We start from the raw sequence: 72,089 nt of genomic DNA, 5'->3' as shown, positions 1-72,089 counted from the left end.
GGAGAGTAAACAAAATTCTTACAAGGTGCCTGATCAAAAGGCCCAGCTATCCTGCCTAAGGTGCGCTCTTCGGCAATTTTCTGTCTAGCCACCTCTTTACTTGCACACAGGGACTGTTCTCTTTTCATAAAGGGGACTGCTAACACTCCCTCTGCAGGGATCCTGAAGCCATAAGTGAATCCATCAAGCACTGTTTGTGCAACTCTGGGGTAATGATAACTGCTCAACCATGGGGTCAAAGCCTGAATGTCCCCCGGGGAGTGAGCCTTCTGAGAAAGAGAGGGGCCATCACTGCTTCTGCTGGCCCTTCTCCCTCCCTTTCTTAAAGCACTTGAATTTAGGGTGTGCTAGCATGCCGCAGAAGGAGCAATTATGCTTACATTTGCGAGTGCACACCTTTATGTTATAGGCTCAGCACGCATCCCTCTTTTCATCACCCACTTGGCCCCCAGACCGTGGTTGAAAGGGTTGATGCGAGGTGGCCTTCCATTTCCTGATCATCATGTGGCAGAGTCAGCATTCACATTGGGCTGGTCCCAATAAAGCGTCTTGAAGGTGACATTTTTCATCGTAAAGGCCCTGTCATAATCCTTCCAAGAAGTAACCCAAACTCACCATGAGCACAAACAATTTTGGTCTGATAACGGGGGCCCTAGCTCAGGGACCTTTCCCACCATGACTGCATGGAAAATAGTGAGACCTTTAACCCAGGAGAGTAGTGTCTCCTCAATCTTCTGCCTATGAGGGTCAAGGGAGCAATCGCTCCAGTGCGAACCGTCTTTGCATTGGTTAGCCTCCTTCCTCACTGGGGTCTCAATGAACAAGTCAAATATTTCTGCAAATGCCCGTTCCAAATCTTTTCTTTCACTTCTGCAGTATGATGACCCCCCAACTGATCATGCTCTGTCCACACCTCACCGAAGCCCATATGATGTAATACGGTACCTACAGATGCAGGCAGCATCTGCAGAAGCTGCCGCCTTGTTTTTATCCGGCTTCGCTGCTATGGAAGTCCCAACCCCATGCTGCCCACAGAGCCAACCTGACAACGCCTGCTGAGAGGCCAGTGCAGCCCCTGCCTGGCCGGCCGGCTGTGTAGATTGCAGTTGGCGCTGGACGCCGGCACCGAACTGTGAGACCAATGTACTAGCCTTCTCCATGTTGTCCTCCTTACAAACCCCAGCCAATATATACCCCTAACATGACACTGGAGAGCCGACCAGTCTTGGAGAGCCAAGGCAACACACTCACTAGATTAGCCACCAGATCTGACTGGGCCTGTGCGGCAAAGGACCCTATTTCCCCACAGCACTAGGACCTGGGGTAGTCGCTGTCTGCCACAGCAACGCAGTTGCTCCCTCTATTGAAAAAGTTTGTAGGACCACCAGGTCCACCCACCTGTATCATCACTGACTGTACACTACAATTGTCCCTGCCCTGAACAATACTCACGGTACCAGCTTGCCACCCGCCTGTATTGGTGCTGGCTGGACAGTTGACCCCCTGTACTCCCACATCGGGTGCAGCAGGCAGGCGGCACTGATAAGACTTGTTAGAAGGTGGTTCTGACACTATGGGCCGCCCGGATTTTTCGCTTTTTGAGCACCTAATTGTTGAGCTTTTACTGTGGGGGAGCCTCATAAGTTGGGACTCACCCACAGTGAACTCAGGATGTAAGAGACTGCATGGGGATTTTACTGGTGTCCCCTGGCTTGGCCAGGCCACTGCGCAGCAGCTGGAGTAAGGGACACTGGGCTGGTTACATGCAGACACATGTGTACATGCGTGTGCAGACGTGTACAGGCTGCGCAGGGGAGATTCCTAGCGTGCGCAGTCCAGGAGTAGGTACAAAGTAAATGGTGTGGCAGGACTTATGCAGTATTGGGTGGTGACATGGAATAGGCTTTATACATTGGAAAGAAAGATGCCAGGGAAAGTCAGTGTGTCTTACTGTTTTTTTACTTCATTATTCCCCTATGGGAATGTGGAGCCATGGGCTAGATTAACTTCCATTAGGTCTACAGATTCCAGACACGCGCTTAAGTCCACTGTAGAGGATGTGAAAATAAGTATTCTGCAGAGTCCAAAGTCATATTTGTACTGCTTTTGGGTTATCCAGAACTGTCATATTTCTCTGAGCCAGCCATGACTAGACCCAGGCTGAGGGCTGACCTCAGCTGGATGGATTGATAACCTTTCTTCCACAAGCGAGGGCCTCCTCTCCATGAAGAGAAGATGGGTGGGGCTACAGGCTCATCCATTAGCAGCTGTCACTGGGTGCCAGGCACCAGGCTGCACCAAGGAGGGAAGGCAGCGTGGGGGGAAGGGGCTTCAGAGACATGTGGCCAGAGACCCTGGACGACGCCATTTTGAACAAGCCCAGTGGCTGGACAAGAAGGAGGAAGCAGGGGCAGGGACGCGATGTGTCGCTGTTTGATAGGACCAACAGAGATTTCCTGCCAGCCCCCTACTCAACTTTTAAAAAGTGCTTGCACAGGAAGAGAAGCTCTCTCTGGGGTGTGGTCTCCTGAGGCTGAAGGTGCTGGAGCCTGGCGCAATGGGCAGTTGGAAGGAGAGACCCCCTGACTGCCCCCAGGACCCTAACAGCACCAGAAGAAGAGCCCAGGACCGGTGCAAAAGGAGCAGTGGCCTCTGCACAGGGAGAAGAGAGGCCAAGGAGGAGAGCCAGGCGAAAGGCCGGCGCAGGGAGCCAGTGAAGACAGCTCCCTGCTGAATCCACCCTCTCAGAGACCCCGAGGGCAGATGAGAGTGTTCCCAGTGGCTGGAGCTGGTAAAGAGGAGCATGAAGCGCCCCATAATGCCATGCCAGGCATTTGGAAATCTGCCGTTTTGGTGCTTTGTGGCCCCCAGAGGAGGGGGGTCGCCCTCACTTGTGAAAAGGTGCTGGGGGAGCTGCTGGAGAAGCGCAGTCTTCCCCCTCCCCCAGCACGAAGAAAAGTCCCACCCTCAGAGTCATGGGGACCTAAAGGAAACTACCCCTCAAGGGCTCAGCTAGCATTTAAACACCTTCTAGGCTGGAACTTTTGTTCTACAGCTGAGGGTGTGTGGAGAAGTGCATCATGAAGTGAAGGGCTGAGTTGGGGATGTGTGGAGAAGTGCATCCCCTGGAGGTGAAGTGGTGTAATTGCACCGAAATGCATTTACTAGTGGTTATTTCTTTTTAGGTGGACTGAAAGTCACATGTGTAAAGTGAAGTACCTGTGTAAGGTGATGTTATGCTAAACGGACTTATGTTGCTGGACCTTCCTGCTAGGGGTCTGGCTGTATTTATATAATCCCATGCTTTTACCTGTGATTCTTTTTAAAGTGAAGAGGCGCACTGCAGGAGAAGTGTAGTTGCCAGGAGTACTTCTTTTGAAGGGACTGTAAGTCACATGTGTAAGGAGATGTCATAAGCCAAGTGGGGTTATGTTGCCAGACAGTCCTGCTAGGGTGTCTGGCTGTATATGAGTATTCCTGTGATGTCATCTGTGATGCCTTTAGGGGCTGTAATTGCAATGCATTCAAATTATCAACCAAGGTGATGAGTACTGTCATTCTAAAGTGTGCGTAGACATGGATTCTTGCTGCTGCTCTTAGGTGCAGACCCCAGACTGCTAGCCCTTAAGATATAGAGGTGCATACTTTATGGTCAGCAGGAGATGCTCAGTCAGGGTCATGTGTCACCAAGGCAGGTGTACCCCTTTTTAATGCTTGTTGAGGTAATGGGGTGGGTCGCCGCTGCGATTGTGCCAGTGCCCAGGGCCCTCGCTCCAGGTGATGTTCAACTATCTGCATTGGGGGCAAGTTGATGTGCATACATGGGAGTGGTGGTACTAGACCCCACCCCCCCTGCGGGAGAGGTGGAGATGTTATGCAATGTCACAAAGTTATTCCAACAGCTTATGTATATTTGTAAATTGGTGCATAGTATTGAGTAGTGTGTGTGTTTAATAAATGTACTCTTACTTTTATAAAGCAAAGAACAGACTGGACAATCAATTAGTGAGTGTTATTTTTGCGCACCTGCAAATGGCGATTACTAACCCACACCACCTTCCTTGAGTAAGCCTCAGACTGCTCTGCAACGCTACCCTCTGAGAGTCAGGCGCTACAATTGGGTGTTTGGTTCCCAGTGAAGGACAAATGTAGTCATATTATTTGTGCAGGCCTCACAGATGCTGCCTCGTTTTCCAACAAGACTGACTTGTCTTCTCCCTTTTAGGGATGGGGGAATAGCTCCACTGGGGCACCCTAAGCCTCCTAGACCATTCTACCACCTCCGCTGGTGCCAGAGTCCCGCTTGCACCTGCCCTATTCACCCCTAACAAAGCCAAGCACAATAGCGCTAGCAACTCATTCATACAATATAGCCTCTTCAATACCATCTCCACGTCCTTGTCCCTGTGCTGCTAGCCAGCCCTCTTCGTCCCCTTAGGAGGCATGACCACAAGCCAGATTCCAACTGATTCCTCACAAACACGAAAACAGGCAAAAAACATCCTCCCCCCTTGCAGAACCCAAAAAAGCCCTTTCCTCAACTCCTTACCTCAGTTGTCGAGGCGCCTGGTCAGAGGGAGGGACAGAGGAGTCAATATAGCCAAAACACTACCCCCAGGGAGTTAAGCCAGGAAGAAATTCCTAAGAAAAGGCCAGCCCTCCTGACCAAGGACTAGACAAGGCAAACAGGTGCCTAGTTGTGGCAACTAGAACACAAAGAACTACAATGGCCCCCGCTCCCCCAAGGAGAACAAGAAAGGAATGCCTGCAATGGAGAAAAACAGCCAAACAAAGCCGGGCGAGGACACACGCACTGCAGTTAAGTTGCACCAGCCTCTTGATGAGCACCAATTGCCCTGAGGGAAAAAAAGGAAAGACAGTGCCTGGCCCTAAACAATAAACAGTGAAGCCATGCACACTCCAGCTAAATGGTGCTGGCCTTTTTAACAAGAACCAAATATCCAGAGAGAAGAAAAGGAAAGGGAATGCATGCCCTTAAAGAACACCATGCTTCTTCAGGAAAGTACAGCATGCCCTTCAATCCAGACACCGGCTGCCGGGTTAAAGGCCTCCACATTGAGAAAAGGGGAAAGAGGGGGCAGAGCAATCCTGCACACAGCCGCTGGCAGCAAGCAGCTTCAAGCTGCGCAGTCACTCTGCATTGTTCCACATAGATGCAGCAGATGGATGAAAAGGAAGCCGAAAGCAGGCAATCACCACCCGAAGTTCCCACTGCGTTCCTTTCTTGGCAGCAGCGGCATGGCAATGGGCAGTCCTCTAGCAAGATGAGGAAGGCAAAAGGATTAGCCTGGATCTTGCATGCCTTTTATGCGTATGACCTTCATGGCTCTGCCCCTCGTTGTGCCGCAGTCACGAGGATTGCAATACTAGGAGACCGGACCTCACAATCACGCAAGAGTGCCCGCTCCCAATGTGGCCTTCCATAATTGCCGGCACGGCCCAGTTGGGACGTGCCTCAAGGCAATCTCACAGGCCTCCCACCACACTGTCAATTTATTAACCAACCTTACTAAAACTCTTCCCTATCTCACTGAACTAAGAACCTACAATCTCCCATACTCCATACCCTTCTAAAGTTTGGACTTCATGAGAAATATTAGTAACCTTTTTCATATATGCATTAATAACCCTGCAGTTATCAGGTATGAAAGTGCAACATTCTTTTACCTTCAGTACCTTGCAAACACCACCATCCTTCTCAAGAAGGACATCTAGCACTAAGTGGTTTTCCATAACCATTGCACACATAGTGATTAACTCAGGGTTAATTTGAGTAAGGGCTCCAGCAGTGTTACAAGCAAGGTGATCCACTAGCGTAGACAATTGTCTAATTTTCATATTATTCACAACCACACTTTAGGAGGAATAATAACACCTCACATCAGTAGTGGCTTTTAACAATTAAAAGTGGTAAGGTGCAAAAGTTCAAGATGAGTGCATGGTGGCGAGCGAGCATACCTGAACATCATAAAGGGGCTTCGGGAGTGTTCTCCCCTGAGAATTAAAAAAAAAAAAGATAGACCAAATAGTACATTTTTAAGCATATTTGAGAAATCAAGAAGTGACTTTTGCAGTCATTTGTGGCAAACATTGAGAAATTCATCACCCAGTCCCTCCGCTCCTAGGAACTGACCCTAAGTAAGTCAGTATGTAACCTAAAAATGAAAAATGTTGTTCTTTCAAAATAATAAAATGCCTGGCATTGCAAAAATATCCTGTCTCTGCGTGAAGCAGTGAGAGGGGTCTGTCACAGCTTTGGAAAACAGCCAAGCTCATACCTGATGTCTTCCCAGTGCATTATTCAGGGACATCTTAAGGATTTTGGGGGCCCTGATCCAAACCTATTCTGGGCGTCCCTCATCAGGACAGCTTGAAATTTATGATACAATTTCAGCTTGTTCATGCCCAGTTGGCCAGGTCACTAACAGTGCACAGGCACATTCATCCAAATTCTAAATGTGTTTACATCTAATATTCAGGACTAGTGGCGTGTGTTTTCAATATTGTAAAACAACAGCAGCTCACTAATATTAATGCAAATAATCTCTATGTCCCCCCTCCCATTTCTCATTAGTGAGGTCCTGTTTTCTTTTGATCAAAAAGAAACTTTTTTTAAAGATGTTGCATGAAACACAAACACAACATTTCTCTGCAAAATGTCTGTAATGGACTCCACACCCAATATTAAAAATAAAGGAAAACTGTATTTAAAATTATTTCAGAATTATTTACTGTGAAAAAACGTCTCTGGCATTATCTCAGTTGAGTTGGCATTTCATTGTCCGGTTGGCTACGGCTTGCCATTGCGCAGTGGGAACTTGTGAAAGGGCGGGTCTGAGGGGTCATCACTGGCAGCTTTAAACAATGCAGCTTCGGGAAGTGCAGGGCTTATTCTGTACCCGCCCGAGGCTGCCTGGAAATATGACACTGCCTAGCGTAATTTGTGGGCAGGCCCCCAAAAAGGCCAAAACAGTGACTACCGGGCTGGCACCATGTCAGCCCGGTTTACTAAACTTTAATGTGCCACATGTGCAAAACGCAAATGCGCAAAGCACGTGTCACAACTTCACAAGACCCTGCCTGTCCTGCCTGATGCCCATGCCTGACTCGGGGCGTCAAAGGCAGGCAGGCAGAAGGACTGGGGCAGGATTCAGCAATTGTTTTAAAATGGGAAGTAACATTGCTACTGGTGTTACTTAGCATTTCAAAACAAATGCAGTATGCGGATGCTGGACGGCGCGGAAATAGGGTGGGTGCAGCCCCCCCCATTGAAGGAAACCACCCCTGCCTCACATATATAATGCTGTTTGCCCAAATCCATGTTTCACCTTCTTCAAACTAACTGTATCATCCATTCCACTCTTATAACTAAATCAACCAAATTATACTGCAAATTGAAATAAGCAGTCTTACCGCACAAGTAATAAATTCCTCTCAGAATCAGTTCTTCACCAATAAAAAAATCACTCTTTATAACATAATTCCTTTCACACTCACTCTTACCAACATATTCAACATTTTCCAATTTTCAAAGTTTCACGACGCACCTTACACACCTCACCCTTTCTCTCATGTTCCATTCTCAATCTTGGATGTAGATATGGCAATCTAAGGGGCATATTATCAAGCCAGGCGATAAAATTATCGCCGCTTCAGCGGCAGAAAACTGCCGCTAAAACGGCGATAATGGGCTTGACAAAATGCGCTATGGAATTCCAATTGAAGCCCATGTTAGATGTCCTTCACATCTAACAAACACCGCTTCTGCAAATCATCATCGAAACAGATATGGCAGAGGGATTATTGACTCTAAAGACACAGCAGGACAAGAGGGAGGAGATTTCCTCAAAGGATTTCTTCCTTTTTGGGGTCCAATGGCCAACAGCAGAAATATAAGGCACCTAGTTTGTGTCGTAGAAACCACTATAGACATCACTGTAGGAGCCTTAAGTAATATCACGGCAGAGCTACAGGCGGATCGTCTTATGACTTTACAAAATCGAGTTGCCTTAGACTTTGTTCTTGCGGATCGTGGTGGAGTGTGCAAATTGATCGGGTCAAGTTGCTGTATTTTCATACCTGATGACGCTCCGACAGTATACCAAGCTATCTCTAAGTTACATATAATGTCTGAGTCGATTCATCAGGACAAAGGAGATTGGTCATTATTGGAGTGGTTTTGGGGACTACTGTCCAAATGGGGTTGGAAGGTATTGACATTCCTTGGAGTAGTTTTGACCATCATTTTCTCTTGTTGCCTTTGTATGCACTGTGGTCCCGCCGTCTGCGACCTTTGTGCTACTATGTGCATCCCTAAACCCAAACCACAAATAACAGAGAATATTAGAATGATGCTACAGCAACAGCTCGATGACCTCATGGCCATCGACATTGACTCAGATTAACGTGAGTCTATGTATCTTGCCTGAGTTCTGGCAAAAGGAGTGTCTGAGAAAATTCGATTTTCGATCGTGATCGAATCGACCCGCCATTTTGTGCTCCGCCACCATTTTGTGTTGCCCTCACTCAAGCAGCACGGCGAGCAAAGTCTTTTCTGCTTTTCCTGCAGCTTTGTGCCAAAATAAGCCTTCTGCCTCTATTTGCAAAGCTGGTGTTAGCACTGGCCGAGTACACTAATCCCCGTCTGGTTTTTCTAATCCCTGTCTCAACTATCTGTTGGTTCACACTATTCTCTTCTGACTTTATCTTATCGCCTGGCCTTCGCTGTCTTCTGCTCGTATTCTCTCGTTTCACAACTGTCCTCCAAAACACACACACGTATCTCGTCACCTGCGAGTCGGTCACAAACCTGTTAATGAATTAGTTCTTGGGGAGGGGTGACAAACACAGTTGGAGGAGAGGCTCTTCGAGTTACTTGATACTTTGTTTTCATACCTTTCCTATTGGTTCTGTTCTGTTTTCCAACCTTTCTTATTGGCTCTTTCTATATGTTTTAGGTGTGTCTTTGGTTAATGTATATTTCACGTATGTACTATATAAGGTTGTGCGCCACGGAGTGAAGTGGCAGTCTCCTGAGAACATACCGTGTGTACTTCTAGGACAACTGTACTAGCTGCAGCTAATAAAATCTGATCTTTTACGCCGACGGAGTGTCCCCGTGTCTCTGTTAGCTGAAGCAGGAGAACCCAGGAGATTAAGGCGTACCCTGTGCCGCCGGACCCAAAAGGTTCTGGTTCTTCACCGGTACCAAGGGTGCCAACCGCCTGCTGATACTTCTTGAAATGGGACACATTTCAGGTCACAGTCTCTCTCCCTCGTGTCGCGATGGTCCGAGTACCTTTGACATCAACCACAGTCCATGGGTCTTTTTCATATGGCAGTCGGAACTTGCCACTGGTTATTCTATTACGGAGCAGCACCAAATCTCCCTTTTCAATGATCATGGGTTGTGCTCGCCACCTCTGGCTGACTTGAGCATGCACTTTTAGACGTCTTAAGTCCACTTGGGTTTCATCAGGCATCTCAGGACACCATTGAGGGTGGTGTGGAATAGAATCCGTGATCACTCTCCCCATGAGGAGATGGGCTGGAGCTACACCTCTGGTGGTATGGGGCATCTGGCGGTAGTTTTGTAGAGAGGTGAAGATGGCTAACTCCACAGATTGACCTTTGTCATGAGCAATGCATATCACTTTATTTAAGGTTTGCATAAAACGTTCTACTTCCTCATTCGCTTGAGGCCACCTTGGGGTAATTCTCCTGTGGCGGACGCCGAGGGCGCTTAGATAGGTGGCTATCTCTAGTCCTTTGAATGGGGGCCCATTGGCAGTCCGCAGTTCCTGTATGAGGCCGTGAGTGGCCATGACCTTCTCAAGTTTCGGGATAACTTTGGAGGCACTGGGCGATGCAATGATCTCGACCTCGAGGTATTTAGAGTGATCATCAATGGCCACGAAGGTGTGTCGACCGTCGGGGAGACTGCCAAAATCAAGGCTGACACATGACCAGGGTGTTTGCGGCCTGGGGTCTGCCAGATGTCTCCCGTCACGTGACACGACGATTAGGAGCGAACTGTGGATTCCACCAGTTCATCCATGAGAGTGAACCATACCTTGGTGCGTAGCCTGGACTTGGTCTTGACCATGCCTTGGTGTCCGACATGGGCTAGCTGAACAACTCTGGCTGTCAAAGCTGTCGGAATGACCAGGCGATGTACTCTCAGCAAGCATCCGGTAGCGTCTTCAGTGAGCCCGTCTCGGACGTGGTATTACCCGTCCATTATGCGCTGGGCATTGGCAGTCAGTATCTTCCATTCGTCTTTGACCTTGCGCCAGTTATCATTCTTGAGGGCCGCTCGGGCCCGCTGCAAACAGTCATCTCTGTGGGTCTCCTCTCGAAGATCCTCCATGGAAAGTGGAAGGGGGCATGACCGAGCTGTGATACACTTCACATATTTTTCGGTGTCAGCAGCATCTTCCATTTCCTGAGCCGTGGCAGCCCTGGGGTGACGTGACAGATAATCTGCAGGATTTCGAGACCCTGGTAGATAGTCAACTCGGCAATTATATAATTCTGTAGCTGCAACATCCACTTCTCGATCCGAGGTGGTGGTTTGGTGGAAGTGCCTGAGAAGAGAGCTACAAGAGGTTTGTGGTCTGTCATTACTACAAACGGCTTGCAATAGACATAAAGGTGAAAGTGACGGCACCCCCAGTGAATAGCAATGGCTTCTTTTTCAATTTGGGAGTAGCGCTGTTCTGTCTCGGTAAGGGAGCGGTTGGCAAATGCTACGGGAGCCCAATCCTCCTCCTGGTGTTGCCGCTGCAATAGAACGGCACCGAGTCCCATTGGACCAGCATCTACGGCTATCGAAGTCATCTTCCCCGGGTCAAAGAAGGCCAGTGTGGTCGCTTCTGAGAGTGCATCCTTGATGTCTGCGAATGTCTTGGCCTGGTCTGGGCCCCACTTCCAGGTCGTGGAGTCCCTCGTGAGGTCCCGTAGGTGTTGAGTGAGTGTGGTGAGGTCTCGTATAAATCTCCCACACTAGTTTACCATACCCAGGAAACTGCGGACCTCGGTAACGTTGGTGGGGGCGACAGCATTTTTTATGTCCTTCACTTTTTCGGGGTCCGGGTTGACTCCTTCGGTGGAGAATGTGTATCCAAAGAACTGGAACTTTGTTTTCAAAAACTCACACTTCTCCCTGTGGAGAGTGAGTCCGGCATCCTGCAGTCGGCGAAGGACCTGAGTCAGACGTGAATTATGCTCCGGGATACTCTTGGCATGTACCATGATGTCATCACTGACATTGATCACCCCGGATATGTCCATTATCAGTTCATCTATTATGTTTTGAAAGACCTCCGCCGCATTGGACACCCCAAAACTCAGGCGAGTATACCTTCAGAGTCCCACGTGGGTTTGAGGTTCTGTAGCGATCCGAACCCGTGATTTCGGTATCGTAGTACTGACACGATTCCGGTACCAATGAACCGCAAATGATCCATTATATGCATGACAGTGTTTTCGCTACGCAACTAGCATGAATTCACTGAGAAATAGGGCATTCTGTTGTAAAGTCATGGCATCCATTTTAGTTACGGCATCCATTTTGTTTCTTGCCTCCACATAGTCAATGAACGGGCGATGACCCCGGCAGAGTCACCTTGTTAAGGACACGTAAGCTCGAGCCCCGAGAAAGGCTGACGCTGCATGACTAGGCAGAATCAAGCTGCCTCCCTTGCCTGAGGCCAGTCCTGCTATACTGGTTCTCGTGTCCGTTGTCCTTACTGAAAGGCCGAAGACGGTAGCCATGCCCGTTTATGATCCATAAACACCTCTTATCCTACTCTTTCAATCCTTTGCACCTGGCTCTGCTCCTCTCCTTCTGGGCTTTTACAATGGGGAGGTTACGATTTTTATGATGGGGAGGATCGGGCAAAGAATGGAAAACTGTCAAGGGGACCTGATCGAATACCGAAAACCTACGACTAATTATTGTTTGATGTCTATTTACTGTTTGTTTGGGATACCGGGTTGGGCATGAGAAATATTCGTGTAATGCTGCCTAAAGACATTTTTCGTGTATTTAAGGAACAACCCACTTAATGCAATTTGAACAGTCTCGTAGATTCTGCCTCTGTGTGGTTCCTATGACTTCTGTGTCCCTGCAGTGAATAAATCTTGGTCTCTGACGCCACCATCGAGAAACCCGCGTCTCTGTTTATTTGTGCACCGAGACAGGAAGGAACTCAGGGGTCTTCGGGTGTTGTTTCCCTGACACCTCTGGACTCTTAAAAGTCCAGAACCTCAAATTGGCACCCAACGTTGGGCGACGTCATCCGGTACCGGTCCAAAGCCTGAAAAGTTCGAGAAGTTTCGTGTGAAGATTCCGGAGGGAGGTACCCCGCTTCATCGATCCCTGCATGTCGTAAAAGTGGCCCGACGATCTCTTCCACGAGGGTTCCCGTTCCCAGACGGCTACAGAGGACCGCTGCCCTGACTGTCGCCCTGTCTTGGACCCGAGGTGCAGACCTTAGTACAGCGAGACGTAGACGGGTTCTCCTTGGTGACGTCTTCCACATTTCAGTTAAGTATTAAGTGGGTTACGCTCAGTTTGGTTGTTCTTTGTTGCTCTGGTTTAATTCGTAGATTATCATTGGTTGCTCTTGTTTAGATAATCTTTGTTTTGGTATTAGTTTATTTTGATAGGCCTAAGTTCTTTGCGCATTTTGGTTGGAATTTTTCTTTGTTCGTCATGACTACCAGTAGTAATTGTTTCCTGTCCTGGTTACGTTGCAACGGGGATTCCCGGTTGGAGGATTCGTGTTCGGTTCCTCCGATTGGAACTCCTACATATGAGCTCTATTGTAAACATGGTGTGGGTCCTATTACGTATAATGAAGTATGGGTCCGTTATACCAGGAAAGATGGTGTCCTTAGTTGGCCACCGCATGGTAGCTTCGAAACCGAAATACTAGACAATCTAGAAATGAAGTTGTTTAAGAGAAAAGCCTGGCCGGCAATGTTTGATTCTTTTCGCGTATGGCGCAAAGAAGCCAAACAGAGAGAAATTAGGAAGACGAAGAAAGAACAGAAAGAGAAAGGGTTGACTTTAATGGAGTCTGCTAGGCAGCTGCATGTCAACGAGACTGAGAAAGCAATGGAGATGGCGAATAGAAAATATAATTTGGCAATTGATAAATGTTACCCCGTGTTGCCATCTTGTCCTACTAAGCCGATGGAGGATCATGAAAAGGATCCTCTGTTGTCTTACCTGTTGAATTCACCTCCACTGTATGCACAGGGTATTACAACACCACAGTTACTACCTGTTGTACAGCCAGCTGCTGGTCAGCCTGGAATAGTTGCTTCACTTCCTTTGATTCCAGTTCCTGTCCTTCCCGTGGTTAATGTTCCTTCGGCGCCCCCTCTTCCTGGGTCGCCTGTTCCGCCTTTGCCTGTCGTTTCGCAAACTGCTTTACCTGCTACTCCCACCCTTACTATTTCATCTGCTTCAGCTGCCCTGCTCCCGAACCCTGTGAACATTCTGACTCCGCTTTCCGTTCGTCGGAAAATAACCGACTCTGTAACTAATATCTTAACTCCTCTCTACAGGTCTTTAATTGGGACCCCCGTTTCTGACTCTATACAGAGACGTAGCCAGCTTCCTGGTCCCCAGGAACGAGAAATGTTAGATTCGACAGCTCTTAGGTGGATGTCAAAAGCTGTGAAGTATGACGCACGAAGAGTGTTAGATACCTTTATGCAATGGAATGAACCAACTCAACGTTATGTTTTTGACGTGATGTGTTCTCTTGTGCGAGAAGAATGGGAAGATGATGACTTAGATTCCGTCCCCTCTGATCTGATAAATGTACAGCAGAAATTCGCCGCAGGAATGGTGATAGGTTCAGAAGTAAGAGGAGCGATGGAACTGATTTTAGCTTATAGGGATGATTCCCCTCTTCGAACGCTAAGGGACCCTGATGGTTCACCGATTACTAGGAAAAGACAAGGTCAATATCCGATGAGGGAAGTTCCACCGATATGGCGTGATGCAGTTCAAGCTGATGCGGCTCATAATATTGCAGCTGCTCCGGCACAATTCCAGAGAGTGTGGATACACATCCCTTGGAAGCGGGCCGAAGTATTAGCAGTAAAACAGGCGTTGCCGGACCCGCGTAAAAATCCTGCTGGTTATTACAAAGAGTTAACGCAGACAGTTCAAGCGTGCGTCATGAATTTGGCAGACATTGAAATGCTATTTGGCAATGTAGTGCCACAGCCTATATGGGCCAAGATTCGGCAAGAGAACCACCCAGTCGCCTTAGGAGGTGATTGGCCAGCTATTGTAGCAGCAGATGGGCAACAAGTTGGCGGTGCTAAACCTGAACCTCTGATTGCTGCCTTACCTGGCAGAATAATTAATCTGATGAAAACGCTGATGCCAGCGTTACGAGTAAATTGGGATAAACTATCGGCATGCAAGCAAAAGAAGGACGAAAGCGTCTCTGACTTTTTCACTAGATTTGAAGAGACCTTCGTAGACCACAGTGGGCAAGATATGAGTACTGAGGGGGGCCAGAGGTTATTTGTCGACAAGTTCGTGTTTAATTCACTACCTGAGCTTAGTAACAAGTTAAAGGATTCTGAAAGTGCATGGGCAGTGTCGACGACAGCACAGATACTTGCAACTGCTCAGTATTACGAGAATAGAGAGAAAGAAGAGAAGGAGAAGTCAGAAAAGAAAATGAAAGATTTAAAGACTAAAGTTCTATTGCAACAGGCGTATCCGCCTCGCTCGAATCAGTCAGATTCACAGCAGCGACCCCAGTTTCAGCAACAGCCACAATTCCAGCAAGGGACGTCCCAAAGATTTAATTATGGTTTTTCCCGACAACAGTAAGCATGGAATCAGTGTGCCTATTGTAAAAAGGAGGGTCATTATAAGAATGAGTGTCCGGTACTGCACGCACAGACTAGTGGTGTCCCAGCTCAGAGAGGTAATGGTGGGTTTATGCAAGCTCCTAGAGGTAGAGGACGTGGTACAATGACACCACAGGCTGATCGCCCATCAAATTATTTCGATCAGCGAAATGTACAACCTGCGCAACCAGGTAGATCTCCACAGTATCATGTTGAAGATTATTATGATCATAATGAAGAGATTCAGAGAAGCGAGTACTAGGACAGCCACAGGCAAAGAGAGGGAGTAGTATCAGTTCCAGTTGATCAGAGTGTACCTTATGTCGCAGTAGTTACATCAGGTGTGGTCGAACCGTTTCTGTTGGATACTGGTGCGGCAAAAAGTTCAATTATGCATGCGAAACTCCCTGGCGCACCTTTGTCTGGCTTAACGAACACTTCAGTAGGTTTCTCAGGCGCCCCTGTTCACAATCCTGTTTCTAGTCCTTTATCAATATCTGTTGGGCCATGCGAACTAGAAGCACCCCTTATTCTAACAACCGGTTGTAATGAGAATCTGCTTGGTTTAGATCTGTTGAAACGCCTGCATGCGACACTGTACTGTTCTCCTTCAGGAGTACAGCTCACATTAGGCAAAAGAGTCATCTCTCCAATGTATATGTCGATGGATAAGCTCCCACCGGAGCTGCGTTCTCTCCCTGATACTCTTTGGGCGACTGGTCCTAACGATGTAGGCCTCTTGGAAATTCCCCCTTATGTGGTAAGTCTGAAAGCGAATGTTAAATTCCCACGAATCCCACAGTATCGGATTTCGAATGAAGGTGAACGTGCACTCTTGCTGATTGTGAAAGACTTAATACAGAAAGATGTGATAGAGGAAACTAGAGGAAATGTCTGCAATAGTCCTGTTCTGCCGATTTTGAAATGCACTGACCCGTCCAAACCTCCAATCTACAGATTTGTGATTGACCTCAGAGAAGTTAACAAAATAGTGATTCCGCAGTTTCCTGTGGTACCAGATATCACTGCATTATTGACGTTGATTCCTGCCACAGCTTCATGGTTCACAGTGATCGATTTGAAGAATGCCTTTTTCAGCATTCCGATAGCTGAGGAAAGTAGAGACATTTTTGGTTTCTCCTTAGGAGGTCGCAGTTTCAGATTCAAACGCGCTCCACAAGGTTATTGTGAGAGCCCTTCAATTTACAGTCAAGCATTGAAGAGTCAATTAGATGCTCTTATGCTTCCTCCTGGTGTTGCTCTGATCCAATACGTAGACGATCTTTTACTGGCTGCTGATGACAAGGAAACCTGCAAAATAGCTACAATTTCTTTATTACGTCATTTGTCAGACTTACATCACAAGGTTTCACCTTCTAAACTGCAATATTGTTGCCAAGAAGTGACCTACTTAGGTCATCTTTTGTCAAAGGAGGGAAGAAGGTTGACCCCAGAGAGAATCAAAGCAATTTCGCAGATGACTGTACCAAGCACACAGAGAGAAGTACGTGCGTTTTTGGTTATTACGTCATACTGCAGGCAATGGATCCCACATTTTTCTCTCATGGCGAAACCATTGGTAGCCCTGACTGGAAAAGGTGTTCCGAGCCCTTTGCCATGGTCTGAGGAATGTCAACAGAGCTTCTCCGACTTACGTGATGCGCTGTGTTCAGCTCCTGTGTTGGGTACTCCTGACTACAGTAAGCCGTTTACTTTATATGTCCATGAAAGAGAAGGTTGTGCGTTGAGTGTATTAACGCAACAATTTGGTGACAAACAGCGGCCTTGTGCATATTTCTCATCCACATTAGATCCGGTAGCCAGAGCATTGCCAAGTTGTTTGAGAGCTACAGCAGCTGCAGTGTCTATCCGACAGTCTGCTGGACTAGTCATGAACAACATGTTAGTAGTCATGGTTCCACATGCTGTGGATACACTCATGAATCGAACGAAAACTCAGCACCTCACCAGTGCTAGACTATCAGGCTATGAGCTGACGCTTTTGGCAAGTCACATTCAGATCAAGCGATGCAACATATTGAATCCAGCAACGCTGTTGCCGACTACTCAGGAGTCGAGTGATTCAGAGCCCCATGACTGTTGTTTCAGAACTGAGGAAGAGACAAAAAGGTAGGATTGATTTAAAAGATACTCCGTTACTAGATCCAGACGGCACTTTATATGTCGATGGATAGTTTCAAACTACAGAATGGTGATGTGACGGCCGCGTATGCAGTTACGACTTTGAGTACGATTGTTGAGACTGCAAGAGTAAGTCAGAATTCTGCCCAAGCTGCAGAATTAATTGCATTAACAAGAGCGTGTGTTTTAGCTGAGGGAAAGAGAGTGAATGTGTTTACGGATAGCCAATACGCCTTCGGCGTAGCACATAGCTTTGGACGTCTCTGGAAAGAAAGAGGTTTTCTCACGTCCCATGGGACTAGGATCCAACATGGACAGTTAGTCAGCGATCTATTGGAATCCCTGACCCTACCGAATGAAGTTGCGATTGTGAAGTGCAGTGCACATCGAAAGATTACGGATGAAGTTGGCCAAGGGAATGCGTTTGCTGATGAGGTCGCTAAAGAAACGGCCAAGAACATGACGAGTCGAATGTACGTTGCAACGTCTGCGAGATGGATTGCTGAGTCAGGGATGTGTGAGAATACGATTGAAAGTGTGAAAGCAATCCAGAATGAAGCAACTGAAAATGAGAAGAATGAATGGAAGGAGAAAACGGGTAAAATGGATTCAAGTGGATGTTGGGTTGATTTGTCTGAGCAGCAGCGTTGGATGTTACCTGATGCGTATGTGCTCGCAGTAGTCACGATGGCGCATGGAGCGGCGCACATCAGTTCGAAAGAGATCTGTAAAATGTTAGCTCCAGTATGGAAGAATGATGGAATTACTAAGTGTGCGGAAAGAGTGGTGAAAAACTGCATGATATGCCTGATGAATAATCCTGGCAAGAGAACCCCAACCCCAACTGGTCATTTTGCTCCCCCTTCTTGTCCCTTTGAAGTGATTCAGTTGGATGTTATCCACATGGACAGGTGTAACAATCTTAAATATGTCCTAGTGGTAGTCTGTGCCTTTTCAAGATGGATTGAGGCATATCCGTTAAAGGATAACACTGCTATGTCCACTGCCAAAATCCTCCTCAAAGAATATTTCCCCAGGTATGGTATGCCACGGATTGTTTGGTCGGACAATGGAAGTGAGTTTGTAGGGAAAGTCATGAAGAGTGTGTGTACGAGTCTGGGTATTACCCAGAAATTCCACAGTGCGAATCACCCACAGTCAGCGGGTCTGGTTGAAGGGTACAATGGCACCCTGAAGCTGAAACTTGCTAAAATTCAAGCTTCCACTGGTCTATCTTGGCCAGATGTACTGCCTTTAGCTCTATTGTCCACCAGAGCGACTGTACACTCTCGAGTAGGGCTTAGCCCATATGAGATTGTTTTCGGTCGTCCTGCTAATGTTTGGGGAGTCCCTAGGCCAAAGGAATTCAAACAGATCGAATACCCAATGTTGATTGATTATCTTTATGACCTGACTGCTAAACTAAGCCTTATTCATCAACAGGTATTCGAATCCTTGCCTAAACTGCCAGAGAGTCCAGGCCACACGTTGAAACCAGGCGACCAAGTTGTGGTGCGGAATTTTGAGCGAACTCGGAACCTCCAGCCAAGATTCGTGGGTCCGTTCCAGGTACTCCTAACAACGAGAACTGCTGTACGCCTAGCTGGAAGGAAGAATTGGGTGCACGCTAGCCACTCCCCTATGACAACTGGGTTAGACAGGGATTTGGTGTATCCGAGACAGAACCTGTTCCTAGGCACATCCCTTTCAGTGATGCAGAGTACATAACGGACCCACGAACTGAAACGCAGAACTTTGACACCTCAGCAGGAACCGCTCTTTTGAATCCTGGACAGAGTGAACATTTGTCACCTGTGGAGTCGAACATTTCCGCACCTGTAGACCAGCTATTTCAAGATCAGACAAGACCCGGAAAGTACAGATATAATCTACGTTCTCATGTTATGAACTAATGACATTGCATAATTACCTTTCTGTTTGAAAACTGTTTTCAATCAGTGACACTTATAAAGCGCGCTACATACCCGTAGGGTCTCAAGGCGCTGGGGGGGTGGGGGTGCCGCTACTGCTCGAACAGCCAGATCTTCAGCTTCTTCCTGAAGGAGAGGTGGTCTTGGGTCAGGCGCAGGTCGGTCGGGAGGGAGTTCCAGGTCTTGGCGGCCAGGTAGGAGAAGGACCTTCCTCCTGTAGTCGCTCTTCGGATGCGGGGGACGGCGGCGAGGGCGTGGTTGGCTGATCGGAGGTGGCGTTTGGGAGCGTAGAAGTTGACTCGGCTGTTGAGGTAGCTCGGGCCTTGGTCGTGTAGGGCTTTGTGTGCGTGGGTGAGGAGGCGGAAGGTGATTCTTTTGTTGACGGGGAGCCAGTGAAGGTCTCTCAGATGTCCGGAGATGTGGCTGGTTCGTGGATGCATTTTCCTCCCGTGTTAGCAGCTTTTGTCTGACTTTTGTGCCTGTATTTTTTTCTAGTCAGTTTCAGCCCTTTGCGTTCTCCTGCCTGTCTGCCCGCCTACCTCGCCGCCCTCCGCCTTCCCTCCCCGCTCCCCGCTTCCCGCCACCACCGCTGACCACGCCCCTTTTTCCTTTCTGTTCCCTCCCCGCTCCCGCCTCCCAGCTGCCCCGCCCACCCGCGCACTTGGCCTTATATGGCGACCGTGCGACGCAGGTGAGTGTGACCCACTTGTGGGACACCCCCGCGCCGCACGGCCACCAGCTGCTGTGTGTGCCCCCTCGCCTTGCCCTCTGCCTCGCTGCCTGCCTCGCTGCCGGCTGACGCCGCTGGCGTCTGTTTTTGCTTGTTTTGTCTAGCATTTGTGCTTGTTGAACTGCATTTTCCTCCCGTGTTAGCAGCTTTTGTCTGACTTTTGTGCCTGTATTTTTTCTAGTCAGTTTCTGCATTTTCCTCCCGTGTTAGCAGCTTTTGTCTGACTTTTGTGCTTGTTTTGTCTAGCATTTGTGCTTGTTTGAACTGCATTTTCCTCCCGTGTTAGCAGCTTTTGTCTGACTTTTGTGCCTGTATTTTTTTCTAGTCAGTTTCAGCCCTTTGCGTTATCCTGCCTGTCTGCCCGCCTACCTCGCCGCCCTCCGCCTTCCCTCCCCACTCCCCGCTTCCCGCCACCACCGCTGACCACGCCCCTTTTTCCTTTCTGTTCCCTCCCCGCTCCCGCCTCCCAGCTGCCCCGCCCACCCGCGCACTTCGCCTTATATGGCGACCGTGCGAACGCGCAGCGGTCACGCGCAGCGGGCGCGCCGATTGTGCGCCGAAGGCGCGCCAAAGGTAAGCCCGTCTGCGCCCGTCCGCGACCGGACCACGCCCAGCGCCAGGATCCCTGGCCAACGAAGATCCCGACCGACCCGCCTGACGTACTCCGCCGCCACCCTCACCGCACTCAACACCGGCCGACTCCCAGAATGCCATCAAGCCACTCCACGACGTACCCACGGACCTTTCAGCTGCCACGCCTGCAAGTTCACCTGCATCCGGACCAGCCTCGCACCAGCACCCACCAAGTCGAACACCAGCAGCACCCACCTCAAGTGCATCCTGCTCAACACCCGCTCCGTCCACAGACACGCCATCGAACTCTGGAACCTTCTAGACGCCACAGCCCCTGACGTCGCCTTCCTCACGGAGACCTGGATGAACGCCTCTTCAGCTCCCGACATCGCCATCGCTATCCCAGAGGGCTACAAGGTTGTCCGGAGGGACCGAAACGCCAACCAGATGGGAGGAGGCATCGACATCATCCACAGGAACACCATCCGTCTCACGACCAGCACCGGCAACAACCTGACCAGCGCCGAACACCTGCATTTCCAGATCCACACCAACCCGAACACCACCCTCAGAGGCACCCTGATCTACCGACCCCCTGGACCACGCACACAATTCAGCGAGGACATCGCCGACTTCGTCAGCCCGCATGCCCTCCCCTCCGCCGACTACATCCTCCTGGGAGACCTCAACTTCCATCTGGAGAACAACAACGACCGCAACACCAGCACCCTGCTCGACAACCTCGCCAACCTGGGACTCAAGCAACTGGTGTCCACCCCCACCCACCTCGCCGGACACACACTCGACGCAGTCTTCTCATCCAGCACAGACATAGACTTCAGCCACGCCACAGAGCTTCAATGGACGGACCACAGCTGCGTCCACTTCACCTTCAAGAGAACGACGACCCACCAACACCAGCAACAGGCAGCCCGCAGAAGCTGGAACAAGATCACAGCAGACCAGCTCGCCACCTCCCTGAACCAGCACCCTCCTGCCAGCTCAGCGAACCCCAGCCAAGCCGCCGACAACCTCACGAAGTGGATCAGCAACTGCGCGGACGAACTCGCCCCACTGAGGACCCCGCCTAGCAGACACGGCAGCAAGAAGGCCCCATGGTTCACCGACGAACTCAAGAGCTCCAAGAAGAACTGCCGAGCCCTCGAGAAAGTCTGGAGAAGGGAACCGACACCAGACAACAGGACCTCCTTCAAACTTGCCACCCGGAAACACCACCAGCTGATCCGCGCCGCCAAGAAAACAGCATTCAAAGACCGGTTGGACAACAACGCACACAACTGCAAGGAACTCTTCAACATCGTGAAAGAGCTTTCCAACCCCAGCGCAGGAAACAACGACATCACCCCATCGCAAGACCTCTGCAACTCCCTCGCTTCATACTTCCACAACAAGATCGCGGACATACATAACAGCTTCAACAACCAACCAACGCACACCACGACCGAACAACCACCCCCCACCACCACCCTCCACGCCTGGACCCCGATCAGCACCGAAGACACCATCCGCACGATGAACTCCATCCACTCCGGATCACCGACCGACCCCTGCCCTCACCACGTCTTCAACAAGGCCGACGCTGTCATCGCACCCCACCTGCGAGACATCATCAACACTTCCTTCGACACCACCATCTTCCCTGAGAGCTGGAAGCACGCCGAACTCAGCGCCCTACTAAAGAAACCTACAGCGGACCCCACCGACCTCAAGAATTACCGCCCCATCTCGCTCCTCCCGTTTCCAGCCAAAGTCATCGAGAAGACCGTCAACAAGCAGATGGCCGCCTTCCTCGAGACAAACGGATCCCTCGACCCCTCACAGTCCGGCTTCCGAGCCAATCACAGCACCGAGACCGCCCTCATCGCCGCCACCGATGACATCCGAGCCCTGATGGACAATGGAGAAACAGCGGTCCTCATCCTCCTAGACCTCTCTGCGGCATTCGACACGGTCTGCCACCGCACCCTAGTACGGCGCCTCAGCAACATCGGAATCCAGGACAAGGCGCTGGACTGGATCATCTCCTTCCTCGACGGAAGAACACAGAGAGTCTGCCTACCACCGTACAAGTCAGAGGCCTCCGAAGTCACCTGCGGCGTCCCTCAAGGATCATCTCTGAGCCCCACCCTCTTCAACGTCTACATGAGCCCCCTCGCGGCCATCGTACGCAAACACAACCTCAGCATAATCTCCTACGCCGACGACACCCAACTGATCCTCTCCCTGACCAACGACCCCGCCGCCGCCAGATCCAACCTGCACGAAGGGATGAAAGAGGTAGCCGAGTGGATGACGACCAGCCGCCTGAAACTGAACTCGGACAAGACGGAGGTCCTCATCCTGGGCTCCTCACCCTCCGCCTGGGACGACTCCTGGTGGCCTCCCGCCCTGGGCACCGCACCCAAACCGACAGACCATGCACGCAACCTGGGCTTCCTCCTGGACTCCTCCCTCTCCATGACCAGGCAAGTCAACAACGTCTCCTCGGCGTGCTTCAACATCCTACGCATGCTACGGAAGATCTTCTGGTGGATCCCCACCGAGACCAGGAAGACCGTCACCCAGGCCCTCGTCACCAGCCGACTGGACTACGGCAACGCCCTCTACGCCGGTACCACCGCCAAGCTCCAGAAGAGACTCCAGCGGATCCAGAACGCCTCAGCCAGACTCATCCTCGACATCCCACGAACCAGCCACATCTCCGGACATCTGAGAGACCTTCACTGGCTCCCCGTCAACAAAAGAATCACCTTCCGCCTCCTCACCCACGCACACAAAGCCCTACACGACCAAGGCCCGAGCTACCTCAACAGCCGAGTCAACTTCCACGCTCCCAAACGCCACCTCCGATCAGCCAACCACGCCCTCGCTGCCGTCCCCCGCATCCGAAGAGCGACTACAGGAGGAAGGTCCTTCTCCTACCTGGCCGCCAAGACCTGGAACTCCCTCCCTACCGACCTGCGCCTGACCCAAGTCCACCTCTCCTTCAGGAAGAAGCTGAAGACCTGGCTGTTCAAGCAGTAGCGGCACCCCCCACTCCCCCCCCCCCCAGCGCCTTGAGACCCTACGGGTATGTAGCGCGCTTTACAAGTGTCACTGATTGATTGATTGATTGATGTCGAGGATGAGTCTGGCTGAGGCGTTCTGGATCCGCTGGAGTCTCTTCTGGAGCTTGGCGGTGGTACCGGCGTAGAGGGCGTTGCCGTAGTCCAGTCGGCTGGTGACGAGGGCCTGGGTGACGGTCTTCCTGGTCTCGGTGGGGATCCACCAGAAGATCTTCCGTAGCATGCGTAGGATGTTGAAGCACGCCGAGGAGACGTTGTTGACTTGCCTGGTCATGGAGAGGGAGGAGTCCAGGATGAAGCCCAGGTTGCGTGCATGGTCTGTCGGTTTGGGTGCGGTGCCCAGGGCGGGAGGCCACCAGGAGTCGTCCCAGGCGGAGGGTGAGGAGCCCAGGATGAGGACCTCCGTCTTGTCCGAGTTCAGTTTCAGGCGGCTGGTCGTCATCCACTCGGCTACCTCTTTCATCCCTTCGTGCAGGTTGGCTCTGGCGGCGGCGGGGTCGTTGGTCAGGGAGAGGATCAGCTGGGTGTCGTCGGCGTAGGAGATTATGCTGAGGTTGTGTTTGCGTACGATGGCCGCGAGGGGGCTCATGTAGACGTTGAAGAGGGTGGGGCTCAGAGATGATCCTTGAGGGACGCCGCAGATGACTTCGGAGGCCTCTGACTTGTACGGTGGTAGGCGGACTCTCTGTGTTCTTCCGTCGAGGAAGGAGATGATCCATTCCAGCGCCTTGTCCTGGATTCCGATGTTGCTGAGGCGCCGTACTAGGGTGCGGTGGCAGACCGTGTCGAATGCCGCGGAGAGGTCTAGGAGGATGAGGGCCGCTGTTTCTCCATTGTCCATCAGGGCTCGGATGTCATCGGTGGCGGCGATGAGGGCGGTCTCGGTGCTGTGATTGGCTCGGAAGCCGGACTGTGAGGGGTCGAGGGATCCGTTCGTCTCGAGGAAGGCGGCCATCTGCTTGTTGACGGTCTCCTCGATGACTTTGGCTGGAAACGGGAGGAGCGAGATGGGGCGGTAGTTCTTGAGGTCGGTGGGGTCCGCTGTTGGTTTCTTGAGTAGAGCGCTGAGTTCGGCGTGTTTCCAGCTCTCAGAGAAGATGGTGGTGTCGAAGGATGTGTTGATGATGTCTCGCAAGTGGGGTGCGATGACAGCGTCGGCCTTGTTGAAGACGTGGTGAGGGCAGGGGTCGGTCGGTGATCCGGAGTGGATGGAGTTCATCGTGCGGATGGTGTCTTCGGTGCTGATCGGGGTCCAGGCGTGGAGGGTGGTGGTGGGGGGTGGTTGTTCGGTCATGGTGTGCGTTGGTTGGTTGTTGAAGCTGTTGTGTATGTCCGCGATCTTGTTGTGGAAGTATGAAGCGAGGGAGTTGCAGAGGTCTTGCGATGGGGTGATGTCGTTGTTTCCTGCGCTGGGGTTGGAAAGCTCTTTCACGATGTTGAAGAGTTCCTTGCAGTTGTGTGCGTTGTTGTCCAACCGGTCCTTGAATGCTGTTTTCTTGGCGGCGCGGATCAGCTGGTGGTGTTTCCGGGTGGCAAGTTTGAAGGAGGTCCTGTTGTCCGGTGTCGGTTCCCTTCTCCAGACTTTCTCGAGGGCTCGGCAGTTCTTCTTGGAGCTCTTGATTTCGTCGGTGAACCATGGGGCCTTCTTGCTGCCGGGTCTGCTAGGCGGGGTTCTCAGTGGGGCGAGTTCGTCCGCGCAGTTGCTGATCCACTTCGTGAGGTTGTCGGCGGCCTGGCTGGGGTTCGCTGAGCTGGCAGGAGGGTGCTGGCTCAGGGAGGTGGCGAGCTGGTCTGCTGTGATCTTGTTCCAGCTTCTGCGGGCAGCCTGTTGCTGGTGTTGGTGGGTCGTCGTTCTCTTGAAGGTGAAGTGGACGCAGCTGTGGTCCGTCCATTGAAGCTCTGTGGCGTGGCTGAAGTCGATGTCTGTGCTGGAAGAGAAGACTGCGTCGAGTGTGTGTCCGGCGAGGTGGGTGGAGGTGGACACCAGTTGCTTGAGTCCAAGGTTGGCGAGGTTGTCGAGCAGGGTGCTGGTGTTGCGGTCGTTGTTGTTCTCCAGATGGAAGTTGAGGTCTCCCAGGAGGATGTAGTCAGCGGAGGGGAGGGCATGCGGGCTGACGAAGACGGCGATGTCCTCGCTGAATTGTGTGCGTGGTCCAGGGGGTCGGTAGATCAGGGTGCCTCTGAGGGTGGTGTTCGGGTTGGTGTGGATCTGGAAATGCAGGTGTTCGGCGCTGGTCAGGGTGTTGTCGGTGCTGGTCGTGAGACGGATGGTGTTCCTGTGGATGATGGCGATGCCTCCTCCCATCTGGTTGGCGTTTCGGTCCCTCCGGACGATCTTGTAGCCCTCTGGGATAGCGATGGCGATGTCGGGAGCTGAAGAGGCGTTCTTCCAGGTCTCCGTGAGGAAGGCAACGTCAGGGGCTGTGGCGTCTAGAAGGTTCCAGAGTTCGATGGCGTGTCTGTGGACGGAGCGGGTGTTGAGCAGGATGCACTTGAGGTGGGTGCTGCTGGTGTTCGACTTGACGGGTGCTGGTGCGAGGCTGGTCCGGATGCAGGAGAACTTGCAGGCGTGGCAGCTGAAAGGTCCGTGGGTACGTCGTGGAGTGGCTTGATGGCATTCTGGGAGTCGGCCGGTGTTGAGTGCGGTGAGGGTGGCGGCGGAGTACGTCAGGCGGGTCGGTCGGGGTCCTCGTGGGCCAGGGGTCCTGGCACTGGGCGTGGTCCAGGCGCGGACGGGCGCAGACGGGCTTACCTTTGGCGCGCCTTCGGCGCACAAACGGCGCACCCGCTGCGCGAGACCGCTGCGCGTTCGCACGGTCGCCATTAAAGGCGAGGTGTGCGGGTGGGCGGAGCAGCTGGGAGGCGGGAGCGGGGAGGGTACAGAATAGAAAAAGGGGCGGGGAAAAGCGGCGGTGGCGGGAAGGGAGAGCGGAGGGCGGCGAGGTAGGCGGACAACAAGGAAGGAAAACCAAAACACAGGCACAACGAAATAAATAACAACAGGCACAAATTACAGTAAAAACAAGGCAAAAACAACAACAGCGGAGGCAGCCAGCAGCCGGCAACGAGGCAGGCAGCGAGGCAGAGGGCAGGCAAGGGGCACACGCAGCAGCTGGTGGCTGTGCGGCGCGGGGGTGTCCCACAAGTGGGTCACACTCACCTGCGTCGCACGGTCGCCATTTAAGGCCAAGTGCGCGGGTGGGCGGAGCAGCTGGGAGGCGGGAGCGGGGAGGGTACAGAATAGAAAAAGGGGCGGGGAAAAGCGGCGGTGGCGGGAAGGGAGAGCGGAGGGCGGCGAGGTAGGCGGACAACAAGGAAGGAAAACCAAAACACAGGCACAACGAAATAAATAAAAACAGGCACAAATTACAGTAAAAACAAGGCAAAAACAACAACAGCGGAGGCAGCCGGCAGCCGGCAACGAGGCAGGCAGCGAGGCAGAGGGCAGGCAAGGGGCACACGCAGCAGCTGGTGGCCGTGCGGCGCGGGGGTGTCCCACAAGTGGGTCACACTCACCTGCGTCGCACAGTCGCCATTTAAGGCCAAGGGCGCGGGTGGGCGGGGCAGGCAAGGGGCACACGCAGCAGCTGGTGGCCGTGCGGCGCGGGGGTGTCCCATCTTATTGCATTCCATTCAGTCAGGAAGTTTGCTCTAAATTTTATCTTTTTGTTTTTGTTGTTTCTCTCGCCTTGCCGTCTGGGTTACCGTAGGGTCGTAACGTGTGCCTTGTTTTAATTTGCAGGGAACCAGACACAAGGTCGGTTTCTTCTGTTTATTTTGGGAACTCCCAGGGTAAACAGAGGCAAGTTTTTAACAGGTACAAACCATCCGTTGCGAACGGTTGTAGAAGATGGAGCTTCCTGAACTGCGACGGGTTAACGTCATAAATGTGCACAAGACAAAACTATATGACATATTGTATAGCAAATGTTTTCTAATGCAATGTACTCTGACACATCTAATTGTTTTAATAACTTTGGTAGACGGAATTATTTTTGGTATTCAGTTGATCTTTACACCTGTTACATCTACAGTATCTCCCCATGTTCCTGTTGTTTCTCTTCATTCTTTCCATCCTTTTCCTGCCCACGAGCAAGCTCGACGCTCTGAGTTTATAAATAACACTTTCATTCAGCTCTTGCACCAACATCAACTAGTGGTTAACACAACAAACTGCTGGGTGTGTGGCTTGATACCACATACCATGGACAAGGGCATCCCTTATCTGGTTCTGCCCTTTAGTTATAATGGATCATTCTGGGCATTTCAGACCATGTTCGCTTATGCCCTAGAGACCTATCCTCCACGACCTCCGCGTTCCACTAGGTATAACTCTGCTAATAGAGCCTTGGTAAAAGGAATCACCGACATGGTTAGAGATGTCAATAACACTCCGTTCATTCCCAAGGATCAATTGCGAGTTTACATGGGTTGGAATGTTACGGAATATGGCATTACTCTGGGTGAGAACAAACGTAAAAGCTCGACTCTGATCTGGGTCGTACCCCACCAAGGTCAGGTCTGTTTGCAAGGAAATGGGAGGAATCCGAAAGCTCGACTAGGGAAGAGTGACTGTATCGAAACATATGTTTTCCCGACACAATCTTCCCCTGCATTCTTAGCTGCTAAGGGTACCTATTTTGTTTGCCAAGACAGAGCATATACATGGCTGCCTGCTGACTTTTCAGGCTCATGTTATATCGCTCAACTGTTGCCTCCGACATACACTGCTGCACCGGATTATCACAAAACTAGAGTTGTGAGAGGTGTTTTCAGTAAAGAAGATACTGCTGGCCAAGAAGCAGGAGACTTCTTCAAAGGTTTCCTTCCATTCTGGGGGCCTATGGCCAACAGTAGAAACTTACGTCAACTAACACGGGTAGTTGAATCCACTATCACTGAAACTGTGGGTACCCTTAGTAACCTGACAGCTGAGCTTCAAGCGGATCGCCTCATGACGTTACAGAACCGTATGGTCCTTGATGTGTTACTTGCAGATCGAGGTGGAGTATGTAAGATGATCCAATCGAGTTGTTGTGTTTTTATCCCAGATAATGCGCCAACGGTATACAAGGCCATCTCTAAGTTACACAAAATCTCTGACTCTATTCATGTAGAGGAAGGTTACTGCTCATTAATGGGATGGTTCTGGAGCCTGTTATCTGCGTGGGGATGGAAGGTTCTGATAGTCACTGGTGTTGCGTTGGTATTTTTATTTTCGTGCTGTCTCATTGTTCAGTGTGGTCCTGCCTTATATAATCTCTGCGTTTCAACATGCGTAAGAAGACCACCTGTCTTTAGAGATACGCCATGGGATAGAGTAATGCTTCAACAACATATCAGTGACCTGATGAACATAGAAATGGACTCTGACATAGAGTAAGTTATTGCCTATGTAAGGGCAAAAGGACGGTCTGAGGTTCTGTAGCGATCCGAACCCGTGATTTCGGTATCGTAGTACTGACACGATTCCGGTACCAATGAACCGCAAATGATCCATTATATGCATGACAGTGTTTTCGCTACGCAACTAGCATGAATTCACTGAGAAATAGGGCATTCTGTTGTAAAGTCATGGCATCCATTTTAGTTACGGCATCCATTTTGTTTCTTGCCCTCACATAGTCAATGAACGGGCGATGACCCCGGCAGAGTCACCTTGTTAAGGACACGTAAGCTCGAGCCCCGAGAAAGGCTGACGCTGCATGACTAGGCAGAATCAAGCTGCCTCCCTTGCCTGAGGCCAGTCCTGCTATACTGGTTCTCGTGTCCATTGTCCTTACTGAAAGGCCGGAGACGGTAGCCATGCCCGTTTATGATCCATAAACACCTCTTATCCTACTCTTTCAATCCTTTGCACCTGGCTCTGCTCCTCTTCTTCTGGGCTTTTACAATGGGGAGGTTACGATTTTTATGATGGGGAGGATCGGGCAAAGAATGGAAAACTGTCAAGGGGACCTGATCGAATACCGAAAACCTACGACTAATTATTGTTTGATGTCTATTTACTGTTTGTTTGGGATACCGGGTTGGGCATGAGAAATATTCGTGTAATGCTGCCTAAAGACATTTTTTGTGTATTTAAGGAACAACCCACTTAATGCAATTTGAACAGTCTCGTAGATTCTGCCTCTGTGTGGTTCCTATGACTTCTGTGTCCCTGCAGTGAATAAATCTTGGTCTCTGACGCCACCATCGAGAAACCCGCGTATTTGTGCACCGAGACAGGAAGGAACTCAGGGGTCTTCGGGTGTTGTTTCCCTGACACCTCTGGACTCTTAAAAGTCCAGAACCTCAGGTTGAAAAGTTTGTGATGTTGTGGGACGCTTCATTCACTACCAGCTGGTGATACCCGGACCTTAGATCTAACTTGGAGAACCAACAGGCCCCAGCCATTTCCCCTATCAGGTCGTCTATAGTCGGAGTGATATGACGTTCTCTCTTTATTGCGGCGTTGGGTAGCCTCATGTCCACGCAAATTCTCATAGCCCCCGGTTGTTTGGGCTTCCGGGCAACGACTATCGGGGACACCCACGGAGTGGGCCCTGTGACCTTTTGAATGATTCCGGCAGCTTCTACCTTTTTTAACTCTTCCTCCACCAGGGGATGCAGGTGAAACGCAATTGCTGGTGGCGTAGAGCCACAGGCTGTACCGTGGGGTCGATGTGGAGATTAACCTTTTTGCCTTTAAATTTTCCAATGCCTTTGAAGACCTCCGAGAATTCTGTCAAAATGTGTTGAATCAACTCTTGGTGCACCCCGAATGTAAAGGTCACCACCCCTAAGTCTTCCGCAGCCCGACACCCTAGTAACATGCCTTCAGTAACGTACACATTGGTGTCAAGAGAGTTCATGCCGTGAGAGATGGCCGTCCTGAACCGGCCTCATATCTTCAATGGAGTGTCTTGTCCATGGGCAAAGACCGTGATTGCTGATGGGTGTAGGGTTGGCGCCGGAGACATCTTTTCGTACAAAGCAGAAGCCATAATGTTAATCGTGGCACCGGTGTCAACCACAGCCATGACATCTTGCTGCCCTACTCGAATGTTGCACTGGGGCAATTGTCTTGCTTTCCGGGTTGTTGTCCCGATCATGTGCACTTTTTGGACTACCCTCTCTTCTTCCTCGTCATCATCCAAGTCGCTGGGCTCTCTCTCTCCCTCCGGAATCGTGTTGACTTCTTGCCGAGGCTTCCTATATCACTTTGATCTGTAAACTTTCTCGAAATGATTGAATCGCCCACACCCCGAGCACTTCTTGCCTTTAGCTGGACATTCCGCCGCTTTGTGGGGTGGTCCTCCACAGCTTCTTCCTTGCCCTGAGAGCATTGCCCTTGTGTCCTTCTTGTTCCATCTCGCTAGCTGGCTTGGTTGTCACCGCATTCACCGGTTCTGTCTTGACTGGTAATTGGAGGGCAGCCTCCATATGGGCTGCGTGGGCCTTTGACAGTTCTTTGGTTCGGCCTAGGGTCAATATGTCGGTCAGCGACTTTCCTGCCTCCTCCAGGATCCTTTCCCGGAGCTTGGCCGATGCACAGCCCTGGATTATCTGTCCCCTAATCTCTTCCGTTTCTTCGCGGAATCCGCACGTGGAGGCTAGGTTCTTGAGCCTTGCGTGGAAAGTATCCAGTGACTCTTCGGGTAGTTGGCGCACTTGCCTGAATATAAACCGCTCATAATCCTGATTAGCCATTGGTTCAAAATACCCATTGAGAGCATTTATCAAGGTGTTGTGGGTTTTGGGCATGGCCTCGACGAGTGTTTTGGTGATATTATGAATGTCTTTACCCCCAAGATGTAGTAGCATGGCTCTTTTCTGGTCCTTTTGGACTTTGGTGGCCTCGAAGAAGATTTTCAGCCGGTCTACCCAGTCTTTCCACTTTGGCGTGAGTGATGATGGGGACCCTTCCACTATGAATGGTTCTATCGGGGGAATCGTCAACATGGTTGTCTGCCCTGTGTTTTGTATGGTGTCTCCCTTCTGGCATCTGTGTGCCTTTCCTTTTTACTGAGGATGTGCTGCGGTCCGTAACCTCACTTGTGTGGCCCCTCTTCTGAACCTTCATCCAGTGTGACTGCTGCCCGAGTTTGTTTATTGGGGGCGGTGCCCTTTTTCCCTTGGGGCTGCCAGTGTTTGTTTTTTCTGGGATTGCCGGTGCTTATTTTGCCACTAGGGGGCTGCCACTCCCCCTTGTCCATCAAGCAGCCTCATTCAGCGCTGCACTCCTCCCCCAGTTTCCTCACCAGGACGGTGCTCCGTGACGCCTGCTTATTTCTCCCACCGCTGGCTACAGCAGCGTCTTCAGGGCCTGCAGCGCGATGGAAGCGCCAGTCATCACGCGGTCCTGCGTGCATACATGCGTGCGCTTCCTCGCTCCCTCGTACGGCCACACAGCAAGGCACCGGTTGAGAGAGGCGCACTGCAGCGGCAAGCAGATGCCTCCCGCTGACAGGGGACTCTCCGTGGGGGTTACCCACCGCCGGGGGATGCCAGGGCACAGCGCACCGCGGCACGAGCACCACGAGGGCGATGAGAGACACTTGCGGCCGCCGCATGGTGTAAGCAGAGGGCACGCCCACCCTCGTCACCATATGTTGTGTCGGGTGAATGCCCGCGTAGCGAGGGGGCTCCGACACAAGGGGGGGGGGGGTTGGCCAGTGTACACCAAGACGGTAATAACCACAGTACACAGGGTTTGCATGTGATGGGATCGCCGTCCGTCGCCCAACTGGCGTACGAACGTGTGTACCCTATTTATTCTATGTTGCGATCACCTGACTATCACGGTGCGTGCCTGTTACGTCACAGGCACGACACAACAGGGAGGTTACAAATGAAGACAAGGCGGTAGGTACCAAGGAGGGACTAACAAGCCTATTTATGAATCAGAATCCAGCATTTACGGAGGAAAATGACACAAGCCATTGAAAAATATGGGTGGAGAGTGGGTGGAGCTTCAAATCCATACTCGAATACAGCATGCCTCACAGAGCAGCACATGCGCTGCCCAGGCTCGACCTAAAAAGTAATGCAGTGAGCACTGCCTTCAAATGCAGCAAAGTGTAGTGTCCTGCAAGACACGTTCTAGTGTCCCGCAGGAAGCTGTCATTCCAGCCACTCCCTCGAGGGCCGGACACACTGCCCCCCACACCCATCCATCACGGGTGCCACGAGTGACATGGCCCCGTCAATAAAAGGGCCCGAGTGCACGTGCTCGCGGCCAGTTACTACACGAGATCTCCATGTGTCTGTGTCCATCATTTCCTGTCATGCGGGCCGGAGGCCCGACACCACACTGGTGACGAGGCGGGTAGCTAACCCCGCATGCCTGCTGATCCACGCTTCATCGTTTCGCGTGAAGGAGGAGAGAAGCCCAGCAGGTGGCACCCCACCAGCATGCTGTTTTATGCCACCCTTGACTGCAGTGAGGATTAAGCCCCGCGTGTCACCCAGTATCCGGCCCATAGACCCAAGAAGATCAGCGTGGTCCGCACAGTGGCTCACACACGCGCTCCCTTGCCAGCACGACAGCCGTGGCCACGCTGCAGCGGACGAAGAACACCATGTGCCCGAACCTGCATCACAGGAGGAGGTCTCAGTAGGCGCCTGGAGATGCGCACACACTGCCGTCGCTACAGCCCTGGAGCCAGCCAGCCCGACAACGAGAGGTCAGTGAAAATCCCAGCGAGCCCTGAAGCGACCACAGGCTGTCCCGCCCACCGTGTCCGCACCTAAAGCGAAAGGGAGAAGGGACGGCTCCCAGAAACTACTCAGGTCCCGGGAGAGCACCGAGCCCCATGAGACGCTGGAAATGAGCCCGCAGCTGCGCCCAGGCGATCGCCTGCACAGTTGTGAGGTTCTGTGCCCCCGCTAGGCAGCGCTCAAAGCCTACCCCTGCTCCCTCCTACCGTGTAGCCGGAGGCGCCGGTCAGTCCGTGCACACTGACCGCTTCCCAGCGTGAAGGTACCACAGGCAGAAGAGGCATCAGCGTTGCGAGAGTCCCTGTGCTGGTTACTTGTAGCGCGGTTCAATGCCCGTGAATAAGAAGGAGGCCGCCGCTGTTAGCAAAGAGGTGAACCTGCAGGCAGTGCCATCTAGTGGCCGCCTGCCTGCCCTACACCGTGAGCTTAACTCACTCATTCACGAGCAAAAGCACAAGCAGCAGCAAGATGCTCTGTTGGCCAGCCTGAGTGACGGAACCGCACGGCCGCCGCAAGTCAGCTGTTCCCGGAAAAGCCCCCATGCCTGATCAGAGAAGCAAGCATGTCCGCGCACCACACTTTGCCTAGTTTGACGTGCTCTACAAGGGGCAAGGAAGAGATAATCACCAGCAAAAGCAACTCCACAACTCACAGCCTCTGCACCCGCAGCACCACTGGGGGACCCCCCTCACGCACAGGTCAAGCCCAAGGGGAACACAACTAGCGCTGCAACAGCTAGCAGCCCCCCTGCAAGAGCCTCCAGCTCAGGCGCTGAGACTTTCCACAAGGAGATTGCTATAGTGCCACCTAGTGGCCAGTAGGAGATATTACTTCCGCAGCAAAGAAACCACGGTGTCAGTGAGAATGGCGAGGGCTCACAACACAGGTGGCTGCAGCACCTCCTAATGACCGCTCACAAGTGGCTCCAGAACCCGTGCCTAAGCACTGCTGCCAACAGGAGGGACAGCCCTAGCACCCACACACTGGGGAACAGGACAGTGCCCCCTGCCACGACACATATCCCCACAGGACGATGGCCATTGTCCTCCGAGGTAACCATACAGCACTGCAGTCACCCACCTGAAAAGGACTGTATAGAGGTAGGAGCACGTGCACAGTGCACCCTCTTGAAGTCCCCTGCAGCCTCAGCCGCAAGAGAGGTTGCTGCCTGTTGAAACCGCCCTCACCACGTCGCAAGCAGATTGGGAGCGACACCATGTTCACCACCAGAGCCTACAGCCCCAGTGCATAGCAGAAAGGAAGCCACACACCCCTTTCACAGGCAAGACATGCTGAAGAGCCTGAGCACTGTTCCCAGTGCCACTGCAGCGACCAAGAGATACAAGGGGCCCAAGACTGCCCCAGCACAGTACAGTGCCAAGGAGCGAAGGCAGCGAGCCCCAAAAGAAGCACACAAAGAAGAGGTGCCTTGCATGCCACACCAATGGGCTGCCTGAACTGTTCAAAGGAGAAAGACTGTTGCACGTCGCTAAGGGCTCCCAGGAAGCCCAAAGCTCCTCCAGCCCAGGCAAGCGCCGACCAAACAAAAACAGTAACACCAAAGACAGCCCCTACCAACAAGAGTGGACTACCAGCCAGACAGCCACGTCTCAAAGTCGCTGTCCCCACCAATAGCACAAGAAAGACGGGGACAGAGCGCACACCACCAGTAGCTGTCCAACGCCACCGCCAGAGAGGGGATCGCATCACTCCCCCTGCTAGCGAACGAACACAACCACCAGCTACAACACAGGCACGCAAGTTGCTAGAAGAGAACGCCGGAGGCGAAGACGGAGCGCACGTGGTCCGAAGCATGCAGAAGACCACACCAGTGAATCCGACAGCACGGGCAGGCGCCCAGGAGATAGAGACATCTCCGCAAAGAAACACTGATGAATGCAGGTAGAAGAGCACCCACATCTCCACTGGCACAGCAAAACCCCACAGTGGGCCAAAAGCAACACAGTGTCCTCCTCAACACTGCCTCAAGATGGAGTCGGCAGTGACCCACGACAGGCAAGAGAGGAGTCGCATCCACCGCGGCCCGAAAGCAACACAGTGTCCTCCTCAACACTGCCTCAAGATGGAGTCGGCGGTGACCCACGACAGGCAAGAGTGGAGTCGCACCCGCAGCGGCCCAAAAGCAACACAGTGTCCTCCTTAACACTGCCTCAAGATGGAGTCGGCAGTGACCCACAACAGGCAAGAGAGGAGTCGCACACTCCACGTGGCAGGCCGCCACAGCAACATGCGCTCCAACGCCAGCGACACGCAACTGGACGTCACGTCACCCAGCAAGCAAGGAGTGTGCCGGAGCAAAGGCAGAAGCCGGCGCCAGGACAGCGCTGCCTCGAGGTCTAAGCGCAACGCCCTCGATGAAAGAAGAGTGACAGCCCTGTCACCCTGAAAACCGGATAAACACAGGTGGGCGGAATAGACCAACAAAAGAGAGAAGACCAAGGACTCTCCCAGCAGCCAAAAGCACACCCTGACACACCAGACAGCCACCGAGGCGGACCGACATCCCTGGATACAGTTCCACGGGTGAACCGATCATAAGCCGCAGCAAGCGCAAGCCGAGTCTTATCCCTACGCTTCCCCAGGCGACCATCCATCCCCAAGCGTCGGCAGTCTAAGTCAAGTGGCATCTCTGCTCCTGTCCGCAGATGCCACGGGTGAAGATCAGCACTGAGTGTCCGTCCTCACACCGCCTCAAGACGGAGTTGGCAGTGGCCCCAAGCCAGGCAAGAGAGGATCCACACACTCTGTAATGAGGTTAGCAGTCCAGTAGTTGGAGGGCGGAGCGAGTAGGGTGAAAGGAAGAGGAGGAGTCAGGATAGGAAGGGGCAGTTAGAGTAGGGACAAGGTAGAGATAAGAGGCAAAGAAATAAAGCTCCTGATAAACCACTAAACGTGTCTGTGGTTCTTTGTAGCACGATGCTACAACTGGCGACGAGAGTGGGATGAACAAGCCCACACCATTTACGGAGCCCCGGAGTTGGTGAAGAACCGGACCTGCCTGAAGTGACTGATCACCTTGCAGCTTGATTCACGCTGGGTGCGTGTAATCCGGATATCACCAGTGAATACAGAAGTCGGGAGCCCACCCCGACCCTGCCTTGTGCCCCTGAGTGAAGAAAGAGGTGCCTCGACGTTGGAGACGCTGTCTCCGAAAGCCTGCTAACAAGCGCTGTTGAGCGCGGTGAAAGGTGAGCTGAAAGCTCGTCGTTGCCGGCTAATCTCACGCCCGATGCGTGAGCTTTGGCATGCTCGGTGCGAAGAAAAGCGGGAAGCTGCAGAATAAGGCGGGAGCCCACCCCGACCTCACCTGATAGCTGTCGCCGTCGTGAATGAGCAGAGCCTGGAGGGTGCCACCCGTGAAGAGGCCCGCCGGTGAGTCCAGCATGGAAGAGACTGAATGAGCCCGGAGAAAAGCCTCGTGTGTGTGTGTGCAATGGCGGCGGCCATCTTGGAGTCAGGCAGGCCTTCCAGACAGACCCCTTGATTTTCGGGGAGCGGCCATTTTGAAGTCAGGCACACAGTAACCGAAACAAGCATTGGCAAGAATAAATAAACAAGCATTGAACAGACAAACAAGCATTGGCAAGTGCATATGAACAAGCATTGGCAAGAGGACAATAAACAAGCATTGGCGAGAGCAAGTAAGCAAGCATTGGCAAGTGCAAACGAACAAGCATTGGCAAGACCAAATAAACAAGCATTGGTGCAAAGAGACACACAAAACAAGCATTGGCAAGACGAACTAAACAAGCACGGGCAAGTGAAAAACAAACAAGCATTGACGAGAGCAAGTAAGCACTGGCAAAGGCAAACAAACAAGCATTGATAAAACGAAATAAACAGGCCCTGGCAAGAGGAAATAAACAAGCAGTGACAAGAGCAAGCAAGCAGTGACAAGGAGGAATAAACAAGCAGTGGCACGAATAAATCAACAAGCATTGGCGAGAACACATCACGGAACTAGACTCATCAAGGAAGTGGAAAGAAGACAACGAGGAAATGGCAACATCACCACGACGGAAGCCCCTGGCTGTGGGAGGATCGCACCTGCGAGCCCCGGAATATCTGACCGTGACCACAGGAGGGAGCATGGGCCCCAAGTGGCAGGAGTGGTTAGAGGATTTTGAGGACTATATTGAGGGATCCAAGGTGACGGAAGACGAAGAGAAGTTAATTGCCCTTCGTAATCTCGCAGGCCGAGAACTAAGCAGAATAATAAAGGATCTTCCGCCTGCTGAAACAGGGACGTATGACGATGTGCGAGACGCACTGAACAAAAAATTCCTTCACAAAAGAAATGTCGATTATGAGCGCCATGCATTTCATCAAGCTCGCCAAGGAAAGGAGGAGGCGATGTGTGCGTTCATCACTAGGTTGCGACGGCTGTCGAGGTACTGCGAGTTCGAAAGGTTCTCGCCGGAGGCGGCCATCAAATCGCAGATTATAACAGGTTGCCACTCAGAGACACTTCGGCGACGGTTATTGAGGAAACCTCATGACTTAGAAGAGATTGAAGAGATGACCCGCATCTACGATCAGGCGGAGGAACACGCTGCCACCATTGAAACAGGTCACAACGTCAGCCATGAGCAAGCGCATCGTGTTCAGGAACGCCCGAGTAGCAGAAGAAAATACTCGCCGGAGAACAACTGGAGGTCTAGTACATCGTCCCACCAACGGCGTCCGGAATATGGAAGAAGGGATACCCGGCGAAGAGATAGGAAGACTGAAAGGACTAAGCGATGTTACCGGTGTGGACGTGACTACCCCCATGTGGACACCTGTCCGGCCATGGGCCAACGGTGCCGGAAATGTGGGCGGTCCAATCACTTCGAGGCAATGTGTGGGGACTACCACCGACACAGGTGGAGTGAACCGACGAGGTCATCCCGCTCAGACACTCGGAAACATCACGTACGAGCTGTTCAAGGAGAACGTGGGCGGTCCTCAGGCTCATCACATTCCAGCCGGGAATCATGTCGGTCACGTTGGGGACGCAGATCCCCATCGTGGAACTCGAGATCATCTTCCTCCAAAGACTCGACCTACACGGTAGAACACTTGAACCTGATTGCGGACCCTGAGCAACTGAAGAAGTATCCACGCCTAGATATTAGAGTGGGGAATCATGACACCAAATTCATATGGGATAGCGGAGCCTCGCTGAACTATATTCCAAGTACGGAATATGAGAAAATGGTCCCGAAGCCCTCACTAACTTTCGCACCGGTCCGTGTTTTCACGTGGATGTCCAAAACACCACTCCCCTGTCTGGGTAAATTCCACACAATCCTCACCCGTGATGGCATCACCATACCGGCAGTCATACACGTCATCAAAGGGCCGGAAGCCGACTGCCTACTGAGCCTCCCCACTGCGGAGCGTCTGCATCTGGTAGAAGTCTTATTCACAGTCAATGACAGTCAGAACTGTGCTAGCAAGCCTCCCAAATCACCTCCCAAATCAGGGAAGTCGGAGAACACGACTGACTACATGTCCCGCCGCCCTCTGCCGCTGTCAGGATCCAAACAAGTGGTTGATGGGAAGTACATGGACGCCATTCAGGAAGTCATCGCAATAGACACCACCTTGAAAGATTGCCACCCCTGTCAGTTGACTAGCAAAAGCGATCCACCGGCACCACTACAAATGACCACCCTACCCAGTGGAGCGTGGCAAGAAGTTACCCTAGACTTTCATGGACCGCTGCAGTCTGGAACATATGTGGTCGTCATCATTGATGAATATTCACAATTTCCCATTGCACAAATAACATCGTCTACAAGTGCTTCCTGCACCCTCAAGGTGCTCTACGAGATATTTGCAACATGGGGTGTTCCCAGGGAAGTCAAAACTGATAATGGGTCGCCCTTCAATGGTCACGAATTCAGTGCTTTCGCGAAATACATGGACTTTGAGCACCGAACAGTTTCACCACTCTGGCCACAAGCGAATGGCCCCATGGAAAGGTTTATGACTACGCTCAAAACGACATTTCAGCAAGTCACTGCAGGGAGGGGAGAACTGCAAGCAGCTCTGAACGAAGCTCTCAGAGCCTACAGGACAACTCCCCACTCAACCACCGGACAATGTCCTGCGACCCTCATGCTAGGGCGGCCAGTGGGAAATCGGTTCCGGAGAAGGGAAGGTGCTCTGCAAGCGGTATCACCAAATCACGTGCACCAGGAAATAGCTGGGACTGACAAGCATGACAAGGATAGACTGAAATCGTATGCCGAGGCCAAGAGGAGGGCGACGTCTCTATCCTTGCATGGATGTGATCATGTCTGTGCGAGCCAGGAGCAGCAGAAAAAAACTAATCCCCAAGTCCGTGACGAGCCATTAGCAGCTATTCAGCAGAAAGACACGGTGCTGACAGCGGAATCCGTACGATGCAGAATCCCCAGGAACACATCCCACGTCAAGAGGTATCTGCGAGACACAAAAGGACCTGAGGTGAGTCTGAGTGACACTTCAGCACCTGAAGAACCTAATCCTAGTGACACGGGGGGCAGAGGCCAGCAGAGTGAGTCTGTGCCGAGCGTGTCTACTGGGAACACATCGTTGCAGACACGTCGCAATATCCAGCCACCAAAGAGACTCATTGAAGAGATGGACTGAAGCACTGTTCGTGTGTTTGTTTTATCAAGAAGAGGGGAGATGTAATGAGGTTAGCAGTCCAGTAGTTGGAGGGCGGAGCGAGTAGGGTGAAAGGAAGAGGAGGAGTCAGGATAGGAAGGGGCAGTTAGAGTAGGGACAAGGTAGAGATAAGAGGCAAAGAAATAAAGCTCCTGATAAACCACTAAACGTGTCTGTGGTTCTTTGTAGCACGATGCTACACACTCTACATGTCAAGCCGCCACAGACACTCAACATCAGCAAGTGGAGGCACGTGGCTGCCAAGGACCATCCTGACATCCAAACTCTACCACCAAGTCACCACCACCTGTCATTCCGACTCACCACATGGCTGGCAACCATCATCACGCCAGCCATCAGCACATGCGTCAAACACCACTGCCTGAGTACCGATGGACTGGAGTCCGAAACCGTTGCCACACAAGACGACTAAACGAAATCAGAAGCCACCTGTGAACCTGGCCTACACCGGAACCATGACAGCGAGTGCAAGTCTTGACCAAGACTCATCCACCCCTGAGGGATGTGCGTGCAACCCAGAAACGGCTCCTCGGCGGTCCTGCAGCGGCCCCCAGACGGCACACAAGCAGCGGCTCCAGCGCAGCCTCCCTACAAGTCCCGCAGCATCCCCGACGACGGGCCTCCCCAAGCGGGAGAGCGAGAAGAGACATTGCCCCACCGACAGGGTACTAGTCACAGCCAAGTGGATCAACAAGGATAGTCGGTCCAGCAACACCTCTGTGAATTCTCACTTGAGACTCCATCCATGGTCACGACGCAGCACCCTAAAAAGAACTGTTAGAACTCACCACAGACCATCACCGATGTCAGCCAAGGGAAAGCCATGCAAGACAGCAAGACATGGCATTGTCAGCTAACTGACGGTATGCAGCGGACGTCTCCAAGCCAGCAGTCGTGTCCCGAGTCCCTCAGGTTAAACTACGGGTGTCCGCCGAGAAGGTCCTGCTGCAAGCCAAGTTCACCAGCCCATGTCTGATGTCGTCCTGCCACCTGACTCGAGAGACTGATGAACCCTGTGGTATTTAGTTAACTGTCGGTTTCTTCCCCACAGGTTGGACTGACACTATATTTGTCCTTCAATAAAGTTGGGGAGGAATGTAGTGTCCTGCGAGACACGTTCTAGTGTCCCGCAGGAAGCTGTCATTCCGACCACTCCCTCGAGGGCTTGACACACTGCCCCCCACACCCATCCATCACGGGTGCCACGAGTGACGTGGCCCCGTCAATAAAAAAGCCCCGAGTGCACGTGCTCGCGGCCAGTTACTAGACGAGATCTCCATGTGTCTGTGTCCATCATTTCCCGTCATGCAGGCCGGAGGCCCGACACCACACAAAGTAGCAACATAGCACAGTAGGGGCATGAGAAAGGCCCTGTGTGTAAGGCTGATTTAATATGTGGCGGCATGATACGGAAATTATGTTTACTCATAGAATCCGAGTGCTGGTACATGATGTCTGGACACTGTCCACCAAGCTGGGCCATTCAGGCTGTGTGTGGACCAGTGAAGCCGGGGAAAGCCAGATGTTTGCCAACGTTTCTTTTTTGATGGGGTGGCACTACTTGCCACTGGGTTTTTTTAGGACAGCTGAGTGATGATCAGTGACACAAATTACTCTAGAATCGTCCTTGCACTTGGGCTCATGCGTGACACTCCCGCTATTCAAGTGACAGGGAAACCGGGCGCCACCAAAACAGAGCTACAGGCACTGACAGCCGAGGGGCGGAGCTCTGCCTCGGTGCCCTCTGGGAGTGCAACTCTGTCAGCTGAGCTGATGGGATCTCGGCTGACTTGCGAGACAAATGTCTGCTCTTGCGCGCTGAGAGAAAAATAAAAAACAGGAGTGTGAACTATCCTTCTAATTCTTCAAAAGCAAAAACTCATCGACATAGTGCATGGCATCACTGAACGTATCACTGATATGTAAAACTTCCTGACCGCAGGAAAACAGCTGACTTCGTGGCGCAACGGTAGCGCGTCTGACTCCAGATCAGAAGGTTGCGTGTTCAAATCACGTCGAGGTCAGAAATATTAACTTTTACACGTAAAATCCAAATCTGATAGTTAAAACTTCAATTAAATTTAACAAACACTGCTTTATCTAAAAAGAAATGCTGATCAATTTCATATGGATGTAAGTGGAACAAACCTGCTACTTATAAATCAGTTATATTGTTTTTAATGCTTTTTTTTTTTATTTCAAAGAGTTTGAGATGCACTGAGCAACTAAAGTAGTGCGGTCTGGCCGCTCGTGAACTATGTAATAATGTCACAATCAGTGGCGGCTGGTGAAATTTGAAAGCAGTGGGGCGTAACATTTGTGTTTGCGTGCACCACAGCGAGCGAGTCCGAACGACCTGGTTACATGTTGAAAAATTAGTTTTTTTATTGGTTCCCCTCTCTGCCTCCCTGAGAGTGCCCACTTTCATTTTCTTTCAGTGACACACAGGGCTTTAAGTGGGATGAAAAAACAGTGGGTATGAGTATGAGAGCATAGGGGCATTGCCGCTGTAATGAAGGGCGTGGCATAAGACAGTTAAGTTAAAACTCTGTGCTGAGCATAGAGTGTGCCCCACTGGTATTTTGCTGCTTCTGTCCATTCGTCCAGATCTATAACACAAGTAACATTACACCTACATACAGCAAGACAGGACTATTGGCTTTGTCAATGGCTATCAATTGCATAAGATAAATAAACAACTACTATGACTTTTTTCATATAATATATTGCAACTGCTTCCATTCTTGTGGGCGAGGTTGTGTAGTAACGCCAAAATTCAAAAGTGAGAAACGTAAAGGTCGAAATCTAACGCACTGTGAGAATGTTGTTATCGGTTTAAAAGCTGCACGACCTTTTCCCCAAATGTAATATTTTAAATGACGATATTTGTGTGGTGTTGCGTTCAGTTACTTATCCTAATCCCCCAGAAAAATCCCTATAACCCCAAGGCTTATCCAATGCTGTTATGTACCCTGAGTCATACCCCATTAGGCAATGTTTGCCACCACAGACGTGTGCTTCTGTGACTGCTACGACTGGTGTCCAGTCAAACAGTACTAATTCGCTCGACACCGGAGGGGTATTTACTTGTGACGTGCACGTCGCAGATTTCTCGGCAGCAGGTGCATTAACCAACCAACCAGCCCTTCCAGCTATAAAGGTTGGTAACAAAGTCTGCCTCCCTGAAACCCAAGCCGGAGCCGCGCAACAATGAAAGGCTACATCCATCCCACGGTATGTTATTATCATGTCTGGACACAAAGTGCTGGTTATGTACACATGACGCAAATAACGAATAACCACATGATGCAAATAACGAACACCGACCTGCCAGTGGGGGGAAATGGAAGGAACAGAAGGCGTCATCAGCTCTCGCCATGCAGCAGGGACGGGTACCATGGCAGAATTGGCAGTGCGCTCGGTGTTGTTCGAAGGGAGGTAGAGTTGGGCACCGCGTTTCATTTGCCATCAGGCTGCACGCGGTGGCTGGAGAGTCACAGTACAAACGAGGCATTTTTTAACGTACATACATAACTGTGTCTGGAGTCCAGGGGCGGCGTGTCACTATCAATAGTGCAACAGGTGCAGTGCTCCAACCCAGCGGTGTGTCAATTAAGCCAAATAATAGCGGCTTATTGGTACATGAATGTGTGTGTGTGGCGGCGGGGGTGGAGGGGGGGGGGGGTTAAGGGGGTGGGCAATGGTTCGGACCCTGCATAGCCAGTTCAGATTTTTTTTATAGCATTCTGGGACTTGTAGCTAGCTGTGAATTTATATTAGTGTGCACAGGACTGAAAATCCCACAATGTAAAAGCAAAAACGGACTGGGTGAGTTATACAGGTACACAGTATAGGGTTAATTGCAAATCAGAGGACGACAGCCCAGTTAAAAAACATAATGCAACTATTTAATACTATAATAAAAATCGAATTCGTGGCACAATTTCAAATAGCTCCTGCTAGCTTCGAATTCATATCATCAGCGCAGTGAGAGCAGTATCATTTCATTGGGGAGCACGTGCTGGACAGAGGGTGAGGAGTATCTTACCCAATGCAGTCGGTACTATGCTCAGGAAGTTCCCAAGGCGCTGTCGGTCATGGAGGGGCTGGGGCGCTGCCACGGATGGAGGGCAGAGGGTCGCGCGGGCACAGTCCACGGGTGCAGCTGGGGGCACGGCTGCATACCCTAGAGGTCAGGGTACAGGAACGGTGCTCCCGGCATCGGTGTGCGTCAGCCTGCACGGGGAGTTCAGCGGAATCTAAACAAGGTGTATCGGCACAACCACTCCCAGGACCATTACCTGCTCACCGGGCACAGGCCCGCTGCCCCACCCACTCGGCCAGCGGCGGCCGGCATGCTCGAGGGAGGGGGTGGGGATTAAAACAATTAAAAATAAAACATACGTAACGTACCTGAGTGTTGGGTACCTCACCGCCTCAGCTCCTGGCCGGTCACGCTGTACTGGTGCAGCGGCGGTTGGGTCCACGTGTACCTGCTGCAGGAACAGGAAGTAGCCAGCAGGCAGCTTCCTCCTCATCGCAAATCAATCGCTGCGCAGGCGCAGGCGCAGCAGGAGAGCGCCCCAGCCGGGACATTTTCTCTGCATAGAGAAATAGTGTGTGTGGGCGGTCCTATGCGAGGGCAGGGGGGAGTGGTTTACCCACACTGTTGTGGGTACTGACTGTTTGGTCGGCTCAGGGCCGACGGCCAAACAGTCAGTATCTACAACAGTGGGTAAGCCACTCCCCCCCTGCCCTCGAGCACGACCGCCCACCCTCCCGCCCCCAACCAAGCACAGAGGCACTTCTGCTTTCTCGCAATGCGAGAAGGCAGAAACATAAATGGTCGTTTTTACCATTTATGCTTCTGCCTTCTCGCACCGCGAGAAAGCAGTGGGGCAACGCCCCAACGCCCAATGGGGGAGCCGCCACTGGTCACAATCCTGTGTAACATTAACAGGAAACATCGTGGTCAGACAGGACACCAAAATAAAAGTGATGCCAAATAAAAACAAGCATTTGCAATGCAATAGGTCTCACATTTGCGAGAGTTTGAGGTATTGGCATTGTAAATGACAATGCCCTTTATTTACGTGTTGGTTTTTAAAACATAAATAAAAGGCATTGTCATTTGCAGTGCCAATGAACTCGCAAATGCGAGACCTATTGCATTGCAAATGTTTGTTTTGTCATGTGGTCATGGCAGATTCACAATCTAGGCTGATTATGGTCTGACTTGATCCCATGTCACAGATAATTCTATGCCCTCCTTATAAATTGTGCAATAACAGAGAATCTTCAGGGGAATTCGTGATCAGAAAAAGGCAAAATCCTGCCTTGTAATTCAAGTTCCCAAAATGTATAGAATAGGATATCACAAGTGTATGGAACTATAAAACAGAAAAGAATCATTAGAGTATGAAGAAGCACTCTCAGATCCATGCCGAATAATAGGCAGGCCCACTGGAATTATTCAGCTCTGCGGCCGCAATGTTTTCTGCATAAGTATACATATGAAACATTTGCCAGATAATCCAATATAGAAGCAATACTATTAAAAAATGTGGCGTATTACACCACATATTGTGCCATTACATGCCACATAATTTTGTCTCCCCTGTCACATAATATGGTCCAACCATGCCGCATAATTCCAGTGGCCCTGATTATAGTATTCCCTAGTGCGGTTTATATCCACAGTAAAGTGATAGTATTTGGAAAGAAACCCACAATATTTTGCTCAGAGCTGCTGAGCGATCACTGTCCGATGAGTTGCAGTCTGGCATGCCCTTCCTCGAGAATCCTTATTTCTCGCAGGTCCAGGGACTTCTCCTCCCGTCCCGCCTTGCCTCCTCCCCCCGCTGTAGCCCGACAGTAGCACATAGCTTACATGACATTAAGCTATTGACGTACAGTCCAGAATAGGCGTAGAGGTGTATTAACACTAATGTTATTTAACAGCAATATTTCCGTAATCGCGGAAATCCATAAGGAAAAGAGAAGAGCTGTCTCATGCTTTGATTTTCTAATTTTAATGGAATACTTATTTACTTCCCTCGGCGTGTTCATTACACTGTATTTTGCTGTAAGTGGAGCCGTGTGATAGGCGCTGATGACTTCAGCGAAGCGCCTGTGGGCACTAATTATTCATTTTCATTCACTGCAGGTTATGCTAAATGACTAGAGATGCGGGGTGAGTAGAGGAACCATAATGGTGGCCACGCCCCTTTTCTAGACACAGCTCACATATTTAGGTTGCCATGAGCAGCGTCTAAACAAACGGGCGAGGCCAACAAAGTGAAAGCGCGTATAGCGCTTTCACCCAAAGTAAAAAAAAAAAAATGAGGAATAAAGCGAGCCCCTGCTCGCTCCCGCAAGCAAAATGCTGTGGCGGTAAACATATGCCAAAAAGGTGGGACATGCGTCCGCCTTTGGCCATTAGCAGGCTACAAAAAGAAAATGGCACAAGCAACAGCCAACCAAATGCGTGGGGGGGGAGTCAGACACACAGAAAAGTTTAGACTGATTACATGAAGCCTCGCAGAGCAGCGTATGAGCGCTGGCTAAGGCTCGAACTAATAAATAAATAAAAGGACACCAAAATAAAAGTGGCCCCCATTAGCAAATCAGATAGCTAGAAAACTGGCCCATTTGCCAGCTGGTGCAGTTTTGAACTTGTAAGGACACGCAGTATAATTGTTTTACTCCGTATAGAAGACTGCATGGATTTGTTTTCGTTGCAAGAGATCTTTGTTCTAAAATCATGGAAACCAACAGCAAAACTGACCAACCAGACTGTGAGACCTGTTTTCCTTAAGGTGGTCTTCCCCCAAACTTTTCACCTGCTCACCCCCTCGTTTTGCTGTATCTTTTTGTTGGTTTTAGGACTCTGAGCTCTTTACCACTGGTAACAAGTACTAAAGTGCATGAGCATCTCCCCTAAACATGGTAATATTGGTGTACACCTGATTGGCATATTTAGTTTACTGATAAGTGCCTTGTAAGGAGGTACCATATACCCAGGGTCTGTAATCTAAATGCTGCTAGTGGGCCTGCAGCACTGGTGGTGCCACTCACACATTAGCCTTTCAAACCTGTCTCAGGCCTGCCATTGCAAGGCCTGTGTGTGTGTGCATTTTACTGCCACTTTAACTTGGCATGTGCCAAGCCTTAAACTCCCCTTTTATCACATATACGTCATCCCTAAGGTAGGCCCTAGGTAGTCCTAAGGGCAGGGTGAGGTATAACTAAAAGGTAGGACACGTATTGTTAGGTTTTACATGTCCTGGTAGTGACAAACAGCTAAATTTGTTTTTCACTATTGTGAGGCCTACTCCTTTCCTAGGCTAGCATTGGGAAATCCTTAAACCACTTTAAAGCTGTAATTTCTGATTTTAGAAGGGAGTAGCTCCATCATGTTTCACAGCTTTGGAATAGTAAAGAGAAATCCTCTTTAGTGGTAAGGATTGATTTATCATTACTGTTTTAGAAATGCCACTTTTAGAACATGAAGCAAATAATAGAATGCACACCGTATTTTCCTGGTTCAACTATTGTTTAACCCCTTCGGTGCCCGCCCCTTTCCCCGCCCTGTGCCGGCCGTTACATTAGCGGGCGGGGTTTGTGACGAGCTGGACTCGTCATGGGCACAGCGCCACCGCGGCCCATGACGAGTCCAGCTCGTCACGGGCACCGAAGAGGTTAATGTTGTATCAATCAATGGAAGGAGTGGGTAAGTAATCAATAAACAATAAATTATTGCAGTCCAAAAAATATTGTTTGTAGTCCAAGAGGTTTCTTCCAAATAGATTCCTTTATTCTTTCAAATTATTTTCAATATGATGCTCCAACACATTCTTAGAAGTCCAAACAAAACTTTTTTTATATACATAAACACAGCCAACGCGTTTCGTCCCCCTTGGGACCTCATCAGGGCTGCAAGAATAGAAAAGAAAATATCACTAATACATATATCATACATCTCTATTCCCCAGAATCATGCTAAACTCAAATATATACTGTTCAATACATATACAACATCCATAACCAGCCTATATAACAATCTCAAATTTAAAGCATTTACCCAAAAACATAATCACACAGTGGTAATGAAAAAAATGACATCACAATTTGTCACATTATAATTTTGTCACCAATTCGCCCGTTAACTATCTCAGGGCAAAACATATCATTCACTGTTCATGAACATTGTTGTAACTGACTGTCTAATTTTGGTTTTAATATCACTAATTATAATTTTATATAATAACCTCTCACATACCTCCTAAATAATGACGGGGTGGTATGAAATATCAGTCATGGAGGGGTGCCAGTCTCATCAAGGTCTTTTATTTTCTCAAGTATAAAATTAAAAGTTTTCTAAATAAATAAAGCATAATAATCAATTATTCCCTTATTACTATTAGCTTTTGTATTCCATATAGCCAATCACATGTCCTCACCTCATTCTACATCCGTTCCTTTCTTTTATATAATGTCCTCCACTAAATGTATCCTAAGCGCTAGAGACCCCTGTCTCAATGCAAGACAAAAAAATATAACAACATAACAAGAAAGGACCAAGTCAGTATTCCTTTCTGAACCTAATTTATCAAAGCACTGTCAAATTGTAACGGAACATTCGTTTGTATCAACCTACCTTGTCTCCTATATCAATGATTTCCTAGTGGCCTCCACTGTCATTTAAGTATCACCGCTTTACTTGTTTCCCATTTCCTTTTTATATCCTGTATTAGCCAATCAATTTCCCCGCCAGCCAATTCCTTAATTAGCATAATTTGTTTTCTATCTGGTCCGTAAGCTACCAACCAATCAAAATCAATATTCAACCTGTCTCCTTCAAGCGTAAAAACTGGTGTATCCTATCCAATCCAAAGCGTTTCTCAGATATGGCATTAACCAATCCTATTCCCAACTCACTAGGCCTTTAATTTACATAATTTACAATTGCTTGCTACTCGGTCCGCACAACGCTGACCAATCAGATTTGGCGTGTTACATATGCTTTTCCTTCAATGAAACAATTGTATTATCGCTTCTCTTTCTAACATCAGCGTGTAAATCCGTTGCTAAAACCCCTCAGCGGTCCATTATACATATTCAATCATTTACCTGCACGGAGACAATCCCTTTTAATTATACTATGATTACGAAAACGCGGATGCTTTCCTGCTTCGCTAACCAATCATAAGGGTTCTTATCTATTCATTCAGCTGACCAATCAAATTTGGCGTGTTACAAATTCTTCGCCTTCAACGAAACAAATATAATAAGCATATATATCTTTAGTATAAAACCCATTATCGGTCCATTAAACATACTTAATCATCTACCCACACGGATTAATGTCTTGCAATTTATTTAGAACATCCATAGTGTCCCTAATGTGAGATGGTAAGTTGGTCACCAATGGTTTTAAAAACATGTCTACTGAAATTGATAATAATACGGTGTAAGTTGGGCCTATATGCACATGACAATTTGGGACACAGTTATTATAAGATATTTTTTATAACATTGGTGTATATGGTAGGTGGGTATGATAAATGGTTACTTCATTTCATCCTTTGAGGAATATATTATACACTAAACAAGTTAACAAGTAATATATTTTTTATATGTTGTCCTCACAGATTTGAATTTTATTAATTTTTGAGAAATGGGATATCTGAATATGGTATCTGGACTGATGAATGATATAATTTTGGAAGGGATAGTAACTTGGGATATGCAGATAGAATGCGGATGCAGTTTGATTAATCAGGACCATTCAGGATTCTCGATGTTTTTGGGAGAATATAATAATCGTAAAAACATTATTTTAAACATATTTGGAGTTGAATTATATGAGGAATCTGCTTAAGGGTAATATTGGCTAACCGCGGTGTGTTCACGTAGTGGTGAATAACGGAACGTGCAGATGGAAGTAGCCAAGCCTAAAGAATGAATAGGCTGAAACGCTTATGATTGGTTAGTGAAGCGGGAACATTTTCCGCGATTTCGTAATTTAAGTATAATATTAAAGTGATTGCCTCCGTATGTTTAATGGACCGATAATGGGTTTTATACTAAAGGAATAAACTTTTTTTTAAAAACATCGATCAGACAAAACAATACTTAATATGACCAAGTTGTGCAATATTTGAAAATATGCAGATGACTCCCACTGATGGACTCAGTGCATCTAAGGAAGTCTCAAAATAACGTTTCAACTGTTCATTTTCATGTTCAATCGGGTGCAGACAATCGGAGGGACAGGAGTGTGCAATACTTCAAGCAAATGATAGAATACACACCATATTTTCCTGGATCAACCATTGTTTAATGTTGCTCAAAGGCAAAAAGTGTAAGCGTGCTGGCTCGTCTTTGTGCTCTGTCCCAAAAGCACATGGAAGAATTACAAAACTGTCCGTTACGCCATTGCACTCCAGTAAGTAGTCGCACAGATATGTAGGCAAAAGCCATAAGACTTTGTTGACATGAAACATTTTTCATTAACATAATCCATTTTTACTCAATTTTTAGTCCATGTTTGTCCATGTCCATCAGTACTTCCTGAGTATACATGATAGCAACATGATTTATAAACTTTAAATGGTTTAAAATCATGAAAACATAAACATGGAGCACTGTGAGTTTATTTATGTTTTCATTAACTCCCCGGGGGGGCTGGGGGGGGGGTGTAAGGGAGGCGCAATGAGGAGAAATACCTTTATTTCTCCTTGTTTTTCATTTTCTATGTGCGCTGTATTCTGCAGCACACACAGAAAGAGGAAAATGCCTCTTGTAATGGTTTTTGTGCAGGAAGATTTCCCTTCTTGCACAAAAACAATCATCCCTGCAATGCAGGCACCCTTGCACCATAGTGCAAGGGTGCCTGCATTGGCAAATGGCGACCCATTGGGAAAAAGGACAGGAATGCACCGTATTTGATAGATACGGTGCATTCCCACCCTTTCATTTTGCCGTAGGGCAGCACAGCAAAAAGGCTTGCGACGCAGCCTGATGGCAAATTCTTGTAAATGAGGGCCAAGGTACTTTGTCTGTGGGACATGTCTGAGTCCTGTAGCTGGCCTACCCTCCATCATGGTCAGCTTGAACTATGGATTTACCCCGTCCCAGCGAGACCTCTAATTACCCCTAAGCGATATTGACTTCAAAGCATTATTTTTGGTTTATTTTCTTAAAAATTCATAACTCTATTTTACTTATTGGATTATTGTTGGTTTGGTCTTGATTTACTCACAAATTATTCTCTATTTTTCTTAAACTGTTTGGAGTATTTTTGTGGTGTTTTCATTGTGTTACTGTATGTGTGTGTGTGTTTCCCAAATACTTTATACATTGCCTCTTTACATAAGCCTGCCTGCTCTGTGCCAAGCTACCAGAGGGTGAGTACAGGTTCTCTTTTAGTGTGTATCTGGCTTACCCTGACTGAGATTGTGGCCCCTACTTGGACAGGATGCATACCTCTGCCAACTAGAAATCCAATTTCTGATATTAGATCATAAAACTGGCCCAAAACACCCAGATAAACTGCCCACACACTGACCTGTGAGGCGAGCCCTCCAGGCACTGCCTGAGTGTCCTATAGAAAGGGCCACTGGAATTATGCAATCCTGGGGGTGCAACTGTTTTCGCATACTTGAGAAATTGCCTCATGAGCCACATAATCCATCATCTGCTGCATATACTGCAGTTTTTTTACAAACATTTTTTTCCAACTCAAACAGATCAAAAGTCGCTAAAAACGCAGCAACATGTGCTTGTGCGCACCGGAAGCCCTTCGCAAAGGTTAACTGGTCACCTTTCATTTGCGTATTTCTATATTTAGTTGTTAAACTGAAACTGTGTAAGTGGATTCTTTGTCCAAGCAGAATTACAAAGTTAGAGATTGACACACTTATGGAATAATACTCTAAAATAATATGCCGCTTATGCTGCATAATTTTCTTTTTCGTGCTGCATAATTTGGCGCTCCCCTGCTGCATAATTCCAGTGGCCCTGCCTATAATCCAGGCCGTCCCTGCGAAATATCCCCTGTTATTCTCTGGCCCTCACACTGCTTCTAACACACTTTAACTCTTTGTTGTGTACTTCAGTTGAAGAACAGTAGAGGGCGCTGTGGTACTAGTATGTGGCCGATCAGGATGATTCATTCTTTCCAGTTGTAGAATGGAAAATGAAATATGACGTTTTCAGCTGAATTATCATTTTGTTTGAACATGGTATAGTAAAATGATAATTTCCAGAGTCCAAATGTATTTCGTTATGTGCGTTTGTAACAAAACCATCAAGGAAGTAAGACCAATGAAGTGAGACGAAATATACGATAACTATCCGAGTATTGTATTAAAGGCGGGAAAGGGAAAGACAATGAAGAACCGAGTTAATATACAGCTAATCTTAAAATGTAAAGTAGAAAAATGTTGTTGAATGTCAGAAAACATTAGCAGAGGATGGTTTCGATCCATCGACCTCTGGGTTATGGGCCCAGCACGCTTCCGCTGCGCCACTCTGCTTCATAGTCAAGTGGTCTGCTTCTGTAAATTTTAATACCAAGTCATATGCTGAGTGTCAGTCGTTCATTCTAATTGGGAAATGTAACAGCGGAAATAGCTTGAAATTAAAACACACATTGTGCGATGCACTTCTTTGGGGCACAAAGAGACCTTGTATATTTCATTAGGGCACAAACTAACTCTATACATCTCTGTAAATAAACGCAATGCTTGCTACTTTATGAGATTTTACAGGTTTTTATTTTTTGTTTCTGCAGATTTCTTAGATGGTCACTCAGGCTTTTTCCTTCTTTGCAGCTTTTCACATATATTACTGGTGTGACGAGTTAATCCACGTCACTGGCTACAAACACTCACGAGACTAATAACTGACTGAGACTAGCAACTGACTGACCACAAACACTAAAGAGACTAATAACTGACTGATAGAGACTAGTAACTGACTGACCACAAAAACTCAAGAGACTAATAACTGACTGACAGAGACTAATAACTGCCTGACCACAAACACTTATTCAATGCTTTTCCCCCTTAAGAGGGCTGCAGTGAGACCATTCAGAGCCTCCCTTTCTCCCTTTACAGTGCACGCGCTGCTCTGCATGAGCCCGCTTATCGAGAGAGAGCTGGAGTTCACTGTCCTAGGACAGGATTGAAGCTGGAGTCAGCACACGGGCACCTGCGGGGTTTGAGGAAATGGTGCAGCTGGTTTCTGCTTTGCAAAGTTGAGGGCTCCAGTCAGCGCTGGACGGCCTGAGGAGGGGGCTTAGAAGCGACCAGACTGGGGGTCTGGAGGCGTCATTCCAGATACAAATTTGTGCGTGATAGGTCACCTTTAGGTGCACAACTGAAGCACTCTGACACACACTGGAAGGTTGCAGTACCTGTCAGAGGCCATGTGGCGGAATAGAGTTCTAGCAGGCGTTGGTGGTATAGTGGTGAGCATAGCTGCCTTCCAAGCAGTTGACCCGGGTTCGATTCCCGGCCAACGCAGCACATGTTTTTCTTACCTAAATATAAAAAATAATATTACTACGTCTATTTTATAGCAAATTATGTATCCTGTCATAGTACTAACATTGTGCTGGACCCTTCTCTTCTCTTTAATAACAGCCGCTGGGAGAAGAATGCAGCTCCTACTGTCACTCAGATGGAAAAGGGCTGGGAACAGAAGAAAGAACTGGGAGGACACAGAACCCAGGAGACGAGGAGGGAATGATATCACGGAGAGGGAGGGGCGAGATAAATGCATTATTAACCGAGAGGTCATGTTATAGATCTCCACGTGCAGGGATGTACTGACCGCTAACACTCTGATGAAAATAAAAGTCTTTACAGTCAGTTCTGAAAAGTATCATCAAATATCCCAGTAGTTCAGGCTCTAACACAGACAGTATCAAAGACCAATATTTTCTCTCAGCTTCGAATCCTGTACACAATTATATGGAAACTGTAAGTCAATTTTTCAATTCTATTTGGTGTTTGGAAGGACTATACATTTCTCATCCCTTTCAGCGGTTAACACATCTCTGGTCCCTCAACCCACTGGGGATTGTCCCGATGGCTCCTGTGGCCTGTCCAGCACTTACTACTTGGCTAAAAAATAATTCTGAAAATGTGAGATTAATGATTTCCGAAATTGGTCCAATTTACTCGAAATATGACCTTTGCACTGGTCTAGTCAGTTAACTCAGCAGGTGAGAACTACAGTTGTATGAAACTGGAAAATGTTGTTTCTCGAATATGTGTGAAAACTATCTGAAATTATGTAGTATTCACTTTATGGTAGGTACTGTGAAAATTGAAAAGTAAAAAAAATCACTTAGATTAGAGAGGGTACTGGTTCAAGGAAAAAATGTCTCCAATGTGTATAAACGTGGGAAAATAATTTTCCACCAACGAAATGTGTAAATGTTGCATTATGTGAAATTTGCAAATCTTGCTAGTGCATTAAACCATTTCTCTCAGGCGTGGTGCGAAAATAGTTTCAAAAATCTAGTTTTAATCACTCCACTTGCATGCAACGCTTATGTCAGGTGACCATCAATGCTTAAGGGATTTATAGGTGACGTTGAAAGCCTTGTGACAGATATTCCTGTTGTCTTTGAAACTAAATAGTGCTGCAAGGTTACTTATATGTAAAAAAAAAAAAAAAAAACTCTCCTTTTGGGCTTCATTTTCAGAGGGTACCAGAGTTGAATGGTTTAATCTTGATTGTGTAAGGTGATATTGATTTAGAAACTCAGATAAAAGTGACATATGATTAACAAAAAGACTGATTGTCAAATCCATATTTTCTGTGAGACAGCACTGATATTGTTATAAATATTACCCATATTGAAATGTGTTTTATGTATTTTTAACTGATGTCGGTCAAATACCAGTCGAATTTGCTGCAGCCACAGAAACTAAGATAAATTAACAGAAGTATGTTGTTTCTTTCCATGAATCTTTGCCAGTATTTCAAAGGGAATTTGTACGCACCAAATCACTCGATAAAGGCTTATGCCGAAACGCATCGTCGTGGTGAACAATAAAATTATTGTGCAGTCTCCAGGTGTGCCGCTCTTGTTTTTTTCTTGGAATATGGCGGGAAATGCATGAGAATAATTAATCTGATGGCAGCTGCCGCTGTGCAAAAAGAACAATTGATGGACAGAATGCAAAACAATGTCATACATTCACCCCAGTACAGAGATCTGGACCAAAATCCATCGTTTTTCTGCTCACCATGCCGTTCCAGTTTGAACCCAGCCATATGCAAATCAGTCTTGACTCTGCGCCTCATGGGAACAGTCCAGCCCGAACTGCCAGGCCAGGTCCTCCCTGCCTAGGACCATGCATCCTAGGACCGTATCAGCCAGGATAGGTTAACTCCAGTGGCATGGAGAGCACAAGACCCACATCTGGGCATACCCGTCCCACTTGGGGTGACAAATGCAAAAAGAACAATTGATGGACAGAATGCAGAACAATGTCATACATTCACCCTAGTACAGAGATCTTGGCCTAAATCCATTGTTTTTTTGCTCACCATGCCATTCCAGTTTGGACCCAGCCATATGCAAATAAGTCTTGACCCTGCGCTCAATGGGAACAGTCTAGCCCGAACTACCAGGCCAGGTCCTCCCTAGACTGGAAACAAGCATCCTAGGACCGGTTTCGAACTTTCAGCCCTCATCAGCCAGGATAGCTTCACACCGGTGGCAAGAAGAGCACGGGACCCACGTCATGGCATACCCGTCCAACTCGGGGTGACAAATGTAAAAAGAACAATAGATGGACAGAATACAGAACAATGTCATACATTCACCCCAGTACAGAGATCTGGGCCTAAATCCATCGTTTGTTTGCTCACCATGTCATTCCAGTTTGGACCCAGCCATATGCAAATCAGTCTTGACCCTTGCACCCAATGGGAACAGTCCAGCCCGAACTGCCAGGCCAGGTCCTCCCTGGACTGGAAACAAGCATCCTAGGATCGTTTTTGGGCTTTCAGCCCTAATCAGCCAGGATAGCTTGACTCCAGTGGCATAGAGAGCATGGGATACACACGTCTCGACATATCCGCCCCACTTGAAGTGACAAATGCAAAAAGAACAATTGATGGACAGACTGCAGAAGAATGTCATACATTTACCCCAGTACAGAGATCTGGGACTAAATCCATCGTTTTTTTGGTCACCATGCCTCTCCAGTTTGGACCCAGCCATATGCAAATTAGTCTTGGCCCTGCGCCCAATGAGAACAGTCCAGCCCGAACTGCCAGGCCAGGTCCTCCCTGGACTGGAAACAAACATCCTAGGGCTGGTTTTGGACTTTCAGCCCTCATCAGCCAGGATAGTTTGACTCCAGGAGCATGGAGAGCACAGGACACGTGTCTGGGCATACCCGTCCCACTCGGGGAGACAAATGAAAAAAGAACAATTGATGGATAGAATGCAGAACAATGTCATACATTCACCCCAGTACAGAGACCTGGGCCTAAATTAATTGTTTTTTTGCTCACCGTGCCATTTCAGTTTGGATCCAGCCATATGCAAATCAGTCTTGACCCTGCACCCAATGGAAACAGTCCAGCCCGAACTGCCAGGTCAGGTCCTCCCTGGACTGGAAATAAGCATCCTAGGACCGGTTTTGGGCTTTCAGCCCTCCTCAGCCAGAATAGCTTGACTCCAGTGGCATGGAGAGCACCGGATACACAAGTCTCGGCATAACCGCCCCACTCGAGGTGACAAATGCAAAAAGAAGAATTGATGGACAGAATGCAGAAGAATGTCATACATTCATCCCAGTACAGAGATCTGGGCCTAAATCCATCGTTGTTTAGCTCACCACACCATTCCAGTTTGGACCCAGCCATATGCAAATCTGTCTTGACCCTGCGCCCAGTGGGAACAGTCCAGCCCAAACTGCCAGGCCAGTTCCTCCCTGGACTGGAAACAAGCATCCTAGGACCAGTTTCGGGCTTTCAGCTCTCATCAGCCAGGATAGCTTGACTCCAGTGGCATGGCGAGCACGGGACCCATGTCTGGGCTAGCCGTCCCACTTGGGGTGACAAATGCAAAAAGAACAATTGATGGAAAGAATGCAGAACAATGTCATACATTCACCCCATTACAGAGATCTGGGCCTAAATCCATAGTTCTTTTGCTCACCATGCCATTCCAGTTTGGACTCAGCCATATGCAAATCAGTCTTGACCATACGTCGAATGGGAAAAGTCCAGCCTGAACTGCCAGGTAAGGTCCTCCCTGGACTGCAAACAAGCATCCTAGGACCGGTTTGGGGCTTTCAGCCCTTATCAGCCAGGATAGCTTGACTACAGTGGTATTGAGAACATGGGATCCACACGTCTGGGCATACCCGCCCCACTCAAGGTGACAAAATGCAAAAAGAGCAATTGATGGACAGCATGCAGAAGAATGTCATACATTCACCCCCGTACAGAGATCTGGGCCTAAATCCATCGTTGTTTAGCTCACCACGCTATTCCAGTTTGGACCCAGCCATATGCAAATCAGTCTTGACCCTGCACCCATTGGGAACAGTCCAGCCCGAACTGCCAGGCCAGTTCCTCCCTGGACTGGAAACAAGCATCCTAGGACCGGTTTCGGGCTTTCAGCCCTCATCAGCCAAGAAAGCTTGACTCCAGTGGCATGGAGAGCACGGGAGCCACGTCTGGGCATACCCATTCCACTCGGCGTGACAAATGCAAAAAGAACAATTGATCGACAGAATGCAGATCATACATTCACCCCAGTACAGGGACCTGGGCCTAAATCTATCGTTTTTTTGGTTACAATGCCATTCCAGTTTGGACTCAGCCATATACAAATCAGTTTTGACCCTACGTCCAATGGGAAAAGTCCAGCCTGAACTGCCAGGTCAGGTCCTCCCTGGACTGCAAACAAGCATCCTAGGACCGGTGTTGGGCTTTCAACCCTCATCAGCCAAGAAAGCTGGACTCCAGTGGCATGGAGAGCACGGGACCCACGTCTGGGCATACCCATTCCACTCGGCGTGACAAATGCAAAAAGAACAATTGATGGACAGAATGCAGAAGAATGTCATACATTCATCCCAGTACAGAGATCTGGGCCCAAATCCATCGTTGTTTAGCTCACCACGCCATTCCAGTTTGGACCCAGCCGTATACAAATCTGTCTTGACCCTGCGCCCAATGGGAACAGTCCAGCCCAAACTGCCAGGCCAGGTCCTCCCTGGACTGGAAACAAGCATCCTAGGACCAGTTTTGGGCTTTCAGCCCTCATCAGCCAGGATAGCTTGACTCCAGTGGCATGGCGAGCACTGGACCCACGTCTGGGCATAGCCGTCCCACTTGGGGTGACAAATGCAAAAAGAACAATTGATGGACAGAATGCAGAACAATGTCATACATTCACCCCCGTACAGAGATCTGGCCCTACATCCATTGTTTTTTTGCTCATCAAGCCATTCCAGTTGGGACCCAGCCATATGCAAATCAGTCTTGACCCTGCACCCATTGGGAACAGTCTAGCCCGAACTGCCAGGCAAGTTCCTCCCTGGACTGGAAACAAGCATCCTAGGACCGGTTTCAGGCTTTCAGCCCTCATCAGCCAGGATAGCTTGACTCCAGTGGCATTGAGAGCACGGGATCCACACGTCTGGGCATACCCGCCCCACTTGAGGTGACAAAATGCAAAAAGAACAATTGCTGGACAGCATGCAGAAGAATGTCATACATTCACCCCAGTACAGAGATCTGGGGCTAAAACCATCGTTTTTTTGCTCACCATGCCATTCCAGTTTGGACCCAGCCATATGCAAATCTGTCTTGACCCTGCACCCAATGGGAACAGTCCAGCCCGAACTGCCACGCCAGGTCCTCCCTGGACTGGAAACAAGCATCCTAGGACTAGTTTTGGCCTTTTAGCCCTCATCAGTAAGAATAGGTTGACTCCAGTGGAATGGCGAGCACGGGACCCACGTCTGGGCATAGCCGTCCCACTTGGGGTGACAAATGCAAAAAGAACAATTGGACAGAATGCAGAACAATATCATACATTCACCACAGTGCAGAGATCTGGGCCTAAATTCATTGTTTTTTTGCTCATCATGCCATTCCAGTTTGGACCCAGCCATATGAAAATCAGTCTTGACCCTGCACCCATTGGGAACAGTCCAGCCCAAACTGCCAGGCCAGTTCCTCCCTAGACTGGAAACAAGCACCCTAGGACCGGTTTCGGGCTTTCAACCCTCATCAGCCAGAATAGCTTGACTGCAGTGGCATGGAGAGCACGGGACCCACGTCTGGACATACCCATTCCACTCGGCGTGACAAATGCAAAAAGAACAATTGATGGACAGAATTCACAACAATGTCAGACATTCACCCCAGTACAGAGATCTGGGCCTAAACCCATCGTTTTTTGCTCACCATGCTGAGGAAATATGAATTTTTATGGTCAATTGTGTCCCCTATCTAGACCCCAACGGCTCCATGTACATGCTACAAGTACATGTATGTTCCCTCCACTTCAAGCTATGAAGACGCAAATACAATTGTGTCCAACGTTAATATGTACTCTTTCATATCTGCCATGAATGGGCCAGATATTCCGTTCTTAAGTATGCCTTGCCACCGTCTTTATATGGTATACTTTTCACGTTTTCCAGCTCTGGCAAGGTAGGCCCTGAATCCTGCCATCGAGCTTTTTCCTGCTTCTGCCTCTGAATGCTCCAGCCTGGACCTGCATCTGTATCCATGAACTTTGTCTTACTTCCTGCGCGGCTAACGGTGCCTAGCCCGGCCTGTTGCCTGCCAAAACTGTATTCAGCCTTCAAGTTATCTGTTCCGCTCCTCAAGAAATGCATTCCTGTCTAAGTAGCTTAGGTAAACATCCCTCTAGCTGCAGAGCAAAGGGCCCGGCCTTACTGTCTCCGTGCAAGTAACTCATGACTCTCGTTACCATGGTAGGCCCATGCCCCCTCGCATCTCATGTAGACACTTAGACGCTTGTACACGCACTAGCAGTCAGTATAGAATAGGATCTGTCCGAGAAGACCTTTCCTTCCAGATAATATAGTTCTTTAAACACAAGATATTAGATATGATTCAGGACTAGGTTGTCCTGACACCCCAGACTTCTGTCTCCTCATGTAGGGCTAAATGTCAAGTTCCCTTCACCCTCTAGTTACACGTCAATCACACGTCATGCGGCTGCGCGCGCATCTCTGCCATGTATTTCTGCTGACTTTGCAGGATTCTCTTATGGATCCACCCACTTGTGTCATCATCATAATGACGTTTTTAGTATACGCCTCTATGCACGCCTATTGTAACGCCTTTTTTATTACGTATGTGTATTCTTATCAGCTGTTACGCCTCCCGCATCTGTCTTTACTGTAATGCATCACTATATATGCTATAACCTGTCAATAATGTATTGCTGATCCCTTCCTGAACCTTCGTGGTGACGGAACTCGATTGCCTGGTTCGAACCATCATTCCTTTGTAAGGAATAAACTCCCTATTATACCCTCGAATACCACGGATTCTGCCTCTTATTTTTACTGAGTTATTCGTATTGTATTTTACCGCATAAATTAAGTCTAGGTAATTTAAATTTACCACATAATTGGCGCCCGAACAGGGACACCTCTCACACCCCACGCGCCGGAGGTGCGTTGCAGACCCGGTCTCCTGCCACAGCCGGACGGACAATTACGCGTACCCGCAGGATTTCCTGTATCTCCCTCAGGCCAACGGGGGCGACTGAGGCTGCGATCAACACCCAGACGAGGCGGTGAGGAGTGCGGAGAATCCCGACCAGAGCCTAGCTGAGAGAGCAAGATCCGAGGTATACAGAGGTCCACCAGATTCCGAAGTTCCGAAGTATCTAAGTCACGAGTCCAGTCCAGTCCAGTTTGGTCTAGTCCAGTCCAGACTTCCGAGGCCTTCCGTTCCGTGCTTCCCGGTGAGTACCGTTGCTGGGGACGCATCTAGACGTGCACACTAGTTTGTGCCGGTCAAGACGGGTCTGGGTACACAGACCTGGTCTGCACTGTTTTAGCAGTGTATCTGTGCTGTTTAGCAGTACATACAGTATATTTAGCATTATGCAGTTAACTAGTTTTATTCTAATTATTATTGTTCGTTCTAAAATGTTTTGATATGTTTTAAATGTCGTGGTATGAGTGATTGTTCGATCTTCATTATCGTGTTTATTGTAAATTATTGTGTTCGAGACCAAGTAAGAATTAAGTAACAAGGTTCAAGATGCCGTTATTTTCAAAATTAAGACAGATAAAAACTAGAAAAGGGATACTCGAGGAAGCTGTTCCCATCCCACCTAGGGACACTCCAGGGTACTTTATGTACCATAAACATGGCCTAGATGCCGTATTATATCTTGATCTATGGGTGGACTACACCAAGGACTTAGCAGAGAGTCAGAGATGGCCCGCTGCTGGAACATGGGATGCAGATTGCATCATGAGAATAGAAGAAGCGTTATGGAAAAAGAAAGCCAGACAGTCACAGAAAGATGCCATTGAACTATGGCGTAAAGAATCGCATAGGCGCACAGAGAAAGCGCTCAGAAAGGAAGAGAAAAGTAGGGAAGATTCAGAAAAAGCCCGAGAAAACATATTAATTGACGAAGGTACCCGAGTAAAATCAGAACAAGTAGACAGACAACGAAACACTCTTATGAATGATATGTATCCTCTTCTGGCCGAGGGTTTGCCTAAAGCCACCTTGGAGGTACCAAAAGATCTGCCACCTCCGTTACTCCCGATTAAAGTACATCCCAAGACCGCAAAATACATTTTCCTTTCTTCCTATTTAGACGATGCAGCCCCCGAATATGCTAATGGTGCGCAGCCACGCACACCACCCGTTAACGACACTCAACCCCAAAATCAGCTGCACCCACCTCCGCAGCAACAAACTCCTACTCAAGTTCTAACCATTCCATCTGTTTCTACAGTCCTTCCTGCACCCACACTCTCTACCCTACACCCAACAAATCCTTTTGGACTTGGCACCTCAGGAGGTGCGACAGGAGGTTTTTCCACGCCACCGCCAACAACTAGATTGACTTATAGGGATTTAGCATACCAACGTACACCCCAAAGAGCTAATGACAATATATTAAATGAGCCTCTTTCCGATTGTAGATATGATCCAGTGCCAGGAAAACACGACAGAATGTTGCTGTATTCAGTACGTTTGCGACGAGCTACACAATATTTAATGACGTTACCAGGAATGGTTGAACATCTAGACAAAATATATCGTTTTATCCAAACAGGGCAAGGTCCTGAAAGTATTGCCGAAGCCATGGAATACCAGAAAGTAGACATACAAAAATTATTGTTACGTTTTTTCATAAACTGCTTGATCAGAAATAGAGATAGGCCTGAGGTAGATTCGGAGGAAATGCAAGCACTTACCAAATGGGGTCAGAATATAACAGACGGAAGACATGATAAACAGAAGTGTATAGAAGCCATGTGCCGAAGGATCAGAAAAGAAGTAGAACGAATACATGAAAGCAGAGTAGAAGCAGATAAAACTGAATCAGAGGAAGAGGAGGAGGAACAGTCAGAAATGAACACAGGACAATTTGAATTACCAGCTAAACAAATGATAGCTTATGTAGGAAAAGGAAGATCTTTTAATAAAACAATACGTCCGATACGTCCAGAATGTAACAGAATTTTTCAAACAGTTATTACAAATCCAAGGACCCCTGAACACTTATTCCAGGCTACTGATAAATTACTTCGAGAACGAAGGGGGTACCATATGCTCGATTCTATGGATGAACAAGAATTAGCTAGGTCAGCAGTACAATGGGCTGATAGCCCTGAAAAATACAGTGATGATGCGCTAGCACACACGTTTCTGAATCTCGCCCCAGACGAACAGCGTTTAGCTAGTATATACATGATACAACATCTCCTTATATTATATAAAGGCCAACACTCCGATCCTGGTCCCCTACCTGATATATTGATAGAACTACTCATGAATAAATGGAGAGGTTTAGGTACCGATCTAATTAAAGTAATCCTAGAATACAGACATAGATATAGTGCCTTTTTGTGTCCAGAACATGATCCAGCTCCTTCCATGGAGAGAAAAACGTATTACATAGACAGACAGAATCCCTTACGCGAAGTACACCCAGTAAGAAATGATGACAATACGTTTAGACGCGTGTTTGTGTACACGCCCATAACCAAAATAGAACTATTGGAAATGAAAAAATTAGTGCCCAGCCATGACAAAGATCCAGCAGGTTTTCACCGTGAACTAAAGGACATGTTACTCATGGGTGATTATACCTATCCTGACATTATGAAAATATTGAAAGTATTATTGCCTGCCGGTATTTATGAGAAACTAAAGGAAAAAGAATGGGAGGTGGGAGACCAAAAGATTGATTGGACCGCATTAGAAACTGAAGAAAATAGCAGAACTGCAGGCGTAGGGCTTGGGGACAAAACAAAAGCATTGCCAGGACTATTAGTACAAGTATTGCCACGTTTATTAACTACGAAAAAGGAAGATTGGGGAGCAATCTCAGCTTGTAAACAGAAACCCGATGAAGACACTAGTGATTTTTATTCCCGATTTGAAAAATGTTTTGGTATTAATAGCGGCCTGAAAGCAAATAGTGAGTCATATCCACACCTTTTTGTAACAAAACTAGTCGAGAATTCCCTACCACAGGTTAAAAACAGAGTATTGAAAGTTGAAAGCACTTGGCAAGCTAACACTCCTTCACAAATGTTACAAATGTTACAGTATCACCAGAATAGAATTAGAGAAGAACAAGAACACGAACAAAGACGTATGAAAGACACGAAAATGAAAATGCTTGTCGCTCAGTCAGTTCCAGCTGACGGTCATAAAAAGGGTGCGACACAGTCCAGTAACTCAGCGGTTCCCGTTAAAGGGACATGCAACTATTGTAAACAGCCAGGTCATTATATAAACGATTGTGCAGTTCTAAAACATAATATCTCCACGGGTAAAACCAAGGAGAGACCGCGTCCGCCTAGACAGGATCAGATCCAACAACAAGTACCTCAGAATATACAGCCTATGCAAGCTGCACAACAGACCGTACCACAACCACAGCCACAGCCTATTGCTGCAACACAGAACACGACACAGCAGATGTACCAGTATGCACAAAATGACTATCCAGAGTATCAGCGCTACACATGAAATAGCCTAGAGAGGGAAGTTGGCTTACCCCTTATTGAGGTTCCTGTAGATCAAGAGGGTCCTTATGTACAGAGTCAAGTATTAGGGAAAGACAGAAAGTTTCTACTCGACACAGGGGCAAGCAGAACAACTATAAGTCACGATGAAGTCCCAGGGGCACCCCTCTCAGGCTCACAAAATATTTCCCTTGGTTTTTCAGGAAAGCCTACTATTAACGAAGTATCGCAACCACTTGCATTTACAGTCGGTCCATTAACACGGACTACAGATCTATTGCTTACGAAATCATGCCCAGAAAACTTGTTAGGTAAAAAAATATTGAAAGCTCTAGGAGCTATAATATGTTGTTCTCCGGACGGAGTACGACTATTTTTGCGTGACTTTAAAGGTCACTACGTGTCTAGAGACATGGATCACCGGTTACAGAATCTACCTGCACATTTATGGGCACAAGGCCCCACTGATGTAGGTTGTATGCACATTACACCATATCGAGTCACACTCAAAGCAGGAGTGGTACTACCACGAAAGCGACAATACAAGTTACCGCCAGATGCTGTAGTGGCTTTACTGCAAATCATTGACGAGCTCATAGCACAAGGAGTGGTTGTAGAAACCGACTCCAATGTATGTAATTCTCCGATTATTCCGATTCTTAAACGAACTGATCCAAAAGCACCCCCAGTATATCGATTAGTTATTGATCTGCGCGAATTGAACAAATGCATTGTACCACAATATCCCGTGGTCCCAGATATCTCTTCATTACTGACAGCTATTGATTCAGAGGCAACGTTCTTTACTGTAATCGACCTCAAGAACGCCTTCTTTAGCGTCCCAATCGATCCGGAAAGTCAATATTTGTTCGGATTCAGTTTAAATGGACGAAGTTTTAAATTCGCACGCGCACCTCAAGGATTTACAGAAAGTCCTAGCATCTACAGCCAAGCACTGAAAAGACAACTTGACAGTATCCACATGCCTGTTAACACTGCACTGCTTCAGTATGTCGATGATCTGCTGATCACCGCCCGAAGCGAACCCGAATGTGAAAAAGCATCACTGACGGTTTTACATTTCCTAGCCGACAAGGGGCACAAGGTGTCCCCTTCAAAGCTGCAATTTTGTGCCCAGCAAGTTGTGTACCTAGGGCACTTGCTGTCCAAATGGGGGAGACAGCTCACACCTGATCGCATCCAGTTAATTGTAAACATGCCACCACCCAAGACACAAAAGGAGGTACGGGCCTTCATAGGCCTCACTTCATACTGCAGGCAGTGGATTCCCCAATATGCATTTTTGGCAAAACCTCTCATTCAGTTGACAACCCAGGAGGCAGCGACATCGACTGTCCTCCCTTGGACTCCAGAACATACACAAGCTTTTGAAGACTTAAAGAAAGCTTTATGCCAAGCACCTGTTTTAGCGACACCATGTTACAGTAAGCCTTTTACACTCTTTGTTACAGAACGTGAAGGTACTGCCTTGTCAGTACTCACGCAGGAACAAGCAGGATCACACAAGCCATGTGCTTACTTTTCTAGCACGTTAGATCCCGTAGCTCAAGCTCTTCCTGCGTGTCTGAAATCAGTTGCAGCGACAGCTCTAGCGATTAGACAAAGCGATTCCATAGTACTAGGACATCAATTGACAGTACAAGTACCACACGCAGTAGAGGTTCTCTTGAACCGGACACAAACACAACACTTGACTATAGCAAGACTGACAGGTTACGAACTCACATTGTTTCAGCCACACATAGAAATCAGACGTTGTAGTACATTAAATCCTGCCACACTTTTGCCATTAAGTGGAACAGACCCACTGGCGCATGATTGTATTGAAGTCATTACTATTACGACGAAACCCAGACAAGACTTGACAGATGTCCCATTACCAGACCCAGACCTGACACTGTATGTAGATGGTTCATGTATGAGAACAAGTACAGGAAAGTTAGTGGCCGCTTATGCAGTCACGACAGACACCGAAGTCATTGAAACAAATTGTATTGACACATTATCAGCTCAAGCAGCAGAGCTTATTGCTCTGACACAAGCCTGTATTCAAGCCAAAAATAGGAAAGTTAACATATACACAGATTCACGTTATGCATTCGGAGTCGTACACGACTTCGGAGTCCTTTGGCGAGAGAGAGGTTATTTGACTTCTCACGGTGCCAACATTCAACACGGTCCCCTCATTCAAGCCCTGTTAGATGCAATACATTTGCCTATTTCAATATCTATCATGAAGTGTAAAGCCCATACAAAAGTCACCGATATTATTTCCCAGGGTAACGACCTAGCAGACCGAACAGCTAAGCAAACAGCACAGAATCAGACTCATGCAACCGACTTGACAAAGACAATAGTTCCGACGCCGACACACTGCATGACAGTTAAGGATCCCGCCCTTGATGTAATTGACATACAGACACATGCTACACCAGAGGAAATAAAGAAATGGACTGAATTAGGAGGGATCCAAACAGATCAGGGATGGATGACGAAGGGAAAATCTATATGGTTTCTCCCCGACTCAATGGTTCAAGTTATCATTAACACAATACATAGTCCAGCACATCTAGGAGAAAAAGCCATGTTAGACAGTATTCAACACATTTGGTTCAACAAACACTTACGAGCTGCAGCCAAACAGAAAGTCCGAACTTGTATGATTTGTTGTCAGTTCAATCCAGGTAAAGGTGTACCTGTAGAGCAGGGTGGATTTCAACCTCCCGATCACCCTTTTGAAGTCCTCCAGATGGATTATATCCAGATGGAACGATGTCGAGGATTCAAATATGTCCTCGTAGTTGTATGCGCTCTTTCCCGTTGGACAGAGGCGTATCCCGTCTCAGATTACACTGCCCCGACTACTGCCAAACAATTAGTTCGTGAATTCTTCCCACGGTATGGTTTGCCCCGTATCGTGTATTCAGATAATGGCCAGCCGTTCTCATCCGAGCTAATGAAACACATTTCACTCTTGTTAGGCTATCAATGGAAATTCCACTGTGTCCGACATCCCGAGGCAGCAGGTCTCGTGGAACGTCATAATCAGACCCTGAAAATACGACTTTCTAAAATCTGTAGAGAGAAAGGTGTCGACTGGATAGTAGCCTTACCGGTTGCACTATTTTACATGAGAATGGTAGCACATTCTCGCACAGGGCTATCCCCGTACGAGGTGGTCTTCGGTAGGCCACCAAATATGTGGGGGACGCCTATACCTCGTAAAATAACTGATGTTGATTGTAATATGCTGACAGATTACCTTGCTTCCTTGATGTCTGCACTACAATCTTGCCGTTCACAGGTAGCTGCAGCCTTTCCCGACAACACTGAGGTAAAGCCCCATGAAGTGGTTCCTGGGGATCTCGTTTTCGTCAGAAACTTCGACAGGAGGAGCCCGTTGGAGCCTCGCTGGCTACAACCAAAGCTGGTTCTTCTAACGACGAGGACAGCAGTGAAGGTCGAGGGTCGCAAGGGTTGGTTACACTCGAGTCATATCAAGAAATTTCATGGACTACCAGCCGATCTGAACTCTCAGCCCTGCCCCCTTCCAGAGACTGATTCAAAACTCCCCCTGGTTGAAAAGACCGAATCTCAAACTTATAAACTGAAACTAAGGTCTAGCAAGTCAGACAATTCGATTGTTTAAGTCCTCTCCAAGGTGAATCGGTTGAATTAAGTCTTGACATGTATCCTCTAGACCGAATGAGAGAGAGAAATAGAAAGAAACAGCTCAAGAAACATGCATACTGTAAATCACTTCATAGTCACTGTATAGTGACATTGTTGATTATGTTTTTTCTAAGTCTTTTTATTATTGCTGCAAGTATACTGTTACACATGTACTATCCTATTTTCAAGCGTGCTTACAATGTTACAGCCGAACATTCTTTTAGTGAACTACCTCCACATGAGTTGTCCTATAGATTTGCGCTGCGCAACAACACATTCATTAGTATGTTACATCATTCCCATCAGACCAGCAATGCTACAAATTGTTGGATATGTGGCCGACTCCCTCCCTATCAGAAATACAAAGGAGTTCTGCCTCTCTTTCCGTACCCGTTTACACACAATGGTTCTTGTGGAGCATGGTTTAGTTTGATTAACTCTTTAGATTCAAACACTGTAGTTTACCAGAGCAACTGGGTATGGGGAAACCTGAACTTAGTTTTGCTTAAAGCCTGTTATCCTAACAAGGAGGGACTTCCCAAAAGAACAGGAACTGACCTAGAAAATGAAGTATATGGATTAGGTAATTTTACACTTAACCTCATGATTCTGAATGTTGAATCTGAAGCTACACTAGTCTTGCCTGCTATGTCCGTATTACCAGTCAAAGGTGAATTCTGTGTAAGAAAGAATGGATCAGTACACCTGGGTCATAGTAAATGTACTACTGTGATCGAATTCAGTGATAAAGGCAAGTCTACATTTAGAGCTTCCCGTCACTCCTACTTCATCTGTGGTCACACCGCATATATACGCCTACCCCTAGATTGGGATGGTACCTGTTACATTGCATTCCTTCTGCCACCTGTTTTCCTAGCCCCTCCTGATTATCATAGAAATACCAATCTAGTACACCATAGACCCCAGAGAGATATCCCGATTGTTGACTACACCGAAACAGCATGGGAACAATATACAGACTTCAATAAAGGTCTCTTTCCTTACATAGGTGTTGTCTCAAACAGTAAACTGATACGTAGATTAACCAGAACCCTTGAAGCAGTAGTGAATGAAACTACCTCTGCCCTAGGCAACTTAACAGAGGAGCAGTCTGCGATGCGGATTGTTGTTCTCCAAAATCGTCTTGTCCTTGACGTCATCCTAGCAGATAGGGGCGGAGCTTGTAGGGTCATCGGATCAAGTTGCTGTGTTTTCATCCCAGAAAACGCGCCATCTGTATATAAAGCCATAACTCGTCTTCACAAGATTGCAAACCAGATACATCAGAATGCAGGCACCTGGACATGGTCCGGTTGGTTCTGGAGCGTGTTGTCAGCCTGCGGATGGAAGGTCCTATCCTTCCTAGGTATTGGCCTTCTCATAGTATTCAGTTGCTGCTTATGTCTACAATGTGGACCAGCGATTTGCGGCCTGTGTGCCACATCGTGTATTCCACGTTCAAGTTTTCATTCAAGATCCCGGAAGAAGAAAGAAGAGCAAATGATGTTACATGAACAGATTGATGGATTCCTGAAGATCGATATTTCATGAGGGTCCGTAGGGGACAAGGAGGGAATGAGGAAATATGAATTTTTATGGTCAATTGTGTCCCCTATCTAGACCCCAACGGCTCCATGTACATGCTACAAGTACATGTATGTTCCCTCCACTTCAAGCTATGAAGACGCAAATACAATTGTGTCCAACGTTAATATGTACTCTTTCATATCTGCCATGAATGGGCCAGATATTCCGTTCTTAAGTATGCCTTGCCACCGTCTTTATATGGTATACTTTTCACGTTTTCCAGCTCTGGCAAGGTAGGCCCTGAATCCTGCCATCGAGCTTTTTCCTGCTTCTGCCTCTGAATGCTCCAGCCTGGACCTGCATCTGTATCCATGAACTTTGTCTTACTTCCTGCGCGGCTAACGGTGCCTAGCCCGGCCTGTTGCCTGCCAAAACTGTATTCAGCCTTCAAGTTATCTGTTCCGCTCCTCAAGAAATGCATTCCTGTCTAAGTAGCTTACGTAAACATCCCTCTAGCTGCAGAGCAAAGGGCCCGGCCTTACTGTCTCCGTGCAAGTAACTCATGACTCTCGTTACCATGGTAGGCCCATGCCCCCTCGCATCTCATGTAGACACTTAGACGCTTGTACACGCACTAGCAGTCAGTATAGAATAGGATCTGTCCGAGAAGACCTTTCCTTCCAGATAATATAGTTCTTTAAACACAAGATATTAGATATGATTCAGGACTAGGTTGTCCTGACACCCCAGACTTCTGTCTCCTCATGTAGGGCTAAATGTCAAGTTCCCTTCACCCTCTAGTTACACGTCAATCACACGTCATGCGGCTGCGCGCGCATCTCTGCCATGTATTTCTGCTGACTTTGCAGGATTCTCTTATGGATCCACCCACTTGTGTCATCATCATAATGACGTTTTTAGTATACGCCTCTATGCACGCCTATTGTAACGCCTTTTTTATTACGTATGTGTATTCTTATCAGCTGTTACGCCTCCTGCATCTGTCTTTACTGTAATGCATCACTATATATGCTATAACCTGTCAATAATGTATTGCTGATCCCTTCCTGAACCTTCGTGGTGACGGAACTCGATTGCCTGGTTCGAACCATCATTCCTTTGTAAGGAATAAACTCCCTATTATACCCTCGAATACCACGGATTCTGCCTCTTATTTTTACTGAGTTATTCGTATTGTATTTTACCGCATAAATTAAGTCTAGGTAATTTAAATTTACCACAATGCCATTCCTGTTTGGACCCAGCCATATGAAAATCAGTCTTTAACCTGTGCCAATTGGGAACTGTCCAGCACGAACTGCCAGGCCTGGTCCGCCCTGGACTGTAAACAAGCATCCTAGGACCGGTTTCGGGCTTTCAGCCCTCATCAGCCAGGATAGCTTTACTCCAGTGGCATTGAGAGCACGGGATACACACGTCTGGACATATCCGCCCCACTCGAAGTGACAAATGCAAAAAGAATAATTGATGGACAGACTGCAGAAGAATGTCATACATTCACCCCAGTACAGAGATCTGGGACTAAATCCATCGTGTTTTTTGCTCACCATGCCAGTCTAGTTTGGACCCAGCCATATGCAAATCAGTCTTGACCCGGCGCCCAATGGGAACAGTCCAGCTCGAACTGGCAGGCCAGGTCCTCCCTGGACCGGAAAGCAGCATCTTAGGACCGGTTTTGGGCTTTCAGCCCTCATCAGCCAGGATAGCTTGACTGCAGTGGCAAGGAGAGCACGGGACCCACATCTCGGCCTACCCGTCTCACTTGGGGTGACAAATGCAAAAAGAACAATTGATGGACAGAATGCAGAACAATGTCATACATTCACCCCAGTGCAGAGATCTGGGCCTAAATCCATGTTTTTTTTACTCATCATGCCATTCCAGTTTGGACCCAGCCATATGCAAATCAGTCTTGACCCTGCACCCATTGTGAACAGTCCAGCTGGATATGCCAGGCCAGTTCCTCCCTGGACTGGAAACAAGCATCCTAGGACCGGTTTCAGGGATTCAACACTCATCATCCAGAATAGCTTGACTCCAATGGCATGGAGAGCACGGGACCCATGTGTGGACATACCATTCCACTCGGCGTGATAAATACAAAAAGAACAATTGATGGACAGAATGCACAACAGTGTCAGACATTCACCCCAGTACAGAGATCTGGGCCTAAACCCATGGTTTTCTTGCTCACCATGCCATTCCTGTTTGGACCCAGCCATATGAAAATCAGTCTTTAACCTGAGCAAATTGGGAACTGTCCAGCCCGAACTGCCAGGCCTGGTCCGCCCTGTACTGGAAACAAGCATCCTAGGACCAGTTTGGGGCTTTCAGCCCCCATCAGCCAGGATAGCTTTACTCCAGTGGCATGGAGTGCACGGAACCCAATTCTCGGGATACCCGTCTCACCTGGGATGACAAATGCAAAAAGAACAATTGATGGACAGAATGCAGAACAATGTCATACATTCACCCCTGTGTAGAGAGTCTGGGCCTAAATCCATAGTTTTTTTACTCATCATGCCATTCCAGTTTGGACCCAGCCATATGCAAATCAGTCTTGACCCTGCACCCATTGGGAACAGTCCAGCTCGAACTGCCAGGCCAGGTCCTCCCTGGACTGGAAAGCAGCATCCTAGGACTGGTTTCGGGCTTTCAGCCCTCATCAGCCAGAATAGCTTGACGCCAGTGGCATGGAGAGCACGGGACCCACGTCTGGACATACCCATTCCACTCGGCGTCAAAAATGCAAAATGAACAATTGATGGACAGAATGCACAACAATGCCAGACATTCACGCCAGTACAGAGATCTGGGCCTAAACCCATCG

The 72,089-nt window shown here is 48.7% G+C and overlaps 2 non-coding genes across 2 annotated transcripts; both read left to right on the top strand.

Annotated features, from left to right (window-relative positions):
• Positions 1-41,707: 41,707 nt before the first annotated feature.
• Positions 41,708-41,779, top strand: TRNAW-CCA (transfer RNA tryptophan (anticodon CCA)). Its single transcript has one exon. It is a non-coding gene; the product is annotated as a tRNA-Trp (tRNA).
• An 11,436-nt stretch (positions 41,780-53,215) lies between these two features.
• On the top strand, positions 53,216-53,287 carry TRNAG-UCC (transfer RNA glycine (anticodon UCC)). Its single transcript has one exon. It is a non-coding gene; the product is annotated as a tRNA-Gly (tRNA).
• Positions 53,288-72,089: the final 18,802 nt, after the last annotated feature.

The sequence above is a fragment of the Triturus cristatus genome, chromosome 12, assembly GCF_964204655.1.
Source record: "Triturus cristatus chromosome 12, aTriCri1.1, whole genome shotgun sequence".
Taxonomy (NCBI): Eukaryota; Metazoa; Chordata; class Amphibia; order Caudata; family Salamandridae; genus Triturus; species Triturus cristatus.
This window is presented reverse-complemented; position numbering and strand designations above follow the sequence as displayed.